Consider the following 72,089-nt stretch of genomic DNA (forward strand, 5'->3'; position numbering starts at 1 on the left):
CCTGACCAATTCAAGGTCACAAGTCTGGCAAAAGTAACAGAGTTGGGGATTAAGAAAGTCTTCCAAGAAAAAGATAGCAGCTGAGAATTGAAAAATGGATAGAAACTAATCAGAGAAGGAGAAGGGCCTACTGTACTCTCCTCTTATACAGAGATGTAGAAACACTAAATATCATGGATTGTTCATAAAGAAAGATAGAAGATGCTGCCCACCAAACCTGTGGGCAAGAAAAGCTCTGAGGAAGAAAAAACATGTTTCATCACAGAATTCTGCACCAAATGATGACCAAAGGCTGAACAATGAATCAAGTCTTCACAATAAATTTAATATTAATAAAAGTATAACCCTCCACATGAGTTCCAAAAGAATTCTTTTTTTTTAATTCTAAACACATCTACAAGGTGGAGTAGACACAGATCCACAGCAACAAATGTTCTAGGAGGTGGTAAATGCTGCTGCATCAACATCTAGAGAACCATCTGGGGTTGAAGAAAGTAAGAAGCCCACTCTTTCTTCTCTGCTCTAATCAGATCATTCCCCCAAATGATATTCTGTGGTCAGTTCCTCATGAGAAAAACTAAAGAAATCAAGAAAAGTAGAGCACAAAGAAAAGCAACTGGGACCATTGTAAACTTGAACCAGGAAATAAATCTCTTGGTGACGGTGCTCTAAGCATGTACACACAGAAGGTCTCAGCTCCATGCCCACTTTATTTCAGGGGCAGCAAACAGATTTCAACTTGTTGCATGACAAGCATGGTCAATGAGTATAACTTCCTAGAGTGATGTGATGAGTGTGCCAAAGAAAGTGAAAGTGAAAGTCACTCATTTGTGTCTGACTCTTTGCAACCCCATGGACTATACAGTCCATGGAATTCTCCAGGCCAGAATACTGGAGTGGGTAGCCTTTCCCTTCTCCAGGGGATCTTCCCAACCCAGGGATCAAACCCAGATCTCCCTCATTGCAGGCGGATTCTTTTATCTGGGCCACAAGGGAAGCCCAAGAATACTGGAGTGGATAGCCTATCCCTTCTCCAGCGGATCTTCCCAGCCCAGAAATTGAAGCAGGGTCTCCTGCACTGCAGGCAGATTCTTTACCAACTGAGCTGGAAGCCCAAGGAAGCAGAAACTATATGCAGACTCAGCCAAGAAATCAATTAGCAGTTACTGTCACAGCCACGGGGCAGGAGTGGTAGTACTTATCCAAGGTGCTGGCCGTTGCTGCCTGAAGAGCAGCATCCTTTGACAAGCAGAAATTCAATTCTGGGCCTTGGGCTCACCTTCACCTCATATGCTGGCCTCTCCCTAAGAACTCTGGTAAATCCTTCTGGAAAGTAGCCAGACCAAAGATGAGACCATAAAGCCACCTTAATGAGCACCAGTGAGGCCGCAGGCAAATAGTAAACTCTGCTGCTCTCCTTCGGCACCCTTCAAATGAATTAGAAGGAGCATGTCTGAGCTGGTGCCACATGTAAATTGCCTTTCTGCAGACAGTAGGGACTGAATTCTAATGAGTCTTTCTGGTCCTTAGGAATGTACCCAGAGAAATAGAACTTTAAAAGGTAAAGAATGCAACCCCTTGAATAAGACAGGTAAGAGAAGGTCAGCCCTTTGGTATCATCACAGTCCCCCTCTTCAAGGCCCTTTCTCCCCAAATTTTGACTCAGAGGCATCCACAGAGTTCAAATGGACTCATCTTAATGAGCCATGGGAAACTTTGTGAAATGGCTTGGGGCAGTGGACGTTAAGAAGACGTTAAGTCTTTGTTCTTCTTGTCATAATTAGGCCTGTTTGGCATGGCTGAATGAGTCAGAAAAGCAGGTTTGAATGACAGTTTTTGCCAGATAATATCATAGACAAATTATTTAATCCTATTAGAAACTAAAGCCCAAAGAGCCCTGGGCTTAGTTGCTTTAAGGATTAAATGATGAATAGAAATTATTTTTGCTTCGTTTGGCCACCTCATGCGAAGAGTTGACTCACTGGAAAAGACTCTGATGCTGGGAGGGATTGGGGGCAGGAGGAGAAGGGGAGGACAGAGGATGAGATGGCTGGATGGCATCACTGACTCTGTGGACGTGAGTCTGAGTGAACTCCGGGAGTTGGTGATGGACAGGGAGGCCTGGTGTGCTGTGATTCATGGGGTCGCAAAGAGTCGGACACGACTGAGCGACTGAACTGAACTGACTGAAAGTAATACATGATGATTGCCAAAAAAAATTATCAGAAAGCAGAAAGACATTTTAAAAGAGAGAAATAAATCCTTTCCAAACCTACAACCTATAGATAACAACAATGATCATCTCAGTGTATAACATGTACTGAAAAGGAAGAGAAGCACTTAGTACACACACCCACATAAACACACGTACACACTTACACAAGGAACAGTAAGCCTTTCTTTTGCCCTCAGAGCCCAGGGTGGTCAGAACTCAAAGTTACTGGGCAGCAATAAATGTCAACAGTTGCTTCTTTAGCCTTCTAAAATGTTACTATGCAATTATAAGCAATATACATAAATTCATATATTTTATACATCATTTAAATGTATTTTAAAGCATGTTTTAATGTTAGCAGAGGCACCATGTAACTATGGGATATTTTTTTTTTGATAAGCCCTACTTATAATAAGACAGAGAGATTGGAGGACATTATTGGCCTCCAGAATCCCTATTAGGCTACCAGAAATACAGAATCTTCTCAAATGGTATATGCCCAAATAGATGCCCATTATCATTAGATGGGCCTTGGCTCCAAATCACCAGTTAGTATTCCATTTAGCTTTTTCATGTATTTTGTCACACTCTATACATTCTAGGGAGAAGGAAATGGCAACCCACTCCAGTGTTCTTGCCTGGAGAATCCCAAGGACGGGGGAGCCTGGTGGGCAGCCGTCTATGGGGTCACACAGAGTCAGACATGACTGAAGCGACTTAGCAGCAGCAGCAGCATACATTCTAGGGAAATCAAGCGGCTTTTTCCCTGGCCTCTCTCCTCCAGAATCATACGCTGGTTTGGCCTTCCTGGATCTCAGCACTTAGATGTTGAAATAATTACACAAAACAAGTGTAAGTAAGAAAGTCAGGAGCTGAAATAGATGGGCCTAAGAGAACCATTCCCTATCCTGTTCTACTGAAGAAAATGTTAAACTACCCAACTACAGGAAACATGAATGAGCGGAAAGGAAGAGTCATATTTGTATTTTAGATAAACCTCTTTTGTTTCTCCACTTAAAATTTTCTCCTAAACTTCATGTTCAATCACATATCCCTGAGAATACCTTTTTATTCCTTTATTTGCAACTTGCTTATCTTTGAGTGGAGGAGGAGTAGTGGAAAGTGATGTCTTGAGCTCCCTCTACAAGTTAACCAGGGTGACAACTTATTTTATCTGTTCCAACTCTCTCTATGACTATTGCTGAAACCCATTCAATCACGGATGAGTTACAGTAGAATCATATTGTATGGCTGTCAAATAGAATCAATTATCCAATGAAGTTATCATCACCCTCAAGAGGCCACCTAATTAGGAATAAATAATTAAGTTCAACGTCATTCCCTTTACACTGACCCTGACACGACTCTAAGGACAATGAAGTCTTAGAAGTCAGCGATAGCTCTGACCATTTAGGTCATGTGATCATTTACGCAGTTGACACAGGTATCTACAAGGCTTCCCCCATGGTCCAGTGGTTAAGAATCTGCCTGACAGTGCAGGGGACACAGGTTTGAACCCTGGTCTGGGAAAATCAAACATGCTGTGGGGCAACTAAGCCCACGTCCCACAACTACAGAAGCCCACAATCTTGAGAGCCAGTTCTCTGCAACAAGAGAGGCCACCTCTATGAGAAGTCCACACATCACAACTAAAAAGTAGCCCCTGCTCTGCACAACTAGAGAAAGCCCAGGTGAGGCAAAGAAGACCCAAAGCACCCAAAAATAAATAAGTTTAAAAAAGAAAGTTACTTACATACATTAGCCATCCATTTATGAAAAGCAGTTTTAAATGGTCAACTACGCAGTCAGTGAAGCTGGGCAGAGTTGCCTCTTACCTGGACATTGGCTACTGAAGTTATATCAGACAATGAATACATGTAAGAAAACATGATCTTGAAAAGTCCACAAATTGCCAATAAATTATAGAAAACTTAATCCTACAAATAATTTTCATCTAAAGTTCTGACCTTCATCCAATATTTTGTTTTTTTGATTGTTTTATTTTTGTAGCCCTCAAAAATGTCAGCAATTGGTCAACGGGGGGTTTCATAGCTTTGAATGATGAAACAACACTTTCCCATAGAATTAACTCCTTTGGACTCATTTATCTACAATATATGCATATTGAATTGAATGAAGTATACAACCCTAATCCTATTTACCTTGACATTAAATCAGTGAAGATTTTTACATAGAATTGTATGAATTTTGGTTGCAATGATAGCCTGAAGGGAAAAGGTATTTAAAGGTTTAGTTTAGAGACATTTATGGGTTCATATTCTCTGATTCAGCACTCGAAAGTCAAATGACAGGAAAACTACCACTTTTTTGAATAATAACATAAATATCTGCTTTTTATTCAACTCCTACTGTCAAATAAGCACTTTGTAAAGCCCTTAAACAGTCTTTCAAGATTAGGCTTTAATATCTCCATTTTCTAGTTGGGCTTGGAAATATTAACTAACTTTAAAGTTTTGAAGCAAATACATAGTTTTGAAACAAATACATAGTTTTGAAGCAAATACAGACCACAATTTGAGCCCAAAGAGCTAAAGTTCACGTTCTTCCCATCAGTCTAAAGAAAGTCTCTCCTTTGAAAATGGGATTTGAATTTCCCTCATCTGATAAAAAACTTCTGCTTCAACAAAGGTGTCACTTGTCAGAGAATAAATCAGCATATGATTTATCCTACTACATGAATTCATCTATGAAGATGTCTCTTTTTTGTTCGCATTTTCTGGATAGTTGATCTCATTCTGAAAACACTGCATCTGCTGAGCTCTCCTTGCCCAGTGTCATAGTTGCTCTTTGCTAAAGATCTAACCAATGGTTCTAAAAGCATGGTTACCAGCCAGACAGTGTCAGCACCACTTGGAAACACACTAGAAATGCAAATTCTAGGATTCTGCTGCAGACCCGCCAAATTAGAAACTGTGGGGGTGAGGCCAAGTGATCTGTGATTTAAAAAGCCCTTTGTGTGATTCTATGCCAGGGTCAAGTTGGAGAACCACTGATCTACAGGAAAAACTCCCTGCAAGTCTCTCAGACCCTGAGACATCCTTCTGAAAGATCTATGCAAAAAGCATTAATGAAGTCTCTGAATACAAATGATTTAGAAAATGCCGAGTCTAAATTTGTTTGACTGATCTTTTCCTTAAACAGAAAGACTCTACTTCCATCAAAAAGTCCATGCAGAACAAAGGGCCTTTGCCCTCCCCTAGGAGGGACTGAAGGGTGGGAACCGGAATCATGGGCATCTGTGAATACAGACACAAACACACTCATTGATACCCACAAATACCAAACACACAAGCAATGAAGGGACCCTGTCTAGGTTCAAAAGTTCCAGGGATCTCTGTGTAGGCTTAAGAGTCCAGGGACAGTACTTGACTTAAGAAAAAGTGAAATTACCTCTGTTAGAGATCACACAACGATTTAGTGATGCAGTGGGATATAATACTCACTTGTGACTTCAAAACTTAAGCTGTTAACCACAGTCTTCCTGGAGAATTTCTTCTATTTCCACCACTTTCCTATCTGAGGACTCAAATACACCTTCCTCATTCTATCTGAAATTTGTTGGGGTTTTGTTGTTGTTGTTATTAACATGGATTATTTTGAATTGTTCATAGATGAGTAGGTCACACTTTAAGATGAAGAATTTCCAAAAATTTTGAGGGCACAGAAAAGAAGGAAGTCTTTTATATGGATATTTGGGGTAAATTTAAATACATGTAGTTATCCCTAATGGATGGATTTAAGGTCACTTCATTAGGACAGGCAAAAATAATATACAACTTGTTCATAAAATTATACAATACATAACTTGTAAGAATATAATTTATGATATATAAAATATATAATTTTATTATGAAATTACCATGTGTGAAATATCCAGAGATGAACTGGCTTGAGCAGGGAGAAAGTAATAATTTCGTGGTTCTGTCACAGCCCACAAAAGTGTTCAAAGTTTTTAAATGTAAATTTCTTAAAACTAGAAACTACTCTGACTTCCTTACTTTTTATCTCTACTATCTGTCGGGATCAGTAAATGGTTGTTGAATAACCTAATTAAAAGGGAACTAATATAGAAACTGGGAAATCTCTTCCTACCCCTTCAGTAAATTCTTAAGATAAATTTATTCAAGAAGCTTATTTTCCTGCTACTTAGATAAAGCTACTGATTTCAGTATATGAATTTTAATTGGGAAATATTATAGTAAAGGAGGCAGTTTTGAAACCTAGCTTTTAAGAGACAAATTGCTACATTGTGGCCGAGAAGCCCAGTAAACTGTCTGGGGCAAGGATATCCCAGGACAGGAAGAAGTTGGGCTGAAGGACAAGATAAGACAGGGTCTAACTCAGCTTCAGGCTAGGCACACACTCTAACAATAAAGACTTCCCCACCGGCAGGCATGTAACCAAAAAGGGGCCAAAAGCCATTTAATAAATAAAACAGGCTTTAAATTCCCTGAGGGTAGGGATGATATCCACTCACATATTCCCAGGAACTAACTAGTCCTAGGCACGGAGCTGTCACTGTATATATGTTTGTGCTTAATAGTCATCATACCTACCATGTACTGAGCATCCCATTCCATGCTGGATGACTTCAATGCATTTTCTCTCACCCTACAAACTTTCAAGCCACGATATTTATCCACATAATTGACCACAAAAGGTTTTTTTGAATGCAGAAAAGAATAGAATGTGACCATTCAGTTTCATTAAAATAAGGTTAATTTGTGGTATATCAATACTTGGAAAAATAATATCCAGCATCAGTCTGATAACATAAACATATGTATATGTATATATATGCATGGATAGATATATATTCATACCTATCTACTATAAGCCCTGGAAACTCCAGCTTTACCCTAGTAAAACATAAATAGCAGAGTCAGTGGTCACCATTTTGCCAGTTATTTAAAGTTGAACAAGTTAGTACTAATGGTAGTAACATCCCAATGGGGTGGAGATTCTTTTTTCTCCCACAAAATACAAATATTTTAACATAAAACTCCACCTGTATGCAGAAGAATAGCAAGAGACCACAGCAAGCATTTTGATCTACATCAAAATGATTCTAAGAATGAAAAGCTTCGTGGAAGAATTTGACACCGTGTACTTCAGCGCAGTCTGCAACCAGGATCTCACACAGACCAAGAAGAGGAGGCTTTGCTTCAATGGCAAAGGTGAAGACAAGGTTCCCAGGTCACAAAGGCAGAGAGCCATTATTATCATCCCAACAGGATAACTGAAGAAAGCGACATTTACAGGTGGGAAACAATCTGTTCAAAGGCACAGGGCTAATGTGTAAGGTAGATAAGACTGGACCAGAAGCAACAACACCGTGACCCACAGCTCCTAGAACAGCACACCTAGGCTCCAAGGTTGAGGAGAGAGACTGCTAACAAAGTGCTAACAAATGAGCTCTACATTATCAAGATGCCGGGTTCTGGGACAGAAAGGGAAAGATGTGTCTGGAAATATACAGACAAGAGGGATAAATCTCATCATCAGATGATGACTATCTGCTGTCATTTCTTTTTTCCTTTGCTACTCAGCACCCTCTCCAGGTCATCCCATAGGCACTGCTTCCCAGAGTTTGTATATCAACTCTGGAAGTTGGGAACAAGACATATTAGAGGCACAAAGGCTCAGTGTGCAGGGACCCAGCTAGCCCAGCACTTTTTTCTGCCTACTCAGAGATCAACAATAGGTCCTTTTGATGTTCCTTGCAAATGATATAGTTCTTGACCCCTTCACTACAATCACAGTCAGCAGATAAAACCATCCCTGCATGGTAATGGTTGTTTTGATTATTTTATTAATTACCAACTGCCAGATAAGACGCTGGGGCAGCAGAATCCTCTGGTGTATCTACTAGGGTCAATATAGACAAACAACAGCCACCCTCCTTGAGGCCTCCAGGGTGACAGTCATTACAAGTTTGCAGCTTGATTACTCCCTCATCTAATATTTTTATTCATCATGCAGAAACATTGTTCTTACGCTACATTGGTTTCCTCATGTACTAAAGGAACAAAAGAATTGAAAATCAGTTATCTAGAAGTCTATCAAATGGGACCCAATACCGCTAGTCACTTCAACTGGATTATTTGCTGGCTATCCTGTCCTTGGTTAATCTGAAAAACTGATGGAGGCAACTTTAGGCTGCATGTCAGCCATAGGAACAAAGAAGGGGAAGAGATGATGAAACAGGTAGATGCACAGAAGAAAGAGAAATAAGAAGGAAGGTATTACACATCAAAGAAGAGATGGAGGAAGGGAGGAAGAACAGAGGAAAGGGGAGAGAGGAGGACGAGGAGGAAGGGGAGGAGATAATTAACGTCCTGGGATACTCACTCGGTTCCAGATTGGGGCCAGTGCATTTCATACTTTTTAAAAGAATCCAGAGTGGTTCTAACATATACAGTGATTGAGAATTACTGGAAGGAGACAACCAAAAATAACATAAAGATGGAGTTCACTATTTATCACTAACCTAACTTCTCTGAATAAGTATCCTTATTTGAATACAATATACAGATAATATATTCACAACCACAATAAAAGATGAGAAGTGATCAGCATCAAGAAAAGAATAAATTGAATCTCCGTGGGCCTCCCTAGGGAAACGAAATGACACTGCCACCTTGGGGCAGAAGCCAGAGGAAGGGTTTTAGAGGCATAGAACCATTTTAGCTCTTTGAATAAGGCCAACACTTCCCATGGGAAAAACATAGTCTGGATATCAAACCCAGTGAAAATGATTATGAATTTCAAAAGTCATAAATGCAAATACTAACAAGTTCAATTTTCTCATACTTTTCTTACCACTGAATATAGTTTCTGTCTGAAATATCTATTTTTCTACATAGTAACAGAAATTTTATCTAGTATTTCCAGGTGTATTTAGTCTATGTTGGGTAAATTCAGTCAACATAGGTTGAAGATGGGGCAGTTCAAGATTTTTAGCCCTATAAAGGGCTGGGCAGGGGGAGATTCTTACTAGCATCAGCGTATGATAGGGTGCTTTTGAACTGTGATGTTGGAGAAGACTCTTGAGAGTCCCTTGGACTGCAAGGAGATCCAACCAGTCCATCCTAAAGGAGATCAGTCCTGGGTGTTCATTGGAAGGACTAATGTTGAGGCAGAAACTCCAATACTTTGGCCATCTGATATAAAGAGCTGAGTCATTTGAAAAGACCCTGATGCTGGGAAAGATTGAAGGCAGGAGGAGAAGGGGATGACAGAGGATGAGACGGTTGGATGGCGTCACTGACTCGATGGACATGGGTTTGGGTGGACTCTGGGAGTTGGTGATGGACAGGGAGGTGTGGCATGCTGCAGTTCATGGGGTCACAAAGAGTTGGATATGACTGAGCAACTGAACTGAACTAAACTGATAACAGGGTGAGACAGCAGGTCCACACACTAGGACCTCTGTGGCCTTCCACTAACATGCAATCTGTCCCCACGATCTGCACTTCCTGCTGCATCTGGTGCTGATGGCCACATTCCTACCATGCTCTCTGGTCATTAGGGCCCTGCTGGAGGCCATGCTGCCTCTTCCATGTTTAGGCTCCATCAGGGCCACCAGCCTGTCTAGGCTAGCTTCTTGCACCTGCCTCGTGGGAATGTCTGGGCACAGAAAGGCTCGGGGGGCTGCCCTCGTCCCTCTAATCCCTAGACCCGGCACACTGCCATTTCCACAAACCACTGCTGTCTCAGAGGAGCCGGCTCGCTCTCCTGGGCCTCACTGGGACTGAGCACTTGTCCTTTCTGCCCACAAATCCCTTCCCTAGACCTTGCTGTGGTTTCTATCAATCCATTCCCACAGTGGGAGACTCCAGAAGTGGGGAGGGAACAGGGACTCACTAGTGCCTAATATATTTTTTCACATCTTTCCCCATCAGTCTCAATCCTTAGCTACCTTTTTTAGGGCGTAAGCTTCTGGTGTTCAAAAAAGAAAAAAATAAATAAATAAAACAAACAACAAAAAGTAGGTTCTGGCAACATACAGTTCACGCATTCACACACACACACACGCACACACGCACACATACACACACACTTTCCTCATGAATACTGTATATTATCTTTGTCCCTGGCTCCAAAGGTCAGTTTTTTAATTCAAAAATAAGCATTAACTAATTTCTTTCTCTCTACATTAAGCATTAATTTGACCCAAAGGGCAAGAGAAGCAAAAAAAAAAATAAAAGTCTTGCAAGGTACTTCTTTAAGAAAAGGGGGGTGGATGGGGTTTATATTATGTCAAAGTATAAGCAATTATGAAATAAAATGAGAAAAAGGAAAGCAAATGGTCTGATATTTAGAAGTTTCCTCCGGTCCACACGTTTAGTTCAACTTGCATAATATCAACTCATTGAACAAATGTGACATTTAAATGGGAAGGCAGCTATCCTATTGGGGGTGGGGGCCTCCACCAAAGTGCATTCAACTGTGCCTCAGCATTCCAGAATCTATGATGCTCAGAAGAGTGAGGAGGCCTGAGTTACACAACGAACTCCTAAGCCTTGGTGTCCCCAGTGACTTCTGAAGAAATGTATATCTCTCTTATTTAAACCTGTCTTTTATGATTAAATAATCAGCTCATTGGTTCCCATGGGGTGCCTTTCCCCTGGGATGTTGTAAAACAGCTGCATGAATTGGCAAGGAGGCCAGGATAATTTTGTTCAGGGAGGAGAAGAATACCACGTGCTTGAGCTGTGACAGAACAAATATTTGCTAATTTTCTGTTTGGGGATTTTCAGTTTTCCACTTGAGTGGCTGCTGCCAAATGAAATGAAAATTTTCACATTTTGAACACAGCATAATTTAGGCAGGAGACATTCAGTAATGACTCTGATGAAAGCCAACTGTAAAATTAGCCAAACATACTTGGGTCCAAAAATGTATGCTTAAAACAATTGCTAATTGATCTGTTTGAATTTTTGGTTCCCTTTTTTCAGGGATAGAACTCTTCAGTAAAATAGATCCACAGGAAATTGTAGGCATTTATCACCCATGCAGTCTAACATAAGAACTCCCATACTGTCTCACTTCACACCCATTATTAATTGCCAAGGATGAGAACTGAGGAGTACAGTACACCTGCCAGGATAGTAAACGGACCCGTATTCACCCATTCCAACTCAATTCAAACCAGCTCTACCCAGGAGACATTCGTGTGCTTCTTCAAAATTGGAAAAACAGAAGGTGAAACCCACAAGGTGAATCCCAAATCACCAGGTGAAGCCAGGACTTCTAAGTCCTATCAAATCACTTCTCTACTAGTTTTTGTTTTTTTGTTTTTTTTTGTAAAACATTGGTATAATACAGGGTTTGGAGAGTAAACCATTCTGGCCATGATATTCTCCTCCCATAACCATGGGAACCAGTCACTGAAGCCTGAGTTCAGCACACTTTTCCCCTGAGCCCAAACTTGCCCCACAAGCCTAGAAGGTATCTGTAATCAAACAGATTTATTATTACCATATATAAAAACCTGATATCCTAGATGTATTGGATATAAAAATGGATGGTGAATTAGATCTAAATTTGAGATCTGACTGGCATGAACTGTTTCAGACTAATCACCTATGTCTCTATAAACTCAGTTCAAAACAGAGGAGAGAGGGGCTTCCAGTCTCCATGAGGATGCAGCGATCAGAATGGAACTTGCATTTCTGCCATGTCAGAGATAAAACTGGAAAAACCATAATAGGTAACTGTTTTTAGGAACTGAACAATGGAACAGTATTGTAACAACTGAGAGAAAGGAAATACAGGCGGCAAGCCCATATTTCTGAGACTTTCTCATTGGAGGCACTTTCAGAACCCAGGTACCAAGAGTACCCTGAACCTAGAAGCAAAGTAGAACATGACTTCTCACTGAGCTGAAGAAACAGAATCAGAGTTTGGAGCTGATTAAACAACTGTAATTTGTGAGAAAATATTTCCATAGATCAGGGAGCCAAAAAATGGGGCTACAGGTCTTCACTGGGGTTCCCTGTGCTCAGTCACTCAGTCATGTCTGACTCTTTGTGGCTCCATGGACTGTAGCCCACCAGGCTCCTCTGACAGTGGAATATTCCAGGCAAGAATACCATAGTGGGTTGCCAGTTCCTGCTCCAGGGGATCTTCACGATCCAGGGATGGAACCCACATCTCTTGCGTCTACTGCATTGGCAAGTTGATCCTTTATCACTAGCGCCACCTGGGAAGCCCCAAATTCTAACCCCTGAATGTGGCTAAAATGCAGATGTTGCACTCAGTATGCCAGCAAATTTGGAAAACTCAGCAGTGGCCACAGGACCAGAAAAGGTCAGTTTTCATTCCAATCCCAAAGAAAGACAATGACAAAGAATGTTCAAACTACTGCACAATTGCACTCGTCTCACATGCTAGTAAAGTTCAAAATTCTCCATGTGAGGCTTCAATACTACGTGAACCAAGGACTTCCAGATGTTCAAGCTGGATTTAGAAAAGGCAAAGGAACCAGAGGTCAAATTGCCAATATCCACTGGATCATTGAAAAAGCAAGAGAGTTCAAGAAAAATGTCTACTTCTGCTTTATTGACTATGCTAAAGCCTTTGACTATGTGGATCACAACAAACTATGAAAAATTCTTCAAGAGATGGGAATACCAGACCACGTGACCTGCCTCCTGAGAAATTTGTATGCAGGTCAAGAAGCAACAGTTAGAACCAGACATGGAACAATGAACTGGTTCCAAATTGGGAAAGGAATACGTTAAGGCTGTATATTGTCATGTTGCTTATTTACTTTATATGCAGAGTACATCATGAAAAACGCTGGGCTGGAGAAAGTGCAAGCTGGAATCAACATTGCCAGGAGAAATATCAGTAACCTCAGATATGCAGATGACACCACCCTTATGGCAGAAAGCGAAGAAGAACTAAAGAGCCTCTTGATGAAAGTGAAAGAGGAGAGTGGAAAAATTGGCTTAAAACTCAACATTCAGAAAACTAAGATCATGGCATCCGGTCCCATCACTTCATGGAAAATGGATGGGGAAACAATAGAAACAGTGACAGACAGACTTATTCTCTTGACTTCCAAAATCACTGCAGATGGTGACTGCAGCCACGAAATTAAATGATGCTTGCTCCTTGGAAGGAAAGTTATGACCAACCTAGACAGCATATTCAAAAGCAGAGAAATTACTTTGCCAACAAAGGTCCGTCTAGTCAAAGCTATGACTTTTCCAGTAGTTACGTATGGATGTGAGAGTTGGACTATAAAGAAAGCTGAGCACCAAAGAAAATTGATGCTTTTGAACTGTGGTGTTGTAGAAGACTCTTGAGAGTCCCTTGGACTGCAAGGAGATCCAACCAGTCAATCCTGAAGGAAATCAGTGCTGAATATTCATTGGAAGGACTGATGCTGAAGCTGAAACTCCAATCCTTTGGTCACCTGATGCAAAGAACTAATTCATTGGAAAAGACCCTGATGCTGGGAAAGACTGCAGCCAGGAGGAGAAGGGGACGACAGAGGATGAGATGGTTGGATGGCATCACCGACTCAATGGACATGAGTTTGAGCAAACTCCAGGAACTGGTGATGGACAGGGAAGCCTGGCATGCTTCCAAGGGGTCACAAAGAGTTGAACATGACTTAGCTCTTGAACTGAACTGATCTGTTTTCAGTGTGAACCTAAATACCGAATCATCCCATCCACATGGCAAACTCAGAGTATTTCATCCTCCTTCAATTGGTCTTCTGAGATCTCCCATGGGGCCACTGCCTGAATAAAGAATGGGCACTGGTATGCATTACTCATGCCTCTGGTCCTGCTTGGGCCCAATATTGTATTGGGCAGATGGTGACTGCAGCCATGAAAGTTTCCATTTTCTATCTGATACATTTTCTATCTGATAAGTGCTAGCCCCATCTAAATTATGACCTGCATGTCTGACAGAACCCAACTCAGTTCCAGACATTTGGTCACTTGGTGCCCCACGGCCAAGCATTACTGGGCTCTCTATTAGCAAACTGTTTCTAAAAAGCATATAAGCACATATTTCTATGCTGAGACTGTCACCACCTTGCTCTAGCCTCCAGGGACCTGTGTTGTGATTCTCCATGAGGGTGTTGCCAAAAACTCCACTTTGCATGGCAAAGTTTTCTTACCACCAGCACAAAACCATAGGCTGTGCTAGATCATATGGTCCAAGCAGCACAGCTGTTTGTACTGCATCTTTGCTCTGATATAGTGCCCTTTCTTGGGCCAGGCACCACCCAGAGCGTGAAGGGCTCCATATCACCAGCTAGAAGGACTAGAGAAGCATTCCTAGGTGTCTAATGCATTGCCTTCAGGACCCAGCAAGGTTTAACAGGTGGAAGGAAATAAGAGGCGAGGCAACTTTTCTTTTACATTGAAGCAGATATCCCAGATGGTCCTCACCCCTGAAACCCAAAAGCTGCCTTGAAATGGCAGGTCCCTAAATCTTTATAGTGTTTATTACCCACTCTCTGGAACAAGTAAAACTTCCCAAAGCATCCAGCATCCTAGCCATCTCTTGCCCATCCTCTTTGATGACCAAAATGTCATCAATGCAATTGTTCTTCAGACTATTTCACAACAGAGGCCAAGAAAGTTAACAGAGCCCTGAGACAAAATCATAAATTAATATTTTTGTCTCTTCCATAAATGTGTATTATTTCTAACCCTTACTTATAGTGGACATGGGGAAAAAAACACATTCACCAAATCAATATTCTGTACCCGAGCCCTTATTAACCTGCTCTAACAGTAACATCATGTCCAGCATCCTGCTTCCAGCACTGCAGGTGTAATCAGGGCTGCAACTCGATTAAAACTGTGGTGGTCAATGCTATAGTCAGCCTCGAGGACTCATTATATTTCTGGAGGTGTTAGACCAGTGAATCAAATGGAGATGTGATAGGAACCAACATCCTAAATCCTTTAGGTCTTTAAAGCTGGCGCTAATCTCTGCCTAAAGATGCAATATTGCTTTGATTTGTTTGTTATGAACTACCTTCGCCAGGGGATGAAGGTTCAGAGGTTTCCACTTGGCCTTCCCCACTACAGTGTCATCTTCTGGGCCTTCATATGATGGTTGCTCCAACTGCCAAGTACATCAATTCCAATATACACTTGGTTCAGGGGATGACCATTGGGCTTGTTCACAGATACAGTGGATTCACTCTGAGCCAGACTTTAGCCAGGATTCCATTTATTACTGGGTCTCTGTAAGCCCCTACTCCAAGTAAGAAGAATTACAATGCTTTCAGTTTTCAAGTATTAATGTGAAATCAAACCTGTGCCCAGACCCTTGAAATACATAGATATTCCCCTTTCATCAGTTTACAAATACCTGAGTAATAGCCATATGTCCTACTGGGGAAGGAACATAGGAATCATAGAAATAGGATATACTTGCCACAGTGCTTCAAGTCCTTCCTCAGACCGGCTACCTCGTGGGCCAGTGGTTCCAGATATTAAAAACTGACTTGGGTCTGAGACTGAGCAAGGAATTGCTGACTTTTTATGCAGGCAAACACACTCAGATTTCTGCTTTGGGGGCTACGGATATTAAGAGACCCTGTAGTTGGCCTCTGGTCTCTTCTGCACCTAAGGAAAGCGAAAGTCTCTCAGTTGTGTCCAACTCTTTGTGAACCCAAGGACTATACAGTCCATGGAATGCTCCAGGCCAGAATACTGGAGTGGGTAGCCTTTACCTTCTCCAGTTCTTCCCAACCCAGGGATTGAACCCAGGTCTCCCACACTGCAGGTGGATTCTTTACCAGCTGAGCCACAAGGGAAGCCCAAGAATACTGGAGTGGGTAGCCTATTGGGGATCTTCCTGACCCAGGAATTGAAGCAGGGTCTCCTGCATTGCAGGTGGATTCTTTACCAACTGAGCTATCAGGGAAGCCCACCATACTCTATTAGCCATATCTGTAATTCTATTAGCTATATCTGTAATTCTCTGTGAGTCAAGCCCCCTTTACTGCCCTTCCAACTTTCCAGCAGTTATCATAATTGTGACCTCCTGACTTCAACCGGTTATATACCACCCTACCTCAATTACTTGGGCCCACTGTCCCTGATAATAATGAGCCAGCTTTGTGACACCCAGCCCCACCCCCCCCATGTCAGCCTTGGTCTACAGAGGAGAGCCACCAATGAATTTCTTAGTGAGTCTGTTGCACATCACACAAGCATATTCCTGATGTCTTAGTGAAGGGTGTGTCCTCAGGCCTACCTCAGAGCATAACCCTCTGCTGGGTCTATCATGTACTAATTTTAGTATGTACTAATTGTGCACTTATTTTAGTATGATGACATCTCTAAATCTCTTTTACTATCCTTTTTAACTGCCGGCATTTTCCTCAACACTTTTCCAGGGAAATTCAAGTATTTCCACTTCCCTCCCTAGCCATTACAGATGGAGGTTCATAGAATGGTACAGGAGGCAGTGACCAAAACCATCCCAAAGAAAAAGAAATGCAAGAAGGCAAAGCAGTTGTCTGAGGAGGCCTTACAAATAGCTGAGAAAAGAAGAGAGGTGAAAGGCAAAGGAGAAAAGGAAAGATATATCCAACTGAATGCAGAGTTCCAGAGAATAGCAAGGAGAGATAAGAAAGCCTTCTTAAATAAACAATGCAAAGAAACAGAGGAAAACAACAGAATGGGAAAGACTGGAGAGCTCTTTAAGAAAATTGGAGATATCAAGGGAACATTTCACGCAAGGACAGGCACGAGAAAGGACAGAAATGGACCTTATGGACTTAACAGAAGCAGAAGAGATTTAAGAAGAGGTGGAAAGGATACACAGAAGAACTATACAAGAAAGGTCTTAATGACTTGGAAAACCACAATGGTGTGGTCACTCACCTAGAGCCAGACATTCTGGAGTGTGAGGTCAAGTGGGCCTTGACTGTGTGGATCACAGCAAACTGGAAAATCCTTAAGAATATGGGAAAAACACACCTGTCTCCTGAGAAACTTGTATGAGGATCAAGAGGTGAAAGTTAGAACCAGACACTGAACACTGAGTGGTTATAAATTGGGAAAGGAGTTTTACAAGACTATATATTATCACCGTGTTTATTTAACTTATATGTGGAGGACAACACGTGAAATGCTGGGCTAGATAAATCACAAGCTGGAATCAAGATTGCCAGGAGAAATATCAACAACCTCAGATATGCAGATGATACCACTTTAATGGACGAAAGTGAAGAGGAACTAAGGAAGCCTCTTGACAAGGGTGAAAGAGGAGAGTGAAAAAGCTGGCTTAAAACTCAACATTCAAAAAACAAAGATAATGGCATCCGGTCCCATAACTTCACGGCAAATAGAAATGGGAAAAGTGGAAGCAGTGACATATATTCTGTTCTTAGGTTCCAAAATCACTGCTGATGGTGACTGCAGACATGAAATTAAAAGACATTTCTCCTTGGAAGGAAAGCTATGACAAATCTAGACAGCATATTAAAAAGCAAAGGTGTCACTTTGCCAAGAAAGATCCGTATAGTCAAAGCTATGGTTTTTCCAACAGTCATGTACCGATGTGTGAGTTGGACCATAAAGAAGGCTGAGAGCTGAAGAATGTATGCTTTTGAATTGTGGTTCTGGAGAACACTCTTGAGAGTCCCCTGGACTGCAAGGAGATCAAACCAGTCGATGCTAAAGGAAATTAACCCTGAGTATCCACCCAAAAGACTGTTGCTGAAGCTGAAGCTCCCAGACTTTGCCCATCTGATGCAAAGAGCTGATTCACTGGAAAAGACCCTGATACTGGGAAAGACTGTAGGCAAAAGGAGAAGGGGGTGACAGAGGACAAGATGATTGGATGGCATCACCAACTCAATGGACATGAGTTTGAGCAAACTCCGCAAGATAGTGGAGGACAGAGGAGCCTGGCGTGCCGCAGCCTATGATGCAAAGAGTTAGATATGACTTAGTGACTGAACAACAACAGCCATTAGTTATCACTTCTGCCGGTCTCCTAAGTGTGAAAGTCACTCAGTCTGCCCAACTCTTTGTGACCCCATGGACTATAAAGTCCATGGAATTCTCCAGGCCAGAATACTGCAGTGGGTAGCCTTTCCCTTCTCTAGGGGATCTTCCCAATCCAGGGATCAAATCCAGGTCCCCTGCATGGCAGGCAGATTCTTTACCAGCTGAGCCACCAGGGAAGCCTAGTCTCCTAACAGCCGCTCTATCAGGGAGTTGGCCCTACTCCCTTGAGGTCCTTGTTCCGTTGTTAATGTCCAAGTAACTTAGGAATAAACATAGTAGATTAGACACCAGAGGAGTCGAGATCGAATCTTATTTCTGACTAGGTCAAATTTTCTCAGTCAAATCCCAAAGTCCAAGGGTTAAACTTTCCACAAAATGGTCTCTAATATACCCAAGTCTGACATTCTATAACTTGCATGTATTCTCCTCAAGATACTAACATTTTAATGATTGCTCTCTCTTCATATGACTACAACCAAGAAAAGGTTGCAAGGTGAAATGTAAACTATTACAAATATTTCGATATGTCCTGACACCAAAGTAGGAAGAAATAATTTAAATATCTGGTTGGTCAAAAAGTTCATTTGGGTTTTCTGTAACATTTTACAGAAAAATCCTAACGAACTTTTTGGCCAAAGCAATAGAATAAGAGATACTTAAGCTTGAATTTTTGTTGAAAGTTAAGTATATCAAATAGTGTAAATTTTGTTGGCAAATGTGTTATCTTTTCAGAAAACAAATAAATGAAAGATATATTAAAAACTAACCATTAAAAAAAGAAAACCACAAGAGTTTCAAACTCAAATGCTTGCAAGGGGTATGCCTTTAATATAGACCTGTGATATTTGCCTCGTATTGAAAAAAAAAAAGTAAGTGCTAAAATGCTTACCTAACATTTGACCATAATAACTGCCTAGTTCCCTTGTTACACTGCCTTCTAAAGTATTTTGTGATCATAACAAATACACCATAATCTGTTTAGTGATCCCTGATATGAAGCATAAAAGCACAATAAAATGCAGAAGATACATATATATGTATTTGTTTAGTTACCTCTATTTAAATATGCATGTGCATAGACACACACACACAAAACCATGATGTAGGAAAGACTTGTTTTAAGAGATAAAAATGGAAATTTCAGAAAAGGCTGCATTAACAGACTTCACTTTCTCAACATATAAAATTTCAAAACCCAAAAGACTATAAACAGAAGTAAAAGACGTGACAAATGAGGAAACATTTATAGCATTTAAAACAATCTAAGGACTAACATACAATATATATTATAGTTTCAAAAATCCATAAGAAAAATACAAACAAGTTAGGAGGAAAAAAATACACAAATACGATAAACAAGTAACTTGATAAAGGCAGGAAAATAGTACTAAAGAGATATAATTCTCCAGAGAATCAGGCCATATGAAACACCAGTCACAAAAGGTTATGTACTGTATGATTCCATTTATGTAACATTCTTAAAAATGACAGAAATACAGAAATGGAGAACAGATTAGTGGTTAACGTAACAAAGGTTAGGTTGGTGAGGTAGAATTGGGAGTGGCTATAAAAGTGTAACAAGAAGAAATCTTAGATTGACAGAATATTCTGTATCTTGACTGAATTAATGTCAATATCCTGATTGTGAAACTGTACTGTAATTTTATAAGACATTACCATGGGGGGAAATGGATAAAAGATGCATAGATCGCTATAATTTCTAACAACTGCATGGGACTCTACAGTGCATCTCAAAATTAAAGTTTAATTGAAAACACACACACCACAAAACCCCACAGTAAATAGGAACATGTGGATTAAAGCCACGGTTTACTGTTGAACAACAGGGATACAAACTGCACAGGTCCGCTTATACTCAGATTTTTTTCAAGTGTGAAAAGTAAAAATGTCAGTTGCTCTGTCATATCCAACTCTGCAACTCCATGGACTGTGGCCCACCAGTCCTCTGTCCATGGGATTCTCCAGGCAAGAATACTGCAGTGGGTAGCCACTTCCCTCTCCAGGGGATCTTTCCAACCCAGGTAACCAACCTGTGTCTCCTGTGTCTCCTGCATTGGCAGGCAGATCCGTTACCATCTGAGTCACCAGGGAGGCCCTTTTGCAAGTGTACAGATGTGAATTGTGGGTATGAAGGAACCACCGATAGAGAGGAAGGTCAACTATAAGTTACATGGATTTTCCACTGTGTGGACAGTCGGCTCCCTAACCCTCGTATTGTTCAAGGGTCAGACATGTACTGAGACAGCATTTTAGCCAAAACAGATTGGCAAAAGTAATAAAGGTTGATAATAACACAAGTTAGAGAAGGAATGAGAAAACATTCACCATAAGTACTCTTCTGGCAATAATATAAATTGGTATGCCATTTTTTGGAGTATGTTTTAGAACATCTATTTTAAAAATTAAATAAGCATACATTTGGACACAATTATTCTACTTCTTTGGAGAAGGACATGGCAACCCACTACAGTGTTATTGCCTGGAGAATCCCAGGGACGGAGGAGCCTGGTGGGCTACCATCTATGGGGTCGCACAGAGTCGGACACAATTGAAGCGACTTAGCAGCAGCATTCTGATACTTCTTTGTATCTAGCCGGGAAATAAGAAAGAAAAGAAGTGAGATAAGGGGAATGGGAAGAAAGGAGAGAAAAAGAGGGAGAAAAGCAGAGAGAGAAAGAAAAAGAAAGAAAGTACATATTGATAGTAATCATAACATTACAAATAGTGATTCCTATTCTAAAACTTGTGAGGCTAGTACGATTCCAAACATCTTACATATATCGACTTATTCAACACAAAACAATGGCTCACTTTTGTATCAGGAAACTGAGGCACAGTGGTAAGCAACTTGCCCTAACTCAGTAAGCAGTGGAGCTGGCTGCAGAGTCTCTGTTCCTAACAGCTACCCAGAGTTGCCTCCAGACACCCATAATAGCAAACTAGAGATTTTAAATGTCCACCAAGAGAGGCATAATTAAACAATGGAAATGTATACTGTGGAGTATAGAAATTGTCAGTGTGTTCAGTGAAATTATACTTGTAAAATAATGAAGTATGACATATTTGTAGGAGGAAACTTCACAAAATAAAACTATATTGCACACACGCGCATGCACACACACACACACACACACACTAGAATATCCCAAAAGTAAGTAACAATATGGTAACAGTAGTTGCCTTAGGGGAGGAGACTGAAATTTCCAATGATGTTCAAAAGTAACTTTGATTTTATCTACATTGCATGAATCTCTTTACCAGAAAGGATTCACAAATTACTAGCTGACTTTAAAATGCTTAAATAGTACTATCAATTTGGATGACTTATTTGTGCAGGCTGCAGGAATTCCCCTGCTTACCTCTAATATATTTCTTGACACAAATTTATATCACATAACATGCTTTACTGCACATACTATACAATTAGATAGTTTCTCCCATACACTGCAAACAGCTCCAGCCTCTGACATGCACAGCCAAGTTACAGGAACCAGGAATTAGCAGCATCAGTGGTCCTGGAGTGTAGCATCCCAGATTATGGATCCTTTCTGGAAGGAGTTAATACCACATCCAGTCATCTCCTTCCATGGTTCAGGACCAATCATTCTTTGTAGAAAGAAACAGGATCAGAGTATTGCTGAAGCTCAGAAGTTTCCACTCTGAACCTCTCATCTTGGCAGGACCCAAATCTGTTTGATCCACTCAACCTACAGAAACAGAAGCCCATGACTTCAGACTAAGAAAAAGGACTTAGTATTTTTGTGAGGCATTATTATAATGCTCATGGCATACCCATGAAGGACAGTAAGAAAAAGCAAAGGACAAGATCCTATTTCCCCACAAATAAAACAAGAAATGTTAACTAAGAGGAAGTGAAGAAAGCGTGTGAAAAGAATACAGTTGAATTATCCAAATGAAAAGGAAAACTCACATCCCCTTGTTCACTGGATTTCATACTGATAATTAATTCAGTAAGCAACTAAGCTACTGTGTGGTGTGATTTTCTTCCAGAACTTTATACACCAGCTTCTAAATAAAAAGTATAATAAAAGAAATACACATACATGTTAAGAGTAGCTCCAGCTTATAGACTACCTTTTATAAGTCAGTATATTACACAGTAATCACCTTTACAGGTATTTCTAATTTTCTTTGAATTCTCAGAACAAATAAATAAATAAAGCAGCATTTTTATCTTTCTTTACAAAAGAATTTCAGGCTTTCCTGCTGCTTCAGACAGTAAAGAATTTGCCTACAAGGCAGGAGACCTGGGTTTCATCCCTGAGTTGGAAAAATCCCCTGGAGAATGGAATGGCTATTGTTGCAGTTCAGTCTCCCAGTCTGTCTGACTCTCAGTGACCCCATGGACTGCAGCATGCCAGGCCTCCCTGACCCTCACCATCTCTCAGAATTGGCCCAAGTTCATGCCCATTGCATCGGTGATGCCATACAGCCACCTCATCCTCTGACACCCTCTTCTCCTTCTGCCCTCAATCTTTCCTAGCATCAGGATCTTTTCCAGTGAGTCAGCTGTTCACATCAGGTGGCCAAAATATTGGAGCTTCAGCTTCAGAATGGTTACCCACTCTAGTATTCTTACCTGGAGAATCCCATGGACAGAGGAGCCTGGTGGGCTAAGACCATGGGGTCACAAAGAATCAGACAACACTGAGTGACTAACACTTTTGTTTTTACAAAGGACTTGAGCTCACTGTGAAGAAAGCTGAGTACTGAAGAATTGATGCTTTTGAACTGTGGTGTTGGAGAAGACTCTTGAGAGTCCCTTGGACTGCAAGGAGATCCAACCAGTCTGTTCTAAAGGAGATCAGCCCTGGGATTTCTTTGGAAGGAATGATGCTAAAGCTGAAACTCCAGTACTTTGGCCACCTCGTGTGAAGAGTTGACTCATTGGAAAAGACTCTGATGCTGGGAGGGATTGGGGGTAGGAGGAGAAGGGGATGACAGAGGATGAGATAGCTGGATGGCATCACTGACTCAAAGGATGTGAGTCTGAGTGAACTCCGGGAGTTGGTGATGGACAGGGAGGCCTGGCGTGCTGCGATTCATGGGGTCGCAAAGAGTCAGACATGACTGAGCGACTGAACTGAACTGACTGACTGAGCTCACTGTAACTGATTTATTAATTAAGAATAATAGAAATAATCTACTAACTAATCATCTTTTAGCCATTGTATTGAATGTTTTACAAATGTATTTGTGTGTGCATGCTAAATTGATTCGGTTGTGTCCAACTCTTTGTGACCCCATAGACCATAGCCTGCCAAACTCCTCTGTCTATGGGATTCTCCAGGCAAGAATAGAGGAGTGGGTTGCCATTTCCTCCTCCAGGGGATCGTCCCAACCCAGGGACTGAACACATGTCTCTTATTTCTCATGTGTTGGTAGGTGGATCCTTTACCACTAGCGCCATCTGGGAAGCCCCAAGGTATGTGTAGCAGGCATAAATTATATTTCATAACACTAAGGTAAAAAATGGTCCATTTATTTCTCTTAAATTAGTTAAATTTTCTCTGAAGTGAAAGTGAAAGTGAAGTCACGCAGCCGTGTCTGACTCTTTGCAACCCCATGGACTGCAGCCTGCCAGGCTCCTCTGTCCATGGGATTTTCCAGGCAAGAATACTGGAGTGGGCTGCCATTTCCTTCTCCAAGGGATCTTCCCAACCCAGGGATCAAACCCAGGTCTCCTGCATTGTAGGCAGATGTTTTTACCATCTGAGCCACCAGGGAAGTCTTTATTGGAGGAAAATTCAATTTCCATTAGAGGAGAAATGAGAGTTGGGAGAACCTTTTACCCCTCTAATGATATATAAGAATCTTTGGTCTTTACCTGGGATTCCCTGTTGGCTCAGACCATAAAGAATCCACTTGCAATGCGGGAGACCTGGGTTTGATCACTGGGCAGGGAAGATCCCCTAGAGGAGGGCATGGCAACCCACTCCAGTATTCTTGCCTGGAGAATCCCATGGACAGAGGAGCCAGCCTGGCGGACCTCAGACCATGGGTTGAAAAGAGCTGGACAGGACTGAGCAACTAACCTTTCACTTTCACTAATGGATCAGTTTCACGGGCGCCTCCTCTCTACATTCACAATGCAGAAAACTCTGTTAAAATTCCTGAACACAAGAACCTCATGGTATGTTCCTAGAAAGTAACACACCTAGCAGCTGCTTAGCACTTGTCAAAGAACAAAAGTGAAGTCGCTGAGTCATGTCCAACTCTTTGCGACCCCACGGACTGTAGCCTCCCAGGCTTCTCCGTCCATGGGATTTTCCAGGCAAGAATACTATAGTGGGTTGCCATTTCCTTCTCCCAACCTAAAAAATGAAAAGGGAAAAAACAGGGCAGAAGGCAAAGAAATGCCAAGTAGAAACACAATTTCAGCACAAAAATATTCTGAGTAAACACTACTGATTTTTTTCTGTAGCAAAGTCTACTTGCTTTTTTAAAGCAAAGTCTACTTTTTTAAAGCAAAGTCTACTTGCATTTTTAAAATGCATTCTCAGTAATTCCCTAGATGATGATGAAAATAGATCCTCTGCCTGGCTGTACTCTCTCTTACACTTGCTGGCTTTCTATCTTTCTTCTAGGACCTCAGCAGTAACTTCCCAAGATGTCACCCTGCTTTGGTGTATTTTAACAGAAGCACCAGTCATGTTTTTATCATGCTTTTAGAGAGCATATTAGAAAACATCAGGCCTGTACATTACCCTGTATGCATATACAAGCCTATATGTATTACCCAATATATATATTTTGGGGATGTTTTATGTAAATCTGAGTTAAATTAAGCGTTATAAACATGCTATGGGGATTATTTATAGGACTTTATAGGAAATATCTCTTAGCAGCACAAAGAATCTCTCTTTCACATGAATAATCAAATTTTATCCTGTTGCAAGCTTTGCTGTCTCATGTATCAGAATTTCGCGACATGGTGCTCATTGGTGCAACTAAGTACAGAGAAGGAAACAAGTTGTCAAAATCCTGCAACCAGGGAAAGAAAGGGGAGGACTTGGGGAAAAGTAAGTGAGCTTAGAACTCAGAGTCCATGAGTTTCCTCTACAGAGTCATCTACCAAGGGCATTTAGAGGTCATCTTGTGACGCATGCTTTTATTACTATTACCTGTTGTTCTAGAGACCAAGGTCAGCTTTCCCCTTTCTTGGTACCATCAAAAGAAAGAAGTGTCTCGTCTCTCTGCAAAGATTTTACTGATAGATATACATTTAACTTGAGGCAACACATACTTATGTCTCCCTTCTTACAGGAAAGATACTTCACGTTGGAATTAGGATCCCACAGTGCATGAGATATAGTAGCTGTCACCACAGGGGCCAGGAAAGAAAAGAAAACAGAAATCAGACTAAGGAGAGCTACAGTGAATTTAAGTACATTCATGTCTTGAGTAATTGGAAACATAAAGATGAATAAGAAACAACACATGCCCCCAAAAGGTTCACAGCCCAGGGAGGGAGGCAGATACACAAACAGGTTATTTCAGCACAGCGCTGTGTTGTAATAAGTGCTTAACTACCTCACTAAGTTACCCAACCAAAGACACTTACCACTGTAGGATGGAAATGACAAGTTATGATCTACAATTTTCTTGGTGCCAACATCCCATCAGTTCCTATCCAACTTAAAAAGCCTTTTCTTTTTCCTAAATGACCTGCCTTGTGTCACATATGGGCAGAAAAGCTTTTGTTGAGAGCAGCCAGGAAGCTTCTCAGAAATGTGTGTGTGTGTGTGTGTGTGTGTGTGTGTTTCAGTGGAGTCATTATTATGCCATTCCAAGACAAGACATAATAGATTCATTTCTTCTAATGGATAGTGTACAGTTTAAAGATGTTTTATTAACTTCCATCTTACGATACACAAGAGCTATTTGGGTACATAACTTACCTCACTGGTCCACAGTCTGACCCGTAAACCTCAGCAGCACTTTTCCCCCACATTTTTGACTAAATAGAAGTTACTGTGCAGTTACAACCCTGTTATATATGATGTTAATAATTGCGCTTCACTGACTGTCCACTCTTTTAAGTAACTCTGCTAACCTGGACACATTATCTGAGATTTATACTGCTGCATAAAGTCTGAAGGGAACGCAGGAAAATGGCTTTATAGATAGAATTAGACTGGCTATCTCTCTCACATTTCAGACACAGCAGGAGAAGAGCTGTTCAGAGGCACTTGGAAAGGTGAGGGAGGGAAAAAATAATAAAAAAGATTTTGAGGAAAATCTATGCTGTTTTGCCAATATGGCTGATTGTAGATTAGGCTTTGGTTGTTAAAAAAAAAAAAATCCCTTCTTGTCTTTATGAAGAAGGGAAAAATAAGCGCCAGTGAAACTTAACATTTTATGCCCTTTAGTCAAGTTGCAAACCTATTTTGAAACTCCAATTAGAGAACTAAAACATAGTACTAAGTTGTTGAATAAATATTTGTTAAATAAACTATAAACCGTAGAGTTCCTGAAGTCTGGAATCATTGCTCTCTCTCTCCTGCATCCATAAGGATGCTCAGCACTAATTATTTACTTCATGAACCGATGACATAAATAGCAGTATGTCTTACCATTCACTAGCACTGAACAGACAACAGTCCAGCCCTGTGTCTGCTCCTGAGAGGCAGCAAGGAATATTTTATTGTTATTTCACGAGTTAAAGAGCTCAAGGTAAAAGTAAGTGAACTGGTTTGGGTGCTTCCACATAACAAATGATTAAAATGAGAGGAACAGAATCCCCAGGATTCAACAATGGAATAAACAAGATGGCAGCCGACATAGTTAAGAGTGAGATGACCATTCCTTCCTGGCTCAGTCGGTAAAGATTCAGCCTGCAATGTGGGAGACCCAGGTTCAATCCCTGGGTCAGGAAGATGCCCTGAAGAAGGAAATAGCAACCCACTCCAGTATTCTTCCCGGAGAATTACATGGACAGAGAAGCCTGGTGGGCTACAGTCCACGGGGTCACAAAGAGCTGGACATGAGACTGAGTGACTGACACTTAAGATAACAGTCAAGGACTCCAAATTCCAGCCTGGTGCCATATCGTGTAAACATGAGTTAGGGATGCTGGAGAATAATATTATTCCTTAATTACTTCCCCTGGAGCTTCAGTTCTTTGAATTATGCTCTCTCCAAAGCTACAATGCTTTTTTATCTCCCAAAGGTATACTCTTAGTTCCAGTCTGCACTTGTGATGCTTCTGTTTTCATCATATCCTCATCTCCTCACATCTGCCATAATTCCCATGTATGCCTAGTTTGATTTTTTAACTACAACACAATGAAAAAAAACCAGATTCATATGTACAGCATACTCATATGCTGTACATATAACCTAATAGCCATATTAGGTTATCAATGCCTATTTAGGTTATCAATGCCTTTTATAGCCTGAAATGTATGTGCAATGCCAACTCAAATTTAGAACTATTCATCTTATACAACCATATTTGTCTCACTTGTTGCCTACACAATTAGTCCTACAGTTTGCAAACACTTGCGACAAAATGGTGCTCACTTTAGCCAGAATATCCCTCTGTCCACTTCTCACGCCCTGGAATGCCTTTTCTGCTACTGTGTACCTTCCTCTTAGTCCTCTTCTGCTTTTCAGGATGCTTTGTCTGAACTAGACCAGATAGGAAAAGATTCAGCTCAAGTGTGCAGATTTACTGCAACCTTCAATGTTTTCCTTTGTGATACAAGTAGCATCTCATATCAGTTAGTTTTGCTGCATAATGCGAAAAGCTGACTCATTTGAAAAGACCCTGATGCTTGGAAAGATTGAGGGCGGGAGGAGAAGGGGATGACAGAGGATGAGATGGTTGGATAGCATCACCGACTCAATGGACACGTGAATGTAGGTGGACTCCAGGAGTTGGTGATGGACAGGGAGGCCTGGTGTGCTGCGGTTCATGGGGTCACAAAGAGTCGGGCACGACTGAGCGACTGAACTGAACTGAAACCACTCCAAAATACAGTAGTTTAAAATAATTATTTAATTGCTCATGATTTTGTGGGCTGGCTATTTGAGCAGGGCTCCCCTGGGATGACTCATCTCTGCCTCAGATAATGTCAGCTGGCCTGAAACTCATGTGGTCAAGCTGAGAAGTCTGGGAATCTGGGGCCTCTTTTCATATAGTCTTATAATCCACCATAGGAGCAAAGGCTTCATATAGAATCACAGAATTTCCTAACAAAAATGAATGCTATAAAACTCCCATGGCCGTCTAACCTTAGCAACTGCCCAATATCTCTTCTGACACATTTTATTGGTTAAAAGAAGCCACAGACACTCCAGATTCAAGGATGAAAAAAACAGACTTATTTTCTTGATGGGGGAGGGGTGGGGGATGCAAGTAATTGATGAGTGGTCTTTATTTATTTTTTTACTATTTGTTACACATTTGGATTTTTCTTTAAAAAATCCAAAAGCTTTAAGCACAATTAAAAACAGCAAAAAAAATTTACCAAATAACTGCTACAATTTATTTAATGCCAGTGCCAAGCATTAAACACTTTATATAATACATAGTATTTCATTCTTACTCAATGAAATAAATAAAAGCCTGGCAAAGTATGGCCTATGGGCCAAAGCCAGCCTGCTACCTGCACCTGTTTTTATACAGCCTGCAAGTGAAGAATGTTTTTTATGTTTTTAAATAGTTGAGGGGGAAAATTCAAACAGAAAATAACATTTCACAACACATTAAAACTATATGAAGTTCAAATTCCAGTGTCCATAAATAAAGTTTACTGGGAACATAGTGTGGCCATTTGATTATATATTATCTATTTCTGTGTTTATACTACCACAGCAGAATTGAATAGTCACAACATGGACCTAAATACTAAATACTAAAATAACTACTACCTAATCCTTTACAAAAAGTTTGCTGATCTCTGAAATAGATACTATTGATACTCTTATCTCCCTGACACTAATAGGAAACCAAATCTGTAAAAACCTGAACACCTCAGAGACAGAATTTAACTCAGAGCTGCATGACTCACTCATACTCTACTCCTAGAAAAATGACAATAACTGCCATTTGTTGGGTGCATGCCTGTGTCATGATTCCTAATCCTTATGAGAGCCATATGTGAAGGCTTGAAGCCCTCCACACCCTTTTTCAAGTAAAAAATTGCATCCTTTGGGGAGTAATCTGGAGACCTTTGCTCTATGGTCTGCTTCTCCTCGTGTGTTCGTGTAAGTTGCTCAGTTGTGTCCGACTCCCTGCAACCCTTGGACCATAGCCCACCAGGCTCCTCTGTCCATGGGATTCTCCAGGCAAGAATACTGGAGTGAATTGCCATGCCCTCCTCCAGGGGATCTTCCTGACCCAAAGATCAACCCGTGTCTCTTAGATCTCTTGCATTGGCAGGCGGATTCTTTACCCACTAAGCCTCCTCTGTGTACTTCTGAAACTGAGGGGATATATCTCTGGACATCAGATGACCAGGCAGTTGTAAAAGGACTTCTGTTCTTGGCTTACAAGAAACTTTGACAGTTTGAAGAGGTTAAAGTCTCCATTAAACTTGTCATATTGTACTAGTTTAAAGCCTTTAGGTACACCAACCCTTCTTTCCACAAGCAATTGCCCAAAGGCATCTGTGTTTGGAACACACGCAGGCAGGCTGCTGTAAGTGCCCATTAGTCTCCAAACCTGAAGTGCCCCCAGAATGAGTTACAGTGAAAAACACGTACTGCCACAAATGAAAAATAGCAAAATACATCAAGAGTTCAAAAGGTGGGAGTTGAACAAGATGATCCCATTTCATGCTACATTAATACGTCACTCTAATTTTATGTAAGAATGAGCCTTTATACTTCCCATGCAGAACTCTGAAATATGTAGGTATCCAAGCAAGGGTCAATCTATTTCATAACTGGGGAGAGGGGAGGTACAGCTTCAGTGTAGGAAACTGTGCCGAGTTTTCAGGCCAATGAATAATAAGAAAAAGAGACTGAAAGGGAAGAGGAAGGGAGAAGAGAGTGAAGGAAAGAAGGGAGGGAAGAAGGATGGAGGAAGAAAAGGAGGGAGAAAGGAAGAGAAGACAAAGAATGAAGCCCCTGCCCCATTCTAGCCTCAGCAGATTTATATCCACAAGCAGCAAGCCTGCCTTTACTCTCCTGGAGAGAATACATGGCTTGATTAAGAGCCTGGGTGCTAGAATTAGACAGTCTGAAGTTTCTGTCTTGGTTCTGCTACTTACCAACCATGGGGGTCCTGGTCCAGGACAGGATTTAGACTGTCTGTATGACCGTTTCCCCATACATATATGGTAATAACAATATTATCTATGCCTAGAGTTACCACAAGAATCCAGTTAAGATAATTCATGAAAAGTGCTTAGAATGGTGCCCAGTACATAGCAATAAACTTTGAGCTATTACCATTCTAATAATTTCAGATCAAGTATAAGGAAATTGCAAATCATCCTAGGTCTTAGTGTCAAAATTAGATCATTTCACATAGTCATCAAGTTGTCTCATCAACAATTCTCAAGAGGAAATAGCTTTCTGGGTCTATGTCCCCTCTCCTTCTTCAAGTACTTAATCCCTATATGATCAATTTATTTCACACTAAATCCCACAAAAAGAACTGTGTTGTGATCCAAATTCTATGCACTTCATCAGCCTGTAACTGCAAACCAGAGCTATGTTTTCTTACAATGACCAATTTCTCCTAGTGCCAGTCCCCTTTACTCTAATCGCCAGAAATTAATTTCCCCTCAAAGACCCTCCCTTCCTTCTTAGAGACCTTAAAGGGACACACCCTAGTTTGTGAGGCAAACCCACCACAACATCCATGTCTCTTCTGCTTCCCCTTAGTCCATGTTCCTGCCTGAGGAGACATCTGGGGAGGTCTTAGTTCCCTGGAGTCCATATCCATCATGTGAAGCCTCATATACAAGCACATGGTCGTGTCCCTATATCCCTCAAAGCTCACTTCTTTGGTGGACATTGGTTTGTTGATGCCGCTGGCTTCCACCTCTAGGAACAGTAGCTCCTAGGCCTTTGGTGAGCCATGTCTCCATCACCATCAATCTGGGTAGTTTGGCTGCCTGACTATGATACCAGCACGTGACCCCTTTCAGAGTAGTTAAGAGTCAGACCCAAGACTTTTGTAATAACCCTAGATGAAAATAAGGGATTAAAAGAAAAATCCAAAAGTGCTGGCAGCCACCCTGCCATCACAGAGAAGTCACACTAAGACATCTGAGTAGACATTCAATACAGAAAAGAGCCAGGTTGGAGGGATAGAGAGATATCAAGCAGTGATGACCTCATTTGAGCCTCTGGATCCAACTATGCCAGAAGATACAGTCCTAAATACTTCTATTATGAGACCTAATACACATATTTTTTTTTTTTTTTGCTTTCATCAATTTAGGGTGACTTTTACTGTTATCTGAAACTGTAAGCATTCTGAATAATAATTCTTATAATTTTTGGAGTGCCAGAGTCTTTCTGGGCTTCCTACAGAAATGAGAAAGATGGGCTTACTTCTAAACTCTTTGCCAAATTTAGTTATTAGGCCTTGATAAAGTTCTGCCTATGCTTAGGTCAGACAAATAATCTGATCATATTTTAGTCCTAATTATCCTATCCATAGAATTTCAAAGCCAACCCAGGTGTCCTGATGCAAAATAGACACTTAAACATCATTCTGTCCCCTTCTGTTGGTCTACCCCCCCAAAAAAAAATTATGCCTTTTTTAGTTCAGTCGCTCAGTCATATCTGACTGTTTGTGACCCCACGGACTACAGTAGGTCAGGCTTCTCTGTCCATCACCAACTCCCAGAGCTTACTCAAACTCAGGCCCACAGAGTCAGTGATGCCATCCAACCATCTCATCCTCTGTCGTCCCCTTCTCTTCCCGCCTTCAATCTTTCCCAACATTAGGGTTTTTTCCAATGAGTCAGTTCTTTGCATCAGGTGGCGAAAGGATTGGAGTTTCAACTTCACCATTAGTCCTTCCAGCGAATATTCAGGACTGATTTCTTTTAGGATGGACTGGTTGGATCTCCTTGCAGTCCAAGAGACTTTCAAGAGTCTTCTCCAAAACCACAGTTCAAAAGCATCATTCTTCAGCACTCAGCTTTCTTTATAGTCCAACTCTCACATCCATACATGACTACTGTAAAAATTATAGCTTTGATTAGACGGACCTTTGTTGACAAAGTAATGTCTCTGCTTTTGAATATGCTGTCTAGGTTGGTCATAGCTTTTCTTCCAAGGAGCAAGTGTCTTTTAATTTCATGGCTGCAGTCACCATCTGCAGTGATTTTGGACCCCAAAAAAATAAAGTCCGTCACTGTTTCCATTGTTTGCCCCTCTATTTGCTATGAAGAGATGGGACTGGATGCCATGATCTTAGTTTTCTGAATGTTGACTTTTAAGCCAACTTTTTCATTCTCCTCTCTCACTTACATCAAGAGGCTTTTTAGTTCTTCTTCGTTGATAGATAGAGTGCCTGATGAACTATGGAATGAGGTTCGTGACATTGTACAGGAGACAGGAATCAAGACCATCTCCATGGAAAAGAAATGCAAAAAAGCAAAATGGCTGTCTGGGGAGGCCTTACAAATAGCTGTGAAAAGAAGAGAAGCGAAAAGCAAAGGAGAAAAGGAAAGATACAAACATCTGAATGCAGAGTTCCAAAGAATAGCAAGAAGAGAAAAGAAACCTTCTTCAGCAATCAATGCAAAGAAATAGAGGAAAACAACAGAATGGGAAAGTCTAGGGATCTCTTCAAGAAAATCAGAGATACCAAAGGAATATTTCATGCCAAGATGGGCTCGATAAAGGACAGAAATGGTATGGACCTAACAGAAGCAGAAGATATTAAGAAGAGATGGAAAGAATGCACAGAAGAACTGTACAAAAAAGATCTTCATGACTCAGATAATCACGATGGTGTGATCACTGACCTAGAGCCAGACATCCTGGAATGTGAAGTCAAGTGGGCCTTAGACAGCATCACTATGAACAAAGCTAGTGGAGGTGATGGAATTCCAGTTGAGCTATTTCAAATCCTAAAAGATGATGCTGTGAAAGTGCTGCACTCAATATGCCAGCAAATTGGGAAAACTCAGCAGAGGCCACAGGACTGGAAAAGGTCAGTTTTCATTCCAATCCCAAAGAAAGGCAATGCCAAAGAATGCTCAAACTACTGCACAATTGCACTCATCTCACACGCTAGTAAAGCAATGCTCAAAATTCTCCAAGCCAGGCTTCAGCAATATGTGAACTGTGAACTTCCTGATGTTCAAGCTGGTTTTAGAAAAGGCAGAGGAACCAGAGATCAAATTGCCAACATCCGCTGGATCATGGAAAAAGCAAGAGAGTTCCAGAAAAACATCTATGTCTGCTTTATTGACTATGCCAAAGCCTTTGACTGTGTGGATCACAATAAACTGTGGAAATTTCTGAAAGAGATGGGAATACCAGACCACCTGATCTGCCTCTTGAGAAATCTGTATGCAGGTCAGGAAGCAACAGTTAGAACTGGACATGGAACAACAGACTGGTTCCATATAGGAAAAGGAGTACATCAAGGCTGTATATTGTCACCCTGTTTATTCAACTTATATGCAGAGTACATCATGAGAAACGCTGGATTGGAAGAAACACAAGCTGGAATCAAGATTGCCGGGAGAAATATCAATAACCTCAGATATGCAGATGATACCACCCTTATGGCAGAAAGTGAAGAGGAACTAAAAAGCCTCTTGATGAAAGTGAAAGAGGAGTGTGAAAAAGTTGGCTTAAAGCTCAACATTCAGAAAACGAAGATCATGGCATCCGGTCCCATCCCTTCATGGGAAATAGATGTGGAAACAGTGGAAACAGTGTCAGACTTTATTTTTCTGGGCTCCAAAATCACTACAGATGGTGACTGCAGCCATGAAATTAAAAGGCGCTTACTCCTTGGAAGGAAAGCTATGACCAACCCAGATAGCATATTCAAAAGCAGAGACATTACTTTGCCAACAAAGGTCCATCTAGTCAAGGCTATGGTTTTTCCTGTGGTCATGTATGGATGTGAGAGTTGGACTGTGAAGAAGGCTGAGCACTGAAGAATTGATGCTTTTGAACTGTGGTGTTGGAGAAGACTCTTGAGAGTCCCTTGGACTGCAAGGAGATCCAACCAGTCCATTCTGAAGGAGATCAGCCCTGGGATTTCTTTGGAAGGAATGATGCTAAAGCTGAAACTCCAGTACTTTGGCCACCTCATGCAAAGAGTTGACTCATTGGAAAAGACTCTGATGCTGGGAGGGATTGGGGGCAAGAGGAGAAGGGGACGACAGAGGATGAGATGGCTGGATGGCATCACTGACTCCATGGGCGTGAGTCTGAGTGAACTCCGGGAGTTGGTGATGGACAGGGAGGCCTGGCGTGCTGCGATTCATGGGGTCGCAAAGAGTTGGACATGACTGAGCGACTGATCTGATCTGATCTGCCATAAAGGTGGTGTCATCTGCATCTGATGTTATTGATATTTCTTCCAACAATCTTGATTCCAGCTTATGCTTCATCCAGCCTAGCATTTCGCATGATGTATTCGGCATATAAATTAAATAAGCAGGGTGACAATATATAGCCTTGACATACTCCTTTTCCAATTTGGAACCCATTTGTTTTTCCATGTCCACTTATCACTGTTGCTTCTTGACCTGCATACAGATTTCTCAGGAGACAGATCAGGTGGTCTGGTATTCCCATCTCTTTAAGAATTTTCCACAGTTTGTTGTGATCCACACAGTCAAAGGCTTTGGCATAGTCAGAAGTAGATGTTTTTCTGGAATTCTCTTGCTTTTTCAATGATCCAACGGATGTTGGCAATTTGATCTACCTTCTTGATCAGTTATAAAACAGAACCTGCTATACATCTCAATGGTTAGAAACAGATATACAGGGAAGAGAACCATGAATGGTTATTATTTAGCCTGTCAGAAATGTCCTGGTATATACATCACTGCCTATCTGTATGAACTGCCATTTTTTGCATGATTATCACGCACTAAGATTATGTGGCTCCTTATGTTTTAAAAGAGGGTTGGTCATAACCTTGGATCCCCAACCTCACATTTCTTATAAAGTCCAATATTAAAACGGATTCTCCTACTACTTGGTTTTTAGACACATAGCTTCCTCTGGGGAAGAAAGAATAGAGAATTCAACTTAAGTATCATAGCTAGAAAGACTTGATTAAACACAGCTCAGTCACAAGCTGCCATTCAAGACAAATCTGTACCAATGTTTAAATCACCTAGTCTTTCACACAGCCAGGAAAATCAATTATTCTTCCATTGATTTTCACTGTTCTTTCCTAGAAAACTTGTGACGTTACCTTTAATAATCATCATCATCATCGGCAATACCACCATGAGCCAACAGCCCTGATATTCTTACATTTGAAAAATTTAATGAAACAGTGAAGTATATTGACATTTCTTTCCACCATCAATTTTTCAAGCTATTGAATTTCACCCTTTTCTATCTTCCCACTTCTCCCAATTGTTAAGGTCATTTTCAATTTCAAACTTGTTTCCAAGGCATTAGCCAACCCATCCAACTTCCTGTCAATGGGATATTTAATAAGCACACTCATTCTACTATCTGAAGAAGGCAATGGCACCCCACTCCAGTACTCTTGCCTGGAAAATCCCATGGACGGAGGAGCCTGGTGGGCTGCAGTCCATGGGGTCGCGAAGAGTCGGACACGACTGAGGGTCTTCACTTTCACTTTTCACTTTCATGCATTGGAAAAGGAAATGGCAACCCACTCCAGTGTTCTTGCCTGGAGAATCCAAGGGATGGGGAAGCATGGTGGGCTGCCGTCTATGGGGTCGCACAGAGTCGGACACGACTGAAGTGACTTAGCAGCAGCAGCAGCAGCAGCATTCTACTATCCAAGACAGCAATGGAATTTCTAAGTATTCCATTAGTACAGCAGTACTTCTCTCAAATTGTCTGAGAAGTCACTCCTTACTTGAAGTCACAATGACCCATTGCCAAGTACTTTCAACTTGGGCCAAGTGTACTTAAAAGTAAAATGAGCAAAACTCTATTTTCTCAGTTTCTTGATGAATATGACATGTGAGACTGAATTTTAGAAGCTTCAGGAGGCACAATGAAGGGTTGAAACACATCCATTTCCCCTTCCCTGACAAAATAAAGAATAGCAACTCTATCAGGTAATAAACCTAATCTTTCAGATTTTTTCTATTATCTGTAAGGTCCTCAAATCTTTCCGTGTTTCCTGAGTCACTGGTCCTAATTTGTTGGAGGCAGTATGAGTTTGGGGCCAAACATGCCTGGGGCAAAATTCTACCTCTGCCACTTTGTGGGACTTTGGTGGGGAAAGGGGAAAAAAAGAAAGAAAAGCTTTACTTTTCTCCCCCAGATCTATTTCTCATCTGTAAAAACAGGCATAATTTTTAGCTCTAGCATAGTTTCAAGGACCAGCAACTTGCCTTGGCCAGAGTATAAGTCCTATAAAAAGCTGGCTTTTACCTTGGCTTATTTGGAAGGCTGCGTCTGTATTATAAAATCACACCGTAATCAATAGGCAACTTCAGGCACCTTCATTTATGTTTGTGTGGGGCACGACTATTGTAGTATATTTCACACTTTTGGACACTTTCTAATTTCTTACACTCTGGGGTTGTTGGGCAGGCAGTGAAGGTTCAAGTATAGTCTTGGCATCCATCAAGGTGAACCTGACTAAGCCACTTGTTAACTACAGACCTTGAAAAATTTTGTTACACTCTCAAAGTCTATTTTCCCTTCTGTCTCTGATTAAATAATACACTCTATATACACACTTCAAATATGAGCCAGGATGTTCTATTCAGTTTTCTAGATCTTGCCCCTAGATAGAGGCTATCACATGGCAAATGCTCAGTAAGAAACTGTTGATTAAATGATGGATGAATGAATGAATGCAAGCATCTTGGTGTTCACATCAATAAAGTCTGAATTAGACTGGGGACAGTTGTTCATTGATACTACCACATGACCACCACCTCTGAGTCCTCAATTAAGGTTTTCCAATTTTCTAAAGTACATCAAAAGCTTTGGGGCAACCCAGTACCTATAGTTAACAATGTAGTATTATACACTTAAACTTTTGCTAAGAGAATACACCACATGTAAAGTCTTCTTTAAAAAAGGGAGAGCACAAGAAAACTTTGAGAGGTAATGGATATGTATTACCTAATAAGGTAATAATAAATGTATGCATATGTCCAAACTCATAAAAATGTTTACATTAAACATGGGTGGTTTTTTGTACATCAATTTTATCTTAATAAGACTGTTTTAAAAAAGACTGGGGCTATATCTCTAAATGTCAACAGCATGATTTATTTCCTGATAAACTGTGAGTTCTCTAACACCATTAAAGAGTTTGTTATTAAAATATAAGTCCAAACAAATATAAAATGATTTCATGACAGCCTGATAGAGCCATGATTCTCAAACTCTCATCCAAATTCTTCAACTAGCAGAAGAGAATGACTGAGTGTCCCTGGGGGATTCAAGAGCATGGATAAATACACTCACTCCCACACATGTACCAAATGTTTTCAAATGTCATCTTTTATCCCAAGGACATAATCAAGTGCACAAAAATGCAGTCACAGGATTTTTATCACATTATTTTCATAATCATAAAAATGAGAATAATATAAATATATGTAAAAATACAGTAACTAAATGAATTATAGTTTACTCCAACTATAAATTCTGTATAGATATTCAACTATATTATCTAAGAATATAAAAATACATGGAAATATTTTCAACCTATAATGCTAAATGGAAGAAGCTGGTGACAACATCTAGTTATCATGACAATATCACTAAAATGACAATAAAGTGATTTTTCTATCAAAGATCCACAGAAGCTAAGGTTATAGGAGAAGATACAGAATATTGGAAGATGGAAAGTAAATAGACATGGAGCAGTTTCTTGTATCTCAAATGAATCTGAAATTGAAGCTAACTCTGGGAAGCCCTCAAAGTAGATGATTCATGCTACACAATCTCAGAAATGCTCTAGAATAAGAAATGCCACCTAACTCTGAAAGACGAGGTGTATATGTTTACAGTTCAGAAAGAAAATTGAATATCCTTACAACAAATTATTTAAATCCAGGATCACTCTCAAACCTCACTACCATTCCCGTAGAAAACTAGGGATTTACCCCCCGAGGAGGTTAATTCAAACACACTCTCAAATGGTCGCTTGGAACAAGTGAAGTTAAAGTACCATATTAAAATATGTGGATTAAGTGAAATTTTAAATGTTGAATCATGTAGTCCCTGGCCCCCTTTCTCCACTCAACTACAAAAATGCTTTCAAGTTCTTTCCAACTTGGCCTTATGGCTTCACTCAGCATTAGTTTCTTCAAAATCCTTTTGCTTGGCAAATTTAAAGTTTGAACAAAATCTCAAGAGAAAATGCTTAACCTGCTACAGAATATAAGCATTTTAATTACTGAACAGCACTCTTCACAAACAACTTTCATAATCTTTGTAAGGTTATGTAAGAAAACATATAGCTTTGTTAGTGCTGAAGAGGGACCTCTTCAGGAGGTCTACCTGGAAACACTATAGTCGATATTAATTTTTTTAATTGCATGCTTAAGTTGCAAAATGGGCATTTCTTAAAATACAATCCATAGTTTACACTTTCTACTGACCCTCATTTGTCTTTTCCCAGGGGCTTTGCATTAAAGTCATTGTATCAAGAGAGTCTGGGAACGGTAAGGGAGGAGGCGCCTCATATCCAGCCCAGCTGTTTCCTCAATTACCAGCCAAAGTGTGAATAAGGGACCCAAAGAGGTCTTTTTAAATCATACATATACAGCCCTGCCTCCAAAAGCTCTCAGACCCTTCAACTATCTCCTAATATAAAATCACCACACATCGTTTGAAAATGTAATGAACGTGTAAGTGGGATGTAGCAGAAAAGAGGGTAAGGACTTCATCAGTACACATTATCAACATCTGGCCAAACTGAACAATTCTATAGTCTGAGTTTTGGACAACACCAGAGAAACATGACTTTTAAAGCCCTTTTCCATTTGATAATTTTTATAACTCGTTAGTAGAAATAGGGTCTGTCCCTAACTATAAGAATTGGCACATAACCTAGGTTAGACCAGTCACCCACCGGGACCAGTGACCAGTTAGTCACAGTGATTCCTTGGCATTTTTCAAGGTAAAGATAGCATGAAAGTGCCTTTTCCACTCTGATCATGAAAGTATAAGCACATAAAAGCAAAGTTTCTGGAGAGCATGTCCTCCACTCCAGGGCTAGGCCAGGCTCAGAAAATAAAGCTGGTGAAAAAAGGGGGAAATGGAGATTAAGGAGGAAAGGAGAGACTCCTCTAGGAATCTGGGTTTCTGATTACAAGCAAGCCTATAAAGTCCCCTTCTGGCTTAAATTAGTTTGGAACTGAATTGAGTTTGAATTTTGCTACTTGCAAACAAGAGGGCCTTGCTAATTCATATTCTGTTTTAAACTGTAAATTCTGGAGGGCAAAAGGCAGGATTGATAGACACTATATATGGAGAATACAACCTGAATAGTGGTGACTGTAGTGGCAACAATGAGGAAAATAAACTAGTGAACACTGACTACTTCCCACGCACTGCTTTAGAACCACCGCAGGGCCTATGGCAGAGGTTCTGTAATGTTCTCTCTGACACTACAGTTCAGGAGACTGAGATGGCACAGCTGAAAAGTCGCATGGCCAGGATTTGAACCTAAGCACTGAGCTTCTCTGGTGGCTCAGACGGTAAAGAATCTGCCTGCAATGCAGCAGACCCAGGTTCAATTCCTGGGTCGGGAGGATTCGCTGGAGAAGGACATGGCAATTCACTCCAGTATTCTTGCCTGGAGAATCCCATGGACAGAGGAGCCTGGTGGGCTACAGTCCATGGCGTCTCAAAGAGTTGGACACGACTGAGACACACACACACATACACCCTGGCTCCAGAGCACATACTTTAAACCACCATAATATTCCTCCTCATCACAACAAGTTGGTTAACTGGTCCATTAATGTCTTGGACAAAGTCCATTTACAATTCCCAGGAAATAAAAGTAGAGTCTAGGTGATAAAGTCTAAACTTTTTTCTTTTTCCCTGATGCTTGGTCTCGTTTCATTTGTTCACAGGATGTGGCTTGCAGACACTTTGTCCCCAGAACTTCAGACCAGTGTTCCTAGTGTGAAACAGCTGTGCTCAACAAATACTTCAACTCCAGCCATGTGTAGAAGCACTGCCCAGGACACCACAATTCAAGATGGCAGCGGCAGGCTGTGTGTGAAGATACAGTGTGATCTGGAGAGTGAGCAGCTCGGTGGTGACTGTCCTGCGAGAGTTCAACCCCCTCCCTGCTGACAGAACCTAGTAAAACAGCCCTTCCCATAGCCTTTCAGGGAGTGCTCACACCTGACACTGTGAGCTCCATCTCTCCATTCTTTGGTCACAGAATACAACTTTCCTTTGCTTCTGAACCAAACTTGGTCTCGTTCAGTTGGCTCAAATGACAGCAAGCAGAAGGACCCTTATTGGAGACCAACCCAGGAAGGTTGGTTACCTTAAAAACGTATACTTTTAATTAAAGCACAGAGACCAAAATCATTCTCAACTTTGAGAATGTTTGACCTTCTGAACATTCCAACTGCTTTGACATTTCAGATCGTGCTGAAAAAGGAGCCTTAGTTCACTACTGGGGTTTACGTATGAATTTCCTGGAAAATACCCTGCGGAAACAGCTCCATCTGTAAGAAAATGCAACATGATAAATGATGACAGTCTAATGGGAAGTGCCACACAGAGGCTGAAAACCCTGAACTATTTCTGCTTGACTTGTGGTTTGACCTAGCACCAATCATTCCACCCTTGACTTCTCTGGGCTCTGTTTATCTCAGATTTAATAAATGGTAATTTTCAACTTCCCCTCACAATAGAAAGAGGGCATTTTTAAGGGAAATCAGCAATGCATAAAGTTCTCCATGTTTCTTAATATTTTAGCCAGAGAAATTTAAAGAGGAGTTTGTAATCTCACTGCAAAAATATTAGCTAAAATGTAAAGAACTCATACAACTCAATATAAAATAATGGGCAGAGGATCTGAATACACATTTTTCCAAAGAAGGCATACAGATGGCCAACAGGAACATGAAAAGATTCTCAACAGCACTAATCATCAGGGAAATGCAAATCAAAACCACAATGAGATATCACCTCACACCTACCAAAAGACAAGACATAACAAGTTTTGGGGCGGAGGTGGAGAGAAGTGAATTTTTATGCCCTGTTTGAGGGAATGTAAATTGGTACAACCAGTATGGAAAACAGTATGCAGTTTTCTCAAAAAATTAAGACTAGAACTACCATACTGTCCAGCACATAACTATCCAGTAGTTCTGGGTACTTCTGTGAAGTATATGAAAACACTAATTTGAAAAGATTTATGCACCTCTATATTCATTGCAACATAATTTACAATAACCAAGGAATGGAAGCAACCTAAGTGTCCACTGATAGATGAATAGATGAATGGATAAATAAAATGTGGTGTATATATATATACACATATATATACAATGAAATATATTTCATATATATAATATATATGCAATGAAATGCATATTTCATATAAATCATATAGATTATATATATATACACACACAATGAAATATATATACACTATGAAATAGTCTTCAGCCATAAAAGGAATCAGATCTTGTCATTTGTGACAACATGGATGGACCTCGGCGATTATTATACGTGAAATATTAATAAGCTGAACAGATAAAGACAAATACCATATTTCACTTACATTTTCACTTCCATTTGGAATCTAAAAAGCAAATGTCACAGATAAAACAGAACAAAACTCACAGAGTACAAACTGGTGGTTTCCAGAGAGGAGGGAATGGGGGATGGGGGAAATAGGGGAAGGGGATTAAGAAGTACAAAGCTCAGTTACAACATAAATAAGTCACCACAGGTGTGTAATGTACAGCATAGGGATTCCAGTCAATGATATTGTAATACCATTGTAGGGCAACAGATGACAACTAGATTTATCATGGTGATCGCTACATAATATATAAAAATAATGAATCACTACATTGCACACTTGAAACTACTATAATATTGTATGTATTGTATTATATGTCAATAAAAATGAAAAGGAATCTTTGGTTCAGAGCACAGGATCTTGGGTACACATTAATAAATAACAAAATAGTTTACAAGCCAACTAGGAAAATAAAATAGAAGACTTCAGGCAGAAAGAGAAACCCAACCTGTGGACCAAAACTCTTGTTGCTTCCAAATTTGAAAAATGGTAGTGAAAAATAATAATGTCACTAACAATAATAATAATAATAGTAATATACATTATCAGGACTTTTCAGGTGGCAGAGTAGTAAGGTATCCACCTGCCAATGCAGGAGATCCAAGAGACAAGAGTTTGATCCCTGGGATGGGACAATCCCCTGAAGTAGGAAATAGCAACCCACGCCAGTATTCTTGCCTGGAGAATTCCATGGAAAGAGGAGCCTGGTGAGCTATAGTCCAGGGGGTTGCAAAGAGTCAGACACGACTGAGCAACTGAGCACATGCAGTATCAGCTACTGAGCACTTACAGAGTCCCAGCACTCTGAAATGTGCACATGTGAGCTCATTCAAGCCTCACAGCAATCCTAATATTGCAGATACTACTATTAGTCCCATTCAACAGGTAAGGAAACAAGATCTGAGTGCTTGAATTCTTATGGATGTTTACATAAAGTGAGAATTAGTTATGAGTCACCTTGACTAGGTCATGGTACCCATTTATCTTGTCAAACATAAGTCTAGATGTTGCTGTGAAGGTATTTTTTTTTTTAAGATGAAGTTAAAATTTAAATCAGTAGAGTTTGAGTACAGCAGACTATTCACCATAATGGAGGAAGGGCTCATCTAATATATTGAAGGTATTAAGAGAAAATAGACTGAGATCCCTGAAAAAGATAGAATTCTGCCTCCAGCCTGCTCTCAGACTTGAGCTACAATATCACCTCTTTCCTGGGTCTCCAGCCTGCTGGCCTACCCTGTAAAATTCAGACTTCCCAGGCCCCAGGATCATTAAGCCAATTCTTTAGAATCTCTCTCTCCTTGTCTCTCTATATGTATATACATATTTCCTAGTGGCTCTGTTTGTCTGGAGAAACCTAATACATACATACACATAGTAACTGAAAAACTTTGAATTTAAACTAAGAAAATCTTATTACAAACCCCATCCCAAAGTTTGTTCTCAACTCACAAAATTTTCTTTAGCCACTATTGTTCTTTACAGGGCCATGACAATAGTATCTGAAAACTGACAGTACCATTTGGTCTGGGAAAAAAAAAAAAGATGAGAGGTATTTTTTCATTTTCTCCTAAGAATGTATTCTCTTGCCCATAGCCTAAATTTAATTAAGCTCAATCAAATGTCTTTGAATCCTGCCCTCCAAATCTATTTGATTTCTCACATGCTGTCTATAGTTACTTAGCTTGTCATATACTCTCTTCCCTGAGCAGGGAGACTTGAGGGAAGACTGCTCAAGCATGCCAAGGTCACTTTGAGACTCAACTGTGGGCACAAACCTCTTGCAATGAAGGAAAGAAGGCTAGTAGAAGGCAGAACAGCAAAGTGTAATGAATAGCCTTTGAAATCAGGCAGATCTGGGTTCAGATCTTGACTTTATCAAGTCAAGTCATAACCTTGAGCAAACCACTGCTGCTGCTAACTGCTGCTAAGTCACTTCAGTCGTATCCGACTCTGTGTGACCCCGTAGACGGCAGCCCACCAGGCTCCCCCATCCCTGGGATTCTCCAGGCAAGAACACTGGAGTGGGTTGCCATTTCCTTCTCCAATGCAGGAAAGTGAAAAGTGAAAGTGAAGTCGCTCAAGTCGTGTCTGACCCTCAGTGACCCCATGGACTGCAGCCTACCAGGCTCCTCCATCCATGGGATTTTCCAGGCAGGAGTACTGGAGTGGGGTGCCATATGTCTCCAAACCTCAATTTCCCTACCTGTCAAATGGGGATAGCCATACCTATCCTGAAGCATTGTTTTGAAAGTCAAGGAAACATGCTAAGCGAAGCACAGTGAAGGTACTTAAGAAGTCATAGCTCTCATCATTAGCAGCATTTCCACCTTAGAATGTAAAGCCTAACGTCTGCTTCCTAAGCTCACTTCTAATCAGACAACTGTTGTTGTTTGACCATATTCCATTGACATTGTTGTGATCTGAGGTGAAGGCTAAGTCCGCAATTATTCTATCTCCTATCCGACTTGGCAGCATGTCACATAGAGTGCTATAAAAACTCTGGGCTCCTTTCAGAGACCACAAAAAAGAGGGTTAAGGGTGGAATCAGAAAATCAATTTAGTTTCCGCCTAGGCAGCCTTTTGCTATAATGTTTCTTGAACAACATAATGGCTCTGTGGAGCTGATGACAGAGGGCAGCAGAAGAAACAGCCCAGTCGTGATGCAAGTTTGTCTGCTGCATCTTGAGCTGGCATTGCAAGGACAATAGATTCTTTAGCACTAGGGGTAATACTTGCAGAAAAGCTACTGATGTGGCAACCTCAAGTATGCCCTGCAAATCTATGTGCCAAGGTCTAGTTCTGTACACTGCCCACTGTGTGTGTGTGTGTGTTAACTCACTTCAGTCTTGTCAACTCTTTGTGACCCTATGGACTGTTGCCCGCCTTTGTCATGGGTATTCTCCAAGAATACTGAAGTGGGTTGCCATGCCCTCCTCCAGGTTCCCCACCCAGGGATCAAACCTATGTCTCCTGCAGCTCCTGCATTGCAGCTGGGTTCTTTACTGCTGAGCCACTGGGGAAGCCCATACTGCCCACTATCTATACTTAATTCTGTAAAGTCTGTTTGTCCTCATAAAGTATCAGGAAAAAAATTAAAAAGTAGACAGAAGAACAAAATATTTGTAGCCCTAGTAATCAAAGACAACTATTGTCAGCATTTCAGCAAATTATTTCTAGTTTTTACTAATTTTGAGCATTGATCCAGCTGTTATTATATGTTCCATTACATATTCAATCATGCAACACCCTGAACAAGGAGTTGGCAAACTACAACAACAGCTCTGAATCACCGCCTGTTCTCGTAACTAAGATTCTATTATAACACATCCAAACAGGGAAGCCTGGCGTGCTGTACTCCATGCAGTCACAAAGAGTCGGACACGACTGAGTGACTGAACAACGATGTTTATTCATTTACACGTTGTCTATTGTCTATGGTTGCTTCCACACCACAAAGGCAGAATTGAGTAGCTGACACAGAGACCATACTTAAAATACTTAACTACCTAGACCTTTGCTGAAAAAGTTCACCAACACCAGCCCCAGACAAATGGTCACTGAATGGATCAACTGTGGGGAGCCACTGGGATTCCTACCTCCACCGCATTCTCTGCATGCCCACATCCTGACCATCTTTCAAGAATACAAGTACTGCCACATCAGAAAATCTTCCTCTCATATTCCCAACTGGAAGGCAGCTCTTCCTCTCCTAAACCCCAACAGATCTTGATCCCTATTTTTGTTAATACCTTCTCCATTTTACACCACTTTTTTTGCACCCATGTTTTTTTATTATGTATCTTTTCTTATGGCTAGACCATATTTATCTCACATCACTAAGCTCAGTATCTAGCACATGAACAACATAACTCTATATATTTGCTGAACCAAAGTATTAAAATATAGTCTCCAACCTCCAAGAATGGACAACCTAGTTGAGAAAATAACATCAGTCACATTAAAACAAATAAGTATAGTTTTGATATAAGAATTGTTAAGAGAAGGAATATGTAGCTTGGGCTAGTATAACCAGGGAAAGCTTCTTGAAAGAAGAGGAACTGGGAGTGAAAACATGATTTTTCCCCTTTTTTTAAAAATTGGGATATAGTTTCTTTACAATGCTGTGTGAGTATCTGCTGTACATCAAAATTAATCAGCTATGCTATGCTATGCTAAGTCACTTCAGTTGTGTCCGACTCTGTGCGACCCCATAGACAGTATATCCCCTTGCTCTTGGATCTCCCTCCCCCCCCACTACATCCCACCCACCTAAGTCACTGAAGAATACTGAGCGGAACTCCCTATGCTATATAACAGCTTCTCACTGGCTATCTACTTTAGACTTGGTGTGTGCTGTGTTAAGTCACTTCAGCTGTGCCTGACTCTTTGTGACCCCATGAACTGCAACCCGCCAGGCTCCTCCCTCCGTGGGATTCTGTAAGCAAGAACACTGGAGTGGGGAATCTTCCTGACCCAGGGATTGAGCCCGCATCTCTTCCACCTCCAGCACTGGCAGGCAGGTTCTTGACCACTAGCGACACCCGGAGAGCCCTCACACATAGTAGTGTGTGGACGTCAACCCTACGCTCCCATTTCGTGCTGCCTTCCTTCCCCCTCTCCATGTCCACATATCGGTTTTCTACATCTGCATCTCTATTCCTGCCTTGCAAATAGGTTCATCAATACCATTTTTCTAGATTCCACGTATGTGCATTAATATACATTTTTGTTCTCTTTCTGACTTATTTCACTCTGTAAGATAGATTCTAGGTCCATCCACCTCTCTACAAAGGACCCAATTTGGTTCCTTTTTATGGCTGAATAATATTCCATTGTATATATGTACCACAACTTCATCTATTCATCTGTCAATGTACATTTAGGTTGTTCCCATGTCCTAGTTATTGTAAATAGTGCTACAGTGAACACTGGAGTGCATGTGTCTTTTTGAATTATGGCTTTCTGCAGATATGTGCCCAGGAGTGGGGTTGCTGGGCCATACGGTAGTTCTATTTTTAGCTTTTTAAGGAACCTCCATACTGTTCTCCATAGTGACTGTATCAATTTATATTCCCACCAACAGTGCAAGAAGGTTCCCTTTACTCTATACCCTCTCTAGCATTTATTGTTTGTAGATTTTTTTGTGTGATCACCATTTTGACTGGTGTGAGATGATGCCTCATTGTAGCTTTGATCTGTATTTCTCTAATAATTAGTGGGTGGTGCTGGGAAAACTGGACAGCTACATGTAAAAGAATGAAATTAGAAGACTCCCTGCTGCTGCTGCTGCTAAGTCGCTTCAGTCGTGTCCGACTCTGTGCGACCCCATAGACGGCAGCCCATCAGGCTCCCCCATCCCTGGGATTCTCCAGGCAAGAACACTGGAGTGGGTTGCCATTTCCTTCTCCAATGCATGAAAGTGAAAAGTTAAAGTGAAATCACTCAGTCGTGTCCGACTCTTAGTGACCCCATGGACTGCAGCCTACCAGGGTCCTCCATCAATGGGATTTTCCAGGCAAGAGTACTGGAGTGGGGTGCCATTGCCTTCTCCAGAACACTCCCTAACACCATACAAAAAATATATACTCAAAATGGATTAAATATCTAAATATAAGACCAGATACTATAAAACTCTTAGAAGAGAACATAGGAAGAACACTCTTTGACACAAATCACAGCAAAATCTTTTTTGACTCACCTCCTAAAGTAATGAAAATAAAAGAAAAAATAAACGGGACCTAATTAAACTTAAAAGCTTTTTCACAGCAAATAAAATGATAAATGAGAGGAAAAGACAACCCTCACAAAGGGAGAAAGTATTTGCAAATGAAGCAACTGAAAAGGGATTAATCTCCAAAATATACAAACAGCTCTATGTAGTATCAAAAACAAACAATCCCAATTAAAAATTGGAGGAAGATCTAAATAGGCATTTCTCCAAATAAGACATACAGATGATAAAGAAGCCATGAAAAGATGTTGAAAATCACTTATTATCAGAGAAATGCAGGTAAAAAGGTGATTTTGAATGGAAAAAGAATAGGTGGGAGGCAGCAATAAAGACAGTAGGATGAAGAGTGCTCAACATTGTTTAGCACAGGGAAGAAAGACCTTGACAAGGTGGTGAGTGAGCTCAAGTAAGAGAGGGGAACTATACAAAGATATTGGGTAGGGCCAGAAAAATGTAGGGTTTTGATAAACAACAACGCAATCACTAAAGAAGAGAAACAGAAGAGAAATAACCACAATAGAGATGTAGAAGGACATGCACTCATCTTCTCCTGTAAGAACTCCAAAATTACAACTCACTGCTGAACAATCATTGACAGGAAAATGCTGGATACCACCAAAAAAAGATACCCCACGTCCAAGGGCAAAGGAGAAGCCCCAGCAAGACAGTAGGAGGGGCAAAATCACGTTTAGACTCAAACCCCATACCTGCCAGGGATGCTCAGAGGGCTCAAACAAAACCTTGAGCTCACCAGGATACTCCACAGACACTGAGCCATACATGCCTTTTGAGTGTTTGAGTGTCTCCTGCGAAGGTCCAGGTCAGCAGTGGCCTGCTGCAGGGGCAGGAGCTCTGGGTGCAGCAAACCTGGGTATGGCATCAGCCCTCTTTGAGGCGGTTGCCATTAACCCCACCATAGAGCTGCCAGAACTTACACAGGACTGGAAAATACACTCTTGGAGGGCACAAACCAAATCTTGTGTGTACCAAGACCCAGGAGAAAGGAGCAGTGACCCCACAAGAGACTGATCCAGACTTGCCCATGAGTGTCCAGGAGTCTCTGGTAGAGGTGTGGGTCAGCAGCAGCCTGCTGCAGGGTTGGGGGCACTGAGTGCAGCATGGGACCTTTTGAAGGAGGTTGCCATTATCTTCATTACCTCCACCATAGTTTGGCCTCAGGTCACACAACAGGGAGGAACACAGCCCCGCCCATCAACAGAAAATTGAATTAAAGATTTACTGAGCATGGCCCCATCCATCAGAACAAGACCCACCTGGTTTCCCCCTCAGTCAGTCTCTCCCATCAGGAAGCTTCCATAAGCCTCTATCCTTATCCATAAGAGGGCAAACAGAATGAAAACCACAATCACAGAAAACTAATCAAACTGATTACATGGACCACAACCTTGTCTAACTCAATGAAACTATGAGCCATGCTGTGTAGGGCCACCCAAGACGGATGGGTCATGGTGGAGAGTTCTGACAAAACGTGGCCCACTGGAGAAGGGAATAGCAAACCACTTCAGTATTCTTGACTTGAGAACCCCATTAACATTATGAAAAGGCAAAAAGATAGGACACTGAAAGATAAACTCCCCAGGTCGGTAAGTGCCCAAGATGCTACTGGAGAAGAGTGGAGAAATAACTCCAGAAAGAATGAAGGGATGGAGCCAAGCAAAAACAACACCCAGTGGGGATGTGACCAGTGATGGAATTAAAGTCTGATGCTGTAAAGAACAATATTGCATAGGAACCTGGAATGTTAGGTCCACGAATCAAGGCAAATTGGAAGTGATCAAACAGGAGATGGCAAGAGTAAACACCAACATTGTAGGAATCAGTGAACTAAAATGGACTGGAATGAGTGAATTTAACTCAGATGATCATTATATCTACTTCTAAGAATCCCTTAGAAGAAACGGACTAGCTCTCATAGGCAGCAAAAGAGTCCAAAATGCAGTACTTGGATGCAATCTCAAAAACAACAGAATGACCTCTGTTCGTTTTCTAAGGCAAACCATTCAATATCAGAGTAACCCAAGTCTATGCCCCAACCAGTAATGCTGAAGAAGCTGAGGTTGAATGGTTCTATGAAGACCTACAAGACCTCCTAGAACACACAGAAAAGGTGTCCTTTTCATTATAGGGGACCGGAATGCAAAAGTAGGAAGTCAAGAGATACCTGGAGTAACAGGCAAATTTGGCCTTGGAGTACGGAATGAAGCAGGGCAAAGGCTAACAGAGTTTTGCCAAGAGAACGCACTGGTCATAGCTAACACCCTCTTCCAACAACACAAGAGAAGACTCTACACATGGACATCACCAGATGGTCAATACCGAAATCAGATTGATTATATTCTTTGCAGCCAAAGATGGAGAAGTTCTATACAGTCAACAAAAACAAGAGCAGGAGGTGACTGTGGCTCAGATCATGAACTCCTTATTGCCAAATTCAGATTTTAACTGAAGAAAGTAGGGAAAACCACTAGACCATTCAGGTATGACCTAAATCAAATCCCTTATGATTATACAGTGGAAGGGACAAATAGATTCAAGGTATTAGATCCGATAGAGTGCCTGAAGAACTATGGACAGAGGTTCATGACATTGTACAGAAGGCAGTGATCAAGACCATTCCCAAGAGAAAGAAATGCAAAAAGGCAAAATGTTTGCCTGAAGAGGCCTTACAAATAGCTGAGAGAAGAGAAGCCAAAGGCAAAGGAGAAAAGGAAAGATATACCCATTTGAATGCAGAGTTCCAAAGAATAGCAAGGAGGAATAAGAAAGGCTTCCTCAGTGATCAGTGCAAAGAAATAGAAGAAAACAATAGAATGGGAAAGACTAGAGATTTCTTCAAGAAAATTAGAGATACTAAGGGAACATTTCATGCAAAGATGGGCTCAATAAAGGAAAGAAATGGTATGGACCTAACAGAAGCAGAAGATATTAAGAAGATGTGGCAAGAATACACAGAAGAACTGTACAAAAAAGATCTTCATGACCCAGATAATCACGATGGTGTGATCACTCATCTAGAGCCAGACATCCTGGAATGTGAAGTCAAGTGGGCCTTAGGAAGCATCACTACGAACAAAGCTAGTGGAGGTGATGGAATTCCAGTTGAGCTATTTCAAATCCTGAAAGATGATGCCATGAAAGTGCTGCCTCACTATGCCAACAAATTTGGAAAACTCAGCAGTGGCCACCAGACTGGAAAAGGTCAGTTTTCATTCCAGTCCCAAAGAAAGGCAAGGCCAAAGAATTCTCAAACTACCACACAATTGCAATCATCTCATACTAGTAAAGTAATGCTCAAAATTCTCCAAGCCAGGCTTCAACAGTATATGAACCATGAACTTTCAGATGTTCAAGCTGGATTTAGAAAAAAGGCAGAGGAACCAGAGATCAAATCACCAATATCCGTTGGATTACTGAAAAAGCAAGAGAGTTCCAGAAAAAACATCTACTTTTGCTTTATTGACTATACCCAAGCCTTTGACTGTGTGGATAACAACAAACTGTGGAAGATTCTGAAAGAGATGGGAATACCAGACTACCTGACCTGCCTCTTGAGAAATCTGCATGCAGGTCAAGAAGCCACAGTTAGAACTGGACATGGAACAACAGACTGGTTCCAAATTGGGAATGGAGTACATCAAGGCTGTATTTTGTCACCCTGCTTATTTAACCTATATGTAGAGTACATGGTGCGAAATGCCAGGCTGGATGAAGCACAAGCTGGAATCAAGATTGACGGGAGAAATAATAACATCAGATACGAAGATTACACCACCCTTATGGTAGAAAGTGAAGAACTAAAGAGCCTCTTAATGAAAGTGAAAGAGGGGAGTGAAAAAGTTGGCTTAAAAGTCAACATTCAGAAAACGAAGATCATGGCATCTGGTCCCATCACTTCATGGCAAATAGATGGGGAACAATGGAAACAGCAACAGACTTTATTTTGGGGGGCTCCAAAATCACTGCAGATGGTGATTGCAGCCATGAAATTAAAAGATGCTTGCTCTTGGAAGAAAAGCTATGAGCAACCTAGACAGTATATTCAAAAGCAGAGACATTACTTTGCCAACAAAGGTCCATCTAGCCAAAGCTATGATTTTTCCAGTAGTCATGTATGGATGTGAGAGTTGGACTATAAAGAAAGCTGAGTGCCAAAGAATTAATGCTTTTGAGCTGTGGTATTGGAGAAGACCCCTCAGACTCCCTTGGACAGCAAGGAGATCCAACCAGTCCATCCTAAAAGAAATCAGTCCTAAATATTCATTGGAAGGACTGATGTTGAAGCTGAAACTCCAATCCTTTGGCCACCTGATACAAAGAACTGACTCATTGGAAAAGACCCTGATGCTGGGAAAGATTGAAGGTGGGAGGAGAAGGGGACGACAGAGGATGAGATGGTTGGATGGCATCACATATCCAACTGCCATGAGTTTGAGAAAATTTTGGGAGTTGGTGATGGACAGGGAAGCCAGGCATGCTGCAGTCCATGTGGTGGCAAAGAATTGGACACGACTGAATAACTGACTGAACTGAATGCAATCACTTAAAAAGGAGCCTGGGATGAATTCTCAAAACAGCAATGACCAGCCAGCATAGGCCTTAGCTGACAACCTGCTTAGAATTCTACAGTGGAACATTATCAGTTCAATTCTGCACACTCTGTTACTTAATGAGCATCATTTGTGAAATATTTGAATGAGACTGGTCCCCAGCTCAAAAATTACAGGAAGGTGAATACAAATCCACTCAACCCTGTGGTCTCCCACAGGACTCTGTACATAATCTTCTTCATAGCACAAACCATGCACTCTTGTAATTGTCTCTATTTACATGTTCATATTCCCCACTAGGCATGAACTTCTTCAGGACACCTTAGTCATGGATTGTTTAATTATCAGAGGAAAAAAAGAGCCTACTTTTTTTTTTTAAGAGAAACTTAAGATGGCAGTAGAATCACTTGGACTACAATTTGGGGGTGTACTGGCAGTCCTTTCCAGAACTGTGAAGCTTCCAGTCTGTCTTCCTGCAGTCTTCTCTGTTTCATATCTACCAAGGTCCATACCTTGGGTCCTCCCACTCTTCTGAAAATCATCTTCTTCTCGAACATAAACCATACTTAATGGATTCCAGAATTCACATTTTCCAAGATTTAACAGCTCTAAACTACATAATTTTTTTTAATTTATACTGAAGTATAGTTGATTTATAATACTTGAGGTATACAGTAAAGTGATTCAGTTACAGGTAGGTCCTTGATATTAATCTATTTTATATGTAGTAGTATCTGTTAATTCCAAATGCACCTCTCCTCCTCCTTTCCCCTTTGGTAACCATAAGTTTGTTTTCTATGTGAGTCTATTTCTGTTTTGAAAATAAGTTTATATATATATATATATATATATATATATATATATATATATATATATAAAGTCCACATATAAGTGATATCATACCCAGGCTTCCCTGATGACTCAGCTGGTAAAGAATCTTCCTGCAATGCAGAAGACACAAGAGACTTGGATTCAACTCCTGGGTCAGGAAGATCCCCTGGAGGAGGAAATAGCAACCCATTCCAATATTCTTGCCTGAAAAATTCCATGGACAGAGAAGTCTGGCAGGCTACAGTCCAAAGGGTCACAAAGAGTTGGACATGACTGGATGACTAAGCATACACATAAGTGAAATTTTATAATATTTGTCTTCCTCTAACTTACTTCATTCAGAATAATAACCTCTAGGTCCATCCACCTTGCTCCAAATGACATTATTTCATTCTTACAGCTGAGTAACATTCCAGTGTGTGTGTGTGTGTGTGTGTGAATCCCATCTTCCTTATTCATTCAGTTGTGGATGGACATTTAGGTTGCTTCCATGTCTTGGCTACTGTGAATGGTGCTGCAGTGAACATAGGGGAGTATGTATCTTTACGAGTTATGAGTTTTGCCCAAATATATGCCCAGGAGTAGGATTGCTGGATCATATGGAAATTCTATTTTCATCTTTTTTAAGGACCGTCCATACCATTCTCCATAGCTTCTGTACAAATTTACTTTCCCGTGAACAATGAAGGAGGGTTCCCTTTTCTCCACACCCTCTCTAGGAGTTATTATTTGTAGACTTTTTGATGATGGCCATTCTGATTAGTATTAGGTAATAACTCACTGTAGTTTTGACTTGTATTTCTCTAATAACTGGCAACGTTGAACATCTTTTCATATAACTTTTGGCCATCTGTATGTCTTCTTTGGAGAAATGTCGACTCAGTCCTTCTGCCTATTTTTTGATTGGGTTTTGTTTTGTTTTTTTAAGATTGAGCTATATGAGCTGCTTGTACATTTTGGAAATTAATACCTTTTCAGTTACATCATTTGCAAATATTTTATCCCATTCTATAGGCTGTCTTTTCATTTTGCTTATGGCTTCCTTTGCTGTTAAAAAGCTTTTAAGTTTAACTGGGTCCCATTTATTTTTGCTTTTTTTCCCATTATTCAGGAGATGGATCCAAAAAATACTGTTGCAATTAACATCAAAGAGTGTTTGGCTTATGTTTTCCTCTAGGAGTTTTATAGTATCTGGTCTTACATTTAGATCTTTAATCCATTTTGAGCTTATTTTTGTATATGATGTTAGAGAATGTTCTAATTTCACCCTTTTACAGGAACCTGACCAGTTTTTCCAGCACCACTAACTCAGAAGACTGTCTTTTCTCAATTGTATATTCTTACCTCCTTTGTCATAGATTAATTGACCATAAATGTGTGGGTTTATTTCCGAGCTTTCTATCATCTTCCATTGTTCTGGGTGTCTGTTTTGATTGGTGTAGCTTTGAGGTATAGTCTGAAGTCAGGGAGCATGATTCCTCCAGCACCATTCTTCTTTCTTTAGATTACTTTGGCTATTCAGGGTCTTTTTTGTTTCCATACAGATTTTTTTTTAATGTGGTTCCAGTCCTTTGAAAAATGCCATTGGTGATTTGATAGAGATTGCCTTGAACCTATAGATTACCTTGGGTAATATGGCCATTTTAACAGTATTAATTTTCCAATCCAAGGACATGGTATATCTTTCCATCTTTTTGTGTTTGTGTGGTCTTCAGTGTCTTTCATTAGCATCTTATAGTTTTAAAATAACAGGTCTTTTGCCTCCTTATATAGGTTTATTCCTAGGTATTTTATTCTTCCTGATGCAGTGGTAAATGGGATTGTTTCCTTGATTTCTCTTTCAGATATTTCATTGCTAGTGTATAGAAATGCAGAAAATTTCTGTATATTAATTTTGTATCCTACAACTTTACCAAATTCATTGATGAGCTCTAGTAGTTTTCTGGTGGCAATTTTAGGACTTTTTATGTGTAGTGTCATGTCATCTGTAAACAATTGAGTTTTATTTCTTCCTTCCCAATTTTTATTCCTTTTATTTCCTTTTCTCCTCTGAATGCTGTGGCCAGGACTTCCAAAACTATGTTGAATAAAAATGGTGAGAGTGGGTATTCTTGTCTTGTTCCTGAGCATAAAAGGAATGCATTCAGCCTTTCACCACTGAGTATGATGCTAGCTGTGGGTTTTTTACATCTCATAAATATCTTAACTTTCAGTGACATCTGATGCAGTTGGGTCCATAAGTTTGCACCCAAACTTCAGAATGATATCATGACATTAGAGGAAAATTTTAAAAGTCATAGTAGAGCATTGTTTTTTTTCAAAGACATGTTTCATCACCAATGTTCTCAATGGCACAGCAGATGATACAATACAGAAAAGGTGATTTCAAAGGGCTGAACTCTGAACATGAAGTTTTAGGAACATCTTAATTTATTTTACTTATATTTCCCTTTTTATCAGAAATAGAGAAAAAGTTTTTTCAATAATCACAAAGTAAAAATTCTAAATGATGAAAAGGTATCATGTCATAGTATAAGTGGCAGCTTGTGCCTCTCTGAGACATGGACTTATAGTTGATAATGTCTTTCTCTTAATGATGGGCCATATTTGCTGCTTCTCTACGACTCCAGGTTAAATAAGGTTCTGGGGGGAAAAAAAAAGAAGGTTCTGGGTTGCCAGGTCTTCAAGTCACAATTTAAAATGACAGAGAAGTACAAGCCCAATTCTGTCTGATTGTGTCAACTGCTTGTTTTATCTTCAAAATCCCAAGAGAGCGCATTTGTCCCAATTTCAGTCAGATGTCCACTCCAACTGAATCAGCCAGTGGAGTAGAACTAGCATGGATCAGAAAGGGAAAGCTCACAAAGACAAGACGGAGACATAGTCAGGGTGCCCAAAGATGAGGACAGAAGTGGATCTGGACCCGGAGCAAAGTGATCTATCCCAAGTGCTGGAAAGGTAACGTAGGAACCAGACTCTTCACTTACTTGGTATTATTATTATTTAGGTTTGGTTTTGTTAAATTGCTTCTCTTAGCAGACCACCCGGAGATTTTTTTCATAAGCTCAGTTCTCAACTAATTCTTTGGTTTTATTTAATAGAGCCCTGAGTTTAAAGATCTTCAATGCCAGATAGTACTTGTTGATTTTCCACACCGTGCTCTTCCGTGTACCAAAGAGGCTGATATCTTGGAAACGTCATTGCTCAGAATCTCTCATCACAAGAATTCTAGTATGATTCGGTCAAGAATCTAAGACCTTCATGTGAGATTCAGAAGGAAGAAGGTGGAGTCAGTCCTCTGACGGTAGTGTTGGAGTCATGTGGGGGATGGCATATGTCAGATATGAAGCTTGCTGGCTTCCTGTAGTCTCCCTGAGACTCATCCACTTAGGAGCTCCAGCCAGAAGAGGTAACTAACAGCAACTTACCTGTAATTTCTGCACTTTAGGGTTCCTTGGAAGTCTGGAATGGCCATGATGCCTTCTGCTCCCTAACCTCTTCAATAGTGATGTATCCTTCTAATCTCCTTTATTAAATGGTTTCTCATTCAAAATGCATAAGGCAGGCTTATGCTATCTTGACTGAACTGCCTGGTACATCCTTTCAAGTGGTGGTGGTGGTTTAGTTGCTAAGTTGTGTCCAACTCTTTGTGATCCCATGGACTGTAGCCCTCCAGAATCCTCTGTCCATGGGATTTTCCAGGTAAGAATACTGGAGTGGGTTGCCATTTCTTTCTCCAAGGGATCTTCCCAACTCAGAGATCCAACCCATGTCTCCTGCATTGGCAGGTGGATTCTTTACCATTGAGCTGCCAGGGAAGCCCAGAGACCGAAGGTTCAATCCCTGGGTTGGGAAGATCCACTGGAGAAGAGATAGCTACCCACTCCAGTATTCTGGCCTGGAGAATTCCACGGGCTGTATAGTCAATGGGGTTGCAAAGAGTTGGGCATGACTGAGCGACTTTCACTTTCACTTTCATATTAAAAACAAACACATAATATTAGTAGTGGGTCCCAAACTTAAATGTGTACAAAATTATTTGGTGGACTGTGTAAAAATTCAGATGCAGCATTTCTTGAAAGAGCCCAGAAAGCTATGCTTTTATCAAGCACTCCAGGTGACTCTGATGCAGGCGGCCTGAGTCCACACTGAGAAATGCTGCTTTAATATTCAGGACCCCTGCTCTATGTGGACTCATACTGGAGAATATTCTGATGCCCAGATCAGTCACTCCAGGTAGGCAGCACACTTCGCAACCTAGTGGCCAAAACAAAGTTTATTCCTATCTGTAAGTGCTCTCATCATATTCTTCAAATTACTCGCTCACCACAAACATGTTATCTCTGATAAATAACTTACCTATGCAGTACAATAGAGTTTAAAGATGAAGAGGACAGGGTCAGACCTGGGATCAAACTCGGGTTTTACCACTTATTGGTATATGCTATTAAGCAGCTCATAACTTACTTATCCATAAACACCTACCTCACAGAGCTGATCATTATGTATATAATAGGATTAATGTTTACCTTCCCCTCTTATACCTGGAAATCCATAAACATGGGAACTATATCTAATATATTTATTGCTTTGTCATTATTCAAAAAATAATTATTAATATGTGTCAGACTTTACACTAGATCCAAGTGAGGATACACTGCTTATCAGCAATGTTTAGAAGAATTCATGCTCACAAAACTTTTCAGCAGCAGCAGCAGCAGATAAGATCAGTAACTTGCTTTTAAGAGCCTATTGTAAATGGCAGGTACATTTGCAAGTCATAAAGGGCAAACAACAGTATGTTAAAAAATAATATTTCACACAATAATAGCAGCAGCCTACGTTATTAACAGAATAGAAGTGTGATGGGAAGGAAGTCCTTAAGTCCTTAGGTGTGAGCTACCCTCTCTGTCACACAGTGCTCATTACCAGCTGCACAGGAAGCATGGCTGTTACCGCAACACAGGCTGAAAATGGTCTTATGGCCACTCAAGCAAGGAGAGATCTTCTAATCTGGAGTTTTAATTTCTCATGCTCTATCTTGTGAAATGGGTCTAACTTCACCATCTAACATCCCCTTCCTTCTGGGTCTAACTTCCCCAGTTAGACCTCTATTAATATCATCTGTGAGGAAAGACCCTGGCCACCCATTCATTTGAAATGATGCAGTAGTTCACAGCCCTCCTGGTTCCCTAAGTGAATGGCTGTTGCAATTGATAATAGGCTGTCACTCCTGAGCATCTGATCTGACCTGAGCCCCACTGATGCAGAAGGACAGAAGACACCCTCATAGACTGAAAGAAATTCTTATTCCCTCTTCTGCTCACAATATACGTGAGCAGACACCAAGGCTGATGGCAGACAGCTTCTGTCTGCACCTTCCTGTACTTAAAGTGACCAGGACAGACCTTGAGAAATACTGGGGCATAATTTACCTCCAACAACCCAGGCTTCTCTTCAACAGGTCTCTTAGAATCAATTGCAATATGCTTCCCAACACACAAACATCCAGAGTGACTGATTCACAGGCTTCTACTTTCCATGTAGTTACATCAACCTTTTGATTTTTACAAATAGATAATATGCATGGAAAGAAAGTAAAAGTGATAGTCGCTCAGTCATGTCCAACTCTTGGCAACCCCATGGACTGTAGCCTCCAAGGCTCCTCAGTCCATGGAATTCTCCAGGCAAGAATACTGGAGTGGGTTGCCATTTGCTCCTCCAGGGGATCTTCCTGACCCAGGGATTGAACCCAGGTCTCCCACATTGCAGGCAGATTCTTTACTGTCTCAACCACCAGGCAATCCCAAATGAATATGGAATCTTCCCAACCCAGGGATCGAACCCATGTCTCTCATGTCTTCTGTGCTGGCAGGAAGGTTCTTTACCATTACTGCCACCTGGGAAGCCCCATATGCATTGAGTGCTTACTAAAGTCCAGGTACCAGCAAGCACCTTGCATGCATTATCATATTGATTTTCCCCATTATGAAATGGCACATTTTTCCTGCCTTACAGAGGAGGAAATGGGGACCTAATGCCATACAGCAAGAAGAGCTGCAGCCTTTGCTTCATCTGACTTGAGCGTGCCCATTCTCCACCCTCTCCTGCTCTGCCTCCCTAGACTGATCTGTGAAAAAGAAGCGTTACACTGAGTTAGAGCAGCGCTGGCAAAGTTTTTCTATAAAGGTCCAGACAGTAAACACATTAGTCTGCCCATTCTGGGGTTCTACCATGAAGACTGCTCTGTGGTTTACCGTAAAACAGCCAGAGGCAAGAGGAAAACAAGGGGGCATGGTGGCTGTCTTCCCTCGAGTGAGTTAAAGTCAATCATGTCCGACTCTTTGCGACCCTATGGACTATACAGTCCATGGAACTCTCCAGGCCAGAATACTGGAGTGGATAGCTGTTCCCCTCTCCAAGGGATCTTCCCAACCCAGGGACTGAACTGAGGTCTCCTGCATTGCAGGCGGATTCTTTACCAGCTGAGCTACTAGAGAAGCCCAAGAATACTCAAGTGGGTAGCCTATTCCTTCTCCAGGGAATCTTCCTGACCCAGGAATCAAACCGAGGTCTCCTGCATTGCAGGCAGATTCTTTACTAGCTGAGCCACTAGGGAAGCCCAAGAATACTCAAGTGGGTAGCGTATTCCTTCTCCAGGGAATCTTCCTGACCCAGGAATCAAACCGAGGTCTCCCGCATTGCAGGTAGATTCTTTACCAGCTGAGCTACTAGGGAGTCTCTGTCTTCCCTTAAAACTTTATTTACAGAAGCAGGCAGTGGAATGGATTTTGCCTGCAGATCATCTTTGCAAAACCCTGAGTCAGAGGAATGTCAAGCCATACAGACAAAGCTATCAGGCTCAGCAGAAAGGCAGCCTTGCCTCAGTTGTCTGTGGTTTCTGTGGGACCAGCCCCAGGAGACACAGGTTTTGCATATTTTCTACAAGCTCCTGGTGTCCTGAGTAAGGGATGACTAAGATGGGCCCCCGGAAGCTCCTGATGTCTATCACTGAGAAGAGAGATTTCAGACTCATCAGTTTCTCTCACTGCCAAGCCCCCATGTCGAAACTCAGGACCTCAAGCATTACCCATACTTCCTTCTAAGATGCTCCCCATGCACTACTGGCACCAAGTATAACTCACGAGGACCTACTGTATAGCACAGAGAACTCTACTCAAGGCACTGTGGTCACCTAAATGGCAGTGAAAGGAGTGACAGTGTTAGTGGCTCAGTCCTGTCTGACTCTTCGCCACCCCATGGAGCCCCACCAGGCTCCGTTGTCCATAGAATTCTCCAGGCAAAAAATACTAGAGTGGGCAGCCATTCCTTTCTCCAGGGGATCTTTCTGACCCAGGGATCAAACCCAGGTCTCCTGCATTGCAAGCAGATTCTTTATCATCTGAGCCACCAGGGAAGCCCTAAATGGGAAGGAAATCCAAAAAAAGAAAAAGAGGGGATATATACATTCTTAAAGCTGATTTACTTTGCTGTACAGCAAAAACTAACACAACATTGTATAGTAACTATACTCCAATCAAAATTAATTAAAAAATAAAATTCTCCCCCCTCCGAAAAGTAATACTGTTCCAGAAAGAATGTATTACCATAAAATTCTTAGAAAATAAATGTATCATTAAAAATGGCTATGTCAACTACTAAAAAATTTTAAATTCTTAAAATGAATAAAGTTTAAAGAATGAAATAAGATGTCCCCCAGTCAGGGTCCCCTTCTCCCTGTACACATCTCCCTCATGTGGTTGAAGGTCAGTGACGCTAGAAATACAAAACAAAACAGAACAACAACTGGAAAAGAAAAGCATGCCCTGCTGGTGAGAGCAATCATATTCAGTGGTGTGCGTATATACACCATCTACCATTTATGTGCAATGACCGTGCAACACAATAACAATTATGAATACTTATTGGGAGATAACAACTTTTTTGTACACTGTATTTGATTACAACAATGAGCTGCGTTCACACTCTCAGCCTTCACAGTCTGCTGCACATGAAGCATGAGTGTGTCAGCTCACAATTAAATATCATGATATAGAGCATCAGTGCCCATCTCTCATTTTCTCTCACATTTTTCAGATAATCCATACAGTGCCCACACCAATAAAAGAACAAATCTTCTTGCTATAAGGCAGCATGCTATAATGTGAATGGAACACCAGACTTAGAATATTAATTGCAAGCCATTTATCAACGTGCCAGGCACAGTCCTAAACAGATTGCATAAATTATCTCCTATTAACCTTAGCAACTTCATGATGGGAGTACTATTATCATCTCCAGATCATAACTGAAGACACTGAGGCTGCCCTCAGAAAAAGTCTTTTCCATTGCTTTCATGACAGTATAGGATTTTGCTTTTACCTCTCTGCAAAAAAATTTTATTGTACCTTCAGGAACTGACAAACAACTCTTAAAATGTCGATGTCTCCTGACATGAGCTCAGGGTCCTCCATAAACTGCAAAGGAGCTCCTCTGAGATCATCATATTGTCACTTGACTCTGATGTCAACCTCGAATGAAAAAGCAGAATGATCTGAGTGGGTCTGCATGCCAGACACTGACAGTTCCTTTCAAGGCCTTAGAAAGAAGGAAGAGAGCAGTTAAAGGCAAAGGATTAGATTCTACATGGCAACATGGGTAGATCTTAAAAAGTACAATGTTGGTTAAAAAAAATGAGTAGGTGAGATACTTGACATCATATCACTTACCTAATGTAAAAGCACAGGCGTGTAAAACTGCAATGCACATTTTGGAAGACAGACACACAGCAAAGGAGTATGAATTGGATGATTAGAACGGTTGCTGTGAGGAAGGGAGGGAAATGGGAGTAGGTATAGAACAGGGATAAAGTAAAGACAAAAAATAAAATAAAATAACAGGTCTTGAAAGTAATAGAGACCATGCCCCTGAATCAAGATATGTCACTAGTCAATCTACTGAAATTGAGGTCTAAGAAAGAAAACAGAAAAAAAAAAAAAGTTTCCCATCCAAAGGACAAACAGACCATGAAAATGATCATGATAAATAGATCTGTGTAGGAAAGGTAGGGGTTGATCTAGTCTGAATCCACCGTGCCCCCCAAACAGTACCATCTGGGCTTGTAGGAAATAAAAAATGTTTGTAATGTAGCCTTGACAAAACAAGGGCACAGCCATCAGCAATGCAGAATCACTCTTATTGAGCAATGATCCTGGCTAAGTAATATTTTCTCAGGGATAAACCGACAGCTCAGTAACAGATCGAACAGACACAGCCATTAATACATCCACGGTACTAATACATTTCTTAAATTAACACTGTATAAAATTAAATGTCACGCAAACAAGATAGGCTTGTTCATTAAATAGAGTTGAGGAGAGGGAAAGGGTAGTGATCTCTGAAGCTAATGGGTATCTTGAGTCAGGCCAGACATATCGAGAATCTTCATAGCATTGGCTAATGCAAATTGGGGTGGGGAGGATTTTGTCATGTCCCAGTCAGACTGGCAAGGAAAAAAAAAGGTTAGATCATGGCATAAGAGGAGTCTTTGCTTCTCAATTTGCCAAACATCACATGTCTGATGATCTCTTGATGAATCACTAGCTGTCTCAAAATCCAAAGGCTACAGAATAAAGTAAGAACAGAGAAAGACAGCTGAGTTCTCTCACACAGCTCAGCTGACACTGGAGTTTTGAGGAAATTCGTTTACTTTGAAATATATGCCTGACAGCCTATTCTCAAAGCAAAGTACCCTACTTTTGCAGTCACCATTACAACCTCACTATCCAAGAACATCAATGTGGACATGACAGTCTCACAAGGAATGCTTAAATTCACAAGAGGTATACCAACATCTGACAGATTGCTTGAATGAGAAGTCTAAATAAGTACTAGCATTGACAATTGCAAGGATGACAATGAATTTCAAGAGGCTGGAAATCCAACAATGTCTACCAGTCCAGTAATCAGGGCAAGGCTCAGTTTCTGCTTATCATCATTTCTCATCTATCCATAAGACCAAAGTAGAGAGTACTGTGTCTGGATGGCCTGGTAGGGATGTTAAAAAAGAAAAAAAAAAAAAATGGTTCTAGAAGAAGACAGCCCTAGGAATGAATTCTATGTCTGCCACTGTAGCATCTGTATGAACTTGGGCAAACGACTTATCTTCTCTAAGCCTTAACTTTCTTACACGTGAAAGGGGAAAAACTAAATGAGACAGTATGTATAAACAGTCAGCATAGACAGTTAAATTCAGTTAGGTACTTAATAAATACCAGCTATTACTAAAATCACTTGGCAGTAGGTCCTGAAGGATGTAGTTGGGGAGCATCTACTGATCACTCAGTACATGTCAAGCACGGTGCAGACACTAGAGATACACAGATGAACAAACCTCAGAGCTGGATAATCCTACTTGCGAGTTTCTCTGTTGTTTGAATTACAGCTTCCGAGACCAACCATTATCTCTACTAAATTCTGCATTCTCACTGGCAATAAATCAATATACTCAAAAGGAAGGACATCTGTTTTCTGTGCCAGTCTCACCAATATCAATTTGCTATCAAGTGAAGCATGGGCACAAAAATGTGAGAAATGGAGAACAATTAAAAATAAAGCAAAGGGGCACAGAATTGCTCTCAGAAGGCAGGAGTTTGTAACTTTAAAGAAGCTATCACTTATTGAGTGCTTACTGAATGCCAGGCACTGTGCTTTGTACCTTATATTGAACGCCCCTCCCACCCTATGATGCCTAATGCCTTGGTTTTACTAAACGCCTTGGTTTTACCTAAAGCTTTGGTTTTACCCCACTTGACAAACACCAGCTGTCCAGCCCAGGGGCCCATCGACCTCCTGCCTCAACCCTAGAACACTCATTTCTTTTCTGTTTCTATACTAATATCCTTCAAAAGGCATTTGATCAGCAGATGGGTTATGTGATTCTTGAACCCAGGTGCTGTATCTTGGTTGCGGCTAAGAGGGCAGTGTGTCATTAACACAAACACATTTATGAGAGCAGGTGACACAGACAAGCGATATGGACTAGGTACAAGGTAATAAGGTGTGGCAAAAGCTGTGCCAAGTTGGTGTGTGTATGTTTCATATCACATAAAGGGATGGGCAGGTACTCAGTACTGACCATTTTCCCCACAGCAACACACAAGCCCACGTTGCCAGATTTTCTAGCATTTAAAGAAACAATGGAAAAAATAGATAAATAAAAATAAAAAGAGTGGGGAAAAAAAGAAGCAATGTAAATATCATGGGGGAGCAGAGATTGGATGAAGATGATTGAAAGGTATAAACTTCTAGTTATAAAATAAAGTCTTAGGGGTGCAGTATACAATATGTTTAATATAATTGGCACTGCTGTATGTTATACATGAAAATTGTTAAGAGAGTAAATCCTAAGAGTTCTCATCACAAGGAAAAATATGGTTTTCTTTTTCTTTTATCTTGTATCTATATGAGATGATGAATGTTCACTACACTTGTAGTAATCATTTCATGATATATGTAAGTCAAATCATTATGCTGTACACCTTAAACCTGGAATGGCTATTCACTCCAATACTCTTGCCTGGAGAATACCATGGATGGAGGAACCTAGCGGGCTATAGTCCATATGGTCACAAAGAGGTGGACATGATTGAGCGACTAACACACACACACCTTAAATTTATACAGTGCTGTATGTCAGTTATACCTCAATAAAACTGGAAAAATAAACAATGTAAACATAAAATTTTATGTAAAATTTTTTCAAATTTTCAAACATGTTGTCAATCTAAAACTAGCCAGGTTTTCAACGTGGGTGTCTGTGTTTTGAGCTCTCACATCTGTCAAAAGTCAGAATTTCTTTTGTCTTCCCAGATAAGGTGTTTCTCTTTTACAGATTTACTTTTCAAAAGTTTTTATATTTTTTTCTAAATGTCTATCCCATTCGGGTATAAGCTCCTTGAAAATACAGTTTATTTCACAATTCTAAGCCTCTGGTTCAAAATTAGTGCACAGGGTTTATACAGAGAGAAAAGGGGGTTGATCTTTCCTTTTCTTTTTTTTTTTTTTTTTTTCTTCCAAGTAGTTTTTATTTTTATTTTTAATTTTTTTTAAATTTTATTTTATTTTTAAACTTTACATAATTGTATTAGTTTTGACAAATATCAAAATGAATCCACCACAGGTATACATGAGCCAAATGTGCTCATTAAACAGTCAACATATATTCCTTGAACATTTTTCATCATAGCCAGGAACGGTGTTAGACGTTGGGATTACAGCAGTGAAAATGATGATATACTTTGAATCTCCCCATTTCTATTGGCAGTGGAAGAGCTTTCCTAGTCTTTTTGGCACTTAGTTGTATCAGTTCAGTTCAGTTGCTCAGTCATGCCCGACTCTTTGACATCCCATGGACAGCAGCACGCCAGGCTTCCCTGTCCTTCACCAACTCCCAGAGCTTGCTCAAACTTACATCCATTGAGTCAGTGACGCCATCCAACCATCTCATCCTCTGTTGTCCCCTTCTCCTCCCACCTTCAATCTCTCCCAGCATCAGGGTCGTTTCCAATGAGTCAGTTCTTCGCATCAGGTGGCCAAAGGATTGGAGCTTCAGCCTCAGCATGAGCCCCTCCAGTGAATATTCAGGGCTGATTTCCTTTAGAATTGACTGGTTGGATCTCCTTGCAGTCCACGGGACTCAAGAGTCTTCACCAATACCAGAATTCAAAAGCATCAATTCTTCTGCACTCAGCATTATGGTCAACTCTCCATATGCCCTCTATTATTTGGACTTCCCTGGTAGCTCAGCTGGTAAAGAATCCACCTGCAGTGCAGGAGACCCTGGTTCAATTCCTGGATTGGAAGATCTCCTGAAGGAGGGCATGGCAACCCACTCCAGTATTCTTGCCTGGAGAAGCCCCATGGACAGAGAAGCTTTGCAGGCTGCAGCCCATGGGGTCACAAAGAGTCAGACACAACTGAGATTTAGTGGTTCAGTAATATACAAAGTTTTGGAAGAAAAAAAAAATACTGATGTACTGAGCTGATTGAAAGTAGACATATTAATCAACACTTTCAGTTCATAGCAGCAGTGGCAATCTTAAACTACTAGCAAGGAACTAAGATGGAGAGAAAGGGAGAGAGAGAGAAAGTGAGAGAAGAAAGGAAGGGAGGACAGAGGATGGAAAGAAAGAAGGGAGGAAGAGAGGGAAGAAGAGATAGAGATAAGGGGAAAGGGGGAATTTGCTCACATAACCTGAAAATCTTGGGATAAATTTTAGGGCTTCAAGCACAGCAGGATGCATGAACTCAAGCATTTTCATCAGAATTCAATTCTTAGGCTCCAGCCACGTGCATAAACATTATGATCCCTGGCAGCACAAGACACATTCAAGATCTCAGCAATATCAGAGGAAAAAGAACATCTCCAATAGCACTGGTGGAAAAGTGCTAGGGAGGATTCTCATTGGTTTACATTGCTCACATATTTTTAAATGAACCAAGAGTCACAGGAAAAGGATTCTGTTAACATAACAGGAAAAGAAAAAGCAAACCACTGTATGTCCCCTGCTAAGTCACTTCAGTCGTGTCCAACTCTGTGTGACCCCATAGGTGGCAGCCCACCAGGCTCCGCCGTCCCTGGGATTCTCCAGGCAAGAACACTGGAGTGGGTTGCCATTTCCTTCTCCAATGCAGGAAAGTGAAAAGTGAAAGTGAAGTTGCTTAGTCGTGTCCGACTTTTAGTGACTCCATGGACTGCAGCCTACCAGGCTCCTCCATCCATGGGATTATAAAGCAAAAGCCATCAAAGCAACATGGTGTTCCTGACAATCCTTAGGAAATGAATCTAGACTGGGAACTCTGTGAGTTAAGTCAAAAACACTCTGTGTTAAGTCAGCAAAAAGGAAACACAGACATTAGTTTGTTTCCCAGGATGTATCGGTTATGTTTGACTCTAACATATCATCAAGTTTTACATTTAATTTCTACCACAGAATCTCTCAAAGAGTATTCCAAACAAAGGAGCTCACTTTTTAGTACGTTTGAATCAACAACAGAGTTTGGTGAAGGTATTCAGTAGTCATTTAAGTTTGGGAAAGTTTTGGTTATACAAGGTTAAACAGATTCCTTAACTGAAGAATTTCTCAGAGGTTGTGCTATGTGAGTGTGTATCATAAATTATCAAAAGTGGTGACTTAGAATGTCTTTGTTCCAGAGGAGGAGCTAAGATGGTGGAGGAATAGGACGGGGAGACCACTTTCTCCCCCACAAATTCCAGAGGACATCAGGCACCCAGAAAAGCAACCCACTGTCTTCAAAAGGAGGTAGGAAAAAACATAAAAGACAAAAAAAAGAGACAAAAGAGGGAGGGACGGAGCTCTGTCCCGGGAAGGGAGTCTTAAAAAGAGAGAAGTTTCCAAACACCAGGAAACACTCTCACTGCCGAGTCTGTGCCAAGCTTTGGAAGCACAGAGGGCAACATAACAGGGAGGAAAAATAAACAAACAATTAAAACCCACAGATTACCAGCCCAACGGTAACTCCCCCAACGGAGAAGCAGCGCAGACGCCTGCACCCGCCACTAGCAAGCAGGGGCTGGGCAGGGAGGCACGGGCTGCATCGCTTAGAGTAAGGATCTGGCCTGAATGCCCCAAGCGCTATCTGAGCGAACAAAGTTGGGCTAGCAAACCAGACTGTGGGATGACTACCATGTGAAAAGCCAGCCCTAACCTAAGACACTGCCAGGCCCTTGCCCGGAACAAAGGACTGAACAGAGATAGCCGGCTGCAGACCACCCCCCTCTGGTGACAGGCAGCCAGAGCCGGAAGTGGGCAATCGCAGCCCTAGAGAGACATTATCTACAAAACTGTAAGCAGGCTTCTTTGCTAACTAAGACTTCCTGGGAGTCTGGACGGTCAACCTCCACCTGAGAAGGTGCACTGGTTGTACACCCAGAAAACCAAGCTGCAGGGAGGCAATAAGTTGCAGCAACCGTGCTCGCCAAACACCTCATCACCTGAGCTGCTCGGACCTGGGAAGGGCACAAAATGCAGGCCCAACCGACTCTGCGCCTCTGGGGACTACCCAAGTGCCTGAACCAGAGCGACTTAGACCTGGGAGGTACAGGCAGCCCAGGGCTGACCTCGGATGGTTCCCGGAGGAGCAACCTAGAGCCCGAGCAGTGTGGGCAGGGAGGCTACACTCGCCGTGAGCAGGGGCAGGCCTAGTGTGACTGAGGCACTGCGAGCACACGCCAGTGTTATGTGTTTGCAGCGTCCCTCCCTCCCCACAGTGCGACTCAACAAGTGAGCCTAAAAAAAAAAAAAAGTGTCCACCACCGCCCCCTCTGTATCAGGGCGGAAATCAGACACTGAAGAGACCAGCAAACAGAAGAAGCTATAACAGAGGGAACAGCCTTGGAAGCGACAGGCAATAGATTAAAACCCTGTCATTAGTACCAACTACATAGGAAGGGGCCTATAGATATTGAGAAATATAAGCCGGACCAAGGAACTAGCCGAAAATGAACTGACCCCACAATACCCACAACAACACCAGAGAAAGTCCTCGATATATTTTTACTATTTTTACAATCATTCTTTCTTTCTTTTTTTTAAATTTTTAAAAAAATTTTAAGTCCTCTATTACTCCTTTAATTTTCACTTTTATAACCTACTATTACTTTGCAAAAAAAAAAAGAACCTATTTTTTTTAAAAGCAAACTTCATATATATACATTTTTTATAATTTTTGTGACCTTGTTTTTTTTTTTTTCTTTTTCTCTTTCTTTTTTTTCTTCTTTTTTTTTTTTTTTTTAAGGGCTGGCTGCAATGTGGAATTTGAAATCCTATAGGTGAACTTTTCATATTCTCTCACAATAAAATCCACTGGTCTCCCTTGTATTTTTTTTTTATTTTTTTATTCCTTTATTTCTCATGTGTTCCCCATCCTGAACCCTCCTCCCTCCTCCCTCCCCATACCATCCCTCTGGGTCGTCCCAGTGCACCAGCCCCAAGCATCCAGCATCGTGCATTGAACCTGGACTGGCATCTCGTTTCATACATGACATTTCACATGTTTCAATGCCATTCTCCCAAATCTTCCCACCCTCTCACTCTCCCACAGAGTCCATAAGCCTGTTCTATACATCAGTGTCTCTTTTGCTGTCTCGTATACAGGGTTATCGTTACCATCTTTCTAAATTCCATATATATGCGTTAGTATACTGTATTGGTGTTTTTCCTTCTGGCTTACTTCACTCTGTATAATAGGCTCCAGTTTCATCCACCTCATTAGAACTGATTCAAATGTATTCTTTTTAATGGCTGAGTAATACTCCATTGTGTATATGTACCACAGCTTTCTTATCCATTCATCTGCTGATGGACATCTAGGTTGCTTCCATGTCCTGGCTATTATAAACAGTGCTGCGATGAACATTGGGGTACACGTGTCTCTTACCCTTCTGGTTTCCTCAGTGTGTATGCCCAGCAGTGGGATTGCTGGATCATAAGGCAGTTCTATTTCCAGTTTTTTAAGGAATCTCCTTAACATTGTATTTTTGAAATTCCAAACTCTACTCTACATTTTTAATTTTAGCTTTTTGGTATTTGTTATCAATTTTGTACCTTTTTTTTTTTTTAATTTTTGTGACTTTTTTTTTCTCTCTTTCTTTCTCTTCTTCTTTTCTTTAACATTGTATTTCTGAAATTCCAAACTCTACTCTAGATTTTTAATTTATGCTTTTTGGTATTTGTTATCAATTTTGTACCTATATTTTCTTTATAATTTTTGTGACTCTGTTTTTATGTGTTTGTTTTCTCTTTTTTTCCTTCTTCCTTTCTTTAACATTGTATTTTTGAAATTCCAACCTCTACTCAGATTTTTAACTTTTGCTTTTTGGTATTTGTTATCTATTTTGTATTTATATTTTCGTTATAATTTTTGTGACTTTGGTTTTTTTTTTTCTTTTTCTCTATTTCTTTTCCTTCTTCTTTTCTTTAACATTGTATTTTTGAAATTCCAAACTCTACTCTAGATTTTTAATTTTTGCTTTTAAGTATTTGTTACCAATTTTGTACCTTTAAGAACCCAATCTTCAGTACCCATTTTTTACTTGGGAGCAAGATTACTGACTTGACTGCTCTCTCCCCCTTTGGACTCTCCTTTTTCTCCACCAGGTCACCTGTGTCTCCTCCCTAACCCCTCTCTACTGTACCCAACTCTGTGAATTTCTGTGTGTTCCAGACGGTGGAGAACACTTAGGGAACTGATTACTGGCTGGATCTGTCTCTCTCCTTTTCATTCCCCTCTTTTATCCTCCTGGCCACCTCTGTCTCCTTCTTCCCTCTTCTCTTCTCTGTATAACTCCATGAACATCTCTGAGTGGTCCAGTTGTGGAGTGCACATAAGGAAGTGATTACTGGTTAGCCCGCTCTCTCCTCTATTGATTCCACCTCATCTCATTTGGGTCACCTCTAACTCCCTCCTCCCTCTTCTCTTCTCCATGTAATGCTGTGAACCTCTCTGGGTGATCCTCACGGTGGAGAAACTTTTCATCTTTAACCTAGATGTTTTATCAATGGTGCTGTATAGAAGGAGAAATTTTGAGACTACTATAAAAATAAGACCGATAACTGGAAGCAGGAGGCTTAAGTCCAAACCCTGACTCCAGGGAACATTAACTGACAGGAGCTCATCAAATGCCTCCATACCTACAATGAAACCAAGCACCATACAAGGGCCAACAAGTTCCAGGGCAAGACATACCAAGCAAATTTTCCAGCAATACAGGAACACAGCCCTGAGCTCCAATATATAGGCTGCCCAAAGTTACTACAAAACCACTGACATCTCATAACTCATTACTGGACACTTCATTGCACTCCAGAGAGAAGAAATCCAGCTCCACCCACCAGAACACCGACACAAGCTTCCCTAACCAAGAAACCTTGACAAGCCACCTGTACAAACCCACACACAGCAAGGAAACTCCACAATAAAGAGAACTCCACAAACTGCCAGAATACAGAAAGGACACCCCAAACTCAGCAATATAAACAAGATGAAGAGACAGAGGAATACCCAGCAGGTAAAGGAACAGGATAAATGCCCACCAAACCAAACAAAAGAGGAAGAGATAGGGAATCTACCTGATAAAGAATTCCAAATAATGATAGTGAAATTGATCCAAAATCTTGAAATCAAAATGGAATCACAGATAAATAGCCTGGAGACAAGGATTGAGAAGATGCAAGAAAGGTTTAACAAGGACCTAGAAGAAATAAAATAAGAGTCAAAATATAATGAATAATGCAATAAATGAGATCAAAAACACTCTGGAGGCAACAAATAGTTGAATAACAGAGGCAGAAGATAGGATTATAGTGAATTAGAAGATAGAATGGTAGAAATGAATCAGAGAGGATAAAAGAAAAACGAATTAAAAGAAATAAGGACAATCTCAAAGACCTCCAGGACAATATTAAATGCTACAACATTCGAATCATAGGAGACCCAGAAGAAAAAGACAAAAAGAAAGACCATGAGAAAATACTTAAGGAGATAATAGTTGAAAACTTCCCTAAAATGGGGAAGGAAATAATCACTCAAGTCCAAGAAACCCAGAGAGTCCCAAACAGGATAAACCCAAGGCGAAACACCACAAGACACATATTAATCAAATTAACAAAGATCAAACACAAAGAACAAATATTAAAAGCAGCAAGGGAAAAACAACAAATAACACACAAGGGAATTCCCATAAGGC

The sequence above is a fragment of the Bos taurus genome, chromosome 15 (assembly GCF_002263795.3).
Source record: "Bos taurus isolate L1 Dominette 01449 registration number 42190680 breed Hereford chromosome 15, ARS-UCD2.0, whole genome shotgun sequence".
NCBI lineage: Eukaryota > Metazoa > Chordata > Mammalia > Artiodactyla > Bovidae > Bos > Bos taurus.